This window comes from Cydia fagiglandana, chromosome Z, assembly GCF_963556715.1.
Source record: "Cydia fagiglandana chromosome Z, ilCydFagi1.1, whole genome shotgun sequence".
Taxonomy (NCBI): Eukaryota; Metazoa; Arthropoda; class Insecta; order Lepidoptera; family Tortricidae; genus Cydia; species Cydia fagiglandana.
This window is the reverse complement of record NC_085959.1, coordinates 10,639,359-10,699,042: the sequence shown is the minus strand read 5'-3', so window position 1 is coordinate 10,699,042 and position 59,684 is coordinate 10,639,359. Positions and strand designations below refer to the sequence as shown.

At 36.3% G+C, this 59,684-nt stretch overlaps 4 protein-coding genes across 5 annotated transcripts; 1 reads left to right on the top strand and 3 right to left on the bottom strand.

Moving 5' to 3' along the window:
* Positions 1 to 2,989: 2,989 nt before the first annotated feature.
* LOC134678344 (chymotrypsin-2-like) lies at positions 2,990 to 11,068 on the bottom strand. Its single transcript, XM_063536877.1, has 6 exons — positions 10,761 to 11,068; positions 9,845 to 10,048; positions 8,535 to 8,660; positions 7,962 to 8,054; positions 5,917 to 6,045; positions 2,990 to 3,191 (listed from the first exon to the last, which is right to left on the bottom strand). Exons 1-6 carry the CDS (start codon positions 11,062 to 11,064, stop codon positions 3,043 to 3,045), a joined length of 1,005 nt encoding a protein of 334 aa, XP_063392947.1. The 5' UTR covers positions 11,065 to 11,068; the 3' UTR covers positions 2,990 to 3,042.
* An 11,202-nt stretch (positions 11,069 to 22,270) lies between these two features.
* On the bottom strand, positions 22,271 to 34,231 carry LOC134678075 (uncharacterized). The gene is made up of 8 exons (XM_063536518.1): positions 34,139 to 34,231; positions 29,424 to 30,155; positions 28,038 to 28,098; positions 27,222 to 27,352; positions 26,234 to 26,312; positions 25,253 to 25,379; positions 23,313 to 23,381; positions 22,271 to 22,461 (listed from the first exon to the last, which is right to left on the bottom strand). The coding sequence occupies exons 2-8, from the start codon at positions 30,079 to 30,081 to the stop codon at positions 22,402 to 22,404; spliced, it is 1,185 nt and encodes a 394-aa protein (XP_063392588.1). The 5' UTR covers positions 30,082 to 30,155; positions 34,139 to 34,231; the 3' UTR covers positions 22,271 to 22,401.
* LOC134679500 (uncharacterized) lies at positions 32,642 to 33,306 on the bottom strand. Its single transcript, XM_063538429.1, has 2 exons — positions 33,143 to 33,306; positions 32,642 to 33,052 (listed from the first exon to the last, which is right to left on the bottom strand). Exons 1-2 carry the CDS (start codon positions 33,232 to 33,234, stop codon positions 32,764 to 32,766), a joined length of 381 nt encoding a protein of 126 aa, XP_063394499.1. The 5' UTR covers positions 33,235 to 33,306; the 3' UTR covers positions 32,642 to 32,763.
* An 8,042-nt stretch (positions 34,232 to 42,273) lies between the features above and the next one.
* On the top strand, positions 42,274 to 58,970 carry LOC134679506 (bromodomain-containing protein 4-like). Of its 2 annotated transcripts, none has more exons than XM_063538465.1 (8): positions 42,274 to 42,488; positions 43,232 to 43,942; positions 45,917 to 45,995; positions 47,295 to 47,365; positions 50,955 to 51,024; positions 55,256 to 55,382; positions 55,703 to 55,780; positions 55,944 to 58,970. In XM_063538465.1, the coding sequence occupies exons 1-8, from the start codon at positions 42,401 to 42,403 to the stop codon at positions 56,019 to 56,021; spliced, it is 1,302 nt and encodes a 433-aa protein (XP_063394535.1). In that variant the 5' UTR covers positions 42,274 to 42,400; the 3' UTR covers positions 56,022 to 58,970. The 2 variants fall into 2 exon arrangements, with proteins under 2 accessions (XP_063394535.1, XP_063394536.1); XM_063538466.1 differs by having other exon boundaries at positions 42,275 to 42,480.
* Positions 58,971 to 59,684: the final 714 nt, after the last annotated feature.

Here is a 59,684-nt window from a genome sequence, read left to right as displayed (position 1 = left end):
TAAGACGATTTATGCTTGGATTTTGTGTGAAGTTAGCTGCATAAGTTCGCACAGCGCGCGTTCGCGTTTACTTCAAGTGTATTATTATTTAGTTGAGCCGAGTCAGTGGTCGAGTCGAAAGTAACGAAAGTTTGTTTAAGTGAATTTGATTAAATAGTGAATGTGAATTTGTTCATTGTTGTGGCGCTTAGTTTAATAAGTGTTAACAATGGATCAAGAAGTGGTTCCTTGTGACGGTTTGAAATGCGTCCACGTTTTAGTCAACCAAAACAAGGTAAAGTCTTTGACCTTTGTCGAAAAACGGGACCTAATTTCCGCGGCAAAACCAACACCCGACTTGTGTATTTCTCAGTCAAGTCAGTCGCGTAAGAGAAATTTCTGTAGGGCCGTCTACAAAACTCATTGGATTGTTGGTTGTTCCCATACAAATAAGATGTATTGCTGGTGTTGCATATTTTTTTCGAACGATATTAACGTTTGGAATACTTCTGGCTATAACGATTTAAATAATTTATCTGGAGCAATAAAGAGGCACATGAATTCCGGTAAACATATATGTGCAGTGATTTCTTTTAGCAATTTTGGGAAACAAAGGATCGAGGCCTCTTTGTCGCGACAATTATCAGAAGAAATATCAAAACATAACATGCGTGTTGACAACAATCGTAGTGTTTTTCAGAGGTTAGTCGATATTGTGTGCCATTTAGCACAGCAAGAACTTCCTTTTAGAGGACACGATGAGTCAAACACTTCATTAAATAGGGGCAATTTTTTGGAACTTGTATCGTTGCTATCAAAATATGACGGCGTTCTAGAAAAACATGTTCAAAGCGACAAACCAAGCTCGAGCTATTTCTCTAACAAAATACAAAATGACATTATACATTCCGTAGCAGACGTGCGCTATGATTAGCTCGCCTCGTCACGCTAGCAGATGCATTTGACCCCGAAGAGTGAAGATTGGACAGTTATTACGAAAACATATCTTTCGGCTTGCCCTACTCCAAAACCCTAGGCACGCTACTGTTGGATTAAGTACTCTGTAAACTGGTATTGTATAGTTGATTATTAAATAATAATAAAAAAAGTAGGAGTAGCAGCGAAAGCGCTGTTATTGTTTGGCCTTGTCAGAGTCTCACTTGTTTTTTATACCCCACCGTAAATTTAGTATGTATAATGGTGGGCAACAAATAAATTCGACCAATCATAGTGTTTGCGTATGTCCCTCACGGAGGCACGCGTACCACTTCTATAGGATCCTATACCTTCTATGATTGAAAGCTAGGTGACGCTGTTTCGTGCAATAAATATGCTCGATCATGCTAACAATTCTTAGGAAAACTACGAATCCTAGGATTGCTCTGACCTGCATGCTATACGGTAGGATTACAATTTTTTTAAATAGTATATACTTAACGGTAATAAAATGAGCGGTAAGGATCTACTGTATCATCATCACTTTACGTAGAGAAGAAGAAAGTCTTTTCGTACTTTTTTACACTATAGGCCAGACCCACTGGGACCTCGGAGTAATTAACAATGGAGCCGCCATTAACAGGCGTTCCCCTCTGTCGAAAATAGGCGGCCAATGGTCAACCTCATGTCAACCATATGTATGGACTGATGTTTATCTGACATGACGTACCTATACATTTGATGTGCCCCTCCCCCGCAAAAAACGGCAGACTATTTTGTACCGAAAATTTTAGACATGGCGTCTCCGTTGGTTATATCCTCCAAGACTGGGACCCATCCGGCCCATCCCATGGGGCTATTTGGAATTTTTAGCACTGTGACATTATGATATCATCTTTAATTAAGACGTACGTACAAACAGCAACACTTCATTAACACTTAACCTTAACTGTCCATCGGCGGACGTTATGCCTTTTGTAATAAGGTTTACCGATGGACAGAGTTAACAGTGTGGGCGATGGTACAGCGCCTTCTACATTAGCTGTCAAATTCAAAGCACCAATTCGTCATAGGCTTTACACATCTATAATATCCACACCTACAATCTATGAATATTTGCTTGCATGATTCAAAGACTATGCCATCTCTTGGCCTAAACTAAACTGGAAACTCAATCTTGACATTAACAATTTAACAGTTACGCGCCAATATATATACAGACAGAAAGATTGTGTTGCAGTGAAATGTTCCGATAGATATTCCATACAATATGTGTACCTATTTGAAATTGCAGACACATTACGAGTTTATAAATCTTTTGATGCTTTAAAAGTAGTTGATCCGCGAAAAAAAAACTTTTGTCGGCATGAAAAGACTATCTCCTTTGCATAATCTATTCGCTTTTAATACATATAGTAAACATGTAATTATTTATACTTACACCTCTGCCACTGTTAGAACGAGAAGGTTCCTTTTCGGGAATTCTTTTTTGCATACCGGTATAGTAAGTACCTGCAGCGGGTCACTCGTCCACGGTCCACAGGTCCCCGAGGTAGACTATTTACCTGACCGGCGCAGTATGTCGCTTATCGTACCGTCGTCGTCGAGTTACGCACCCATTCGTAAACTCTATTGCAACGATATAAAGTCTACCATTGGTCAGCCAAGCGTGATGCTGTTAGTTCACTCAAAATTATTCTTTTCCTAGGTTCACGTGTACAACGCGCCCCATCCTCCCTCGCCCCTATGCCCGGGAACCTGAATTTTGCAACTGCGACGCCAAACGCCTCGGTTTCAGAGCGATGCAATTTGGCGCCAACATTCCAAATTTCAATTTAGTAAAATAGTTCACAAGTCTTAAATTTATAAGCTTTAGGATTAGCTAAATAGTCTAATAGGAAAATGCATGTGATAATTTGACTTCTAAAACTTTACAGGGAAATCTACCTATAGATTAAATTTTATAATTTTTTTAGGATTGAAAGCACGACAATGTGTTGCTACCTACTATTTAATGTGGTATTTACCTATGCGGAATAGAAATCAAATTGCTCAATACTTCACGGTTTCTTTATTCACGGCAAACAATATGTCAACTAAAAAAAATAAAGTTAAACCTTGTGACGTTTACCTTGTATCCTTGTAGACAATGTATGTGATCCAGTCTTTATAGTGTGCTAAGTCCAGTATTACGAACGGGAGCCCTCTGCCTTTGGAGTCACCCCACGTAAATATGCCGACGAACTCTGCTTTCATCGCCAATACTGCTCCAGGGGCTAAGATAATACGTGACGTCAGTATAATTGTAGAAATCCGATAGAAGGCCGGTATAAACTAACCCCCTTATTAATAAACGCGTACTAAAGTTGACAAGCCGGTATTAATAGTTTGTCGTTTTCCGACGTATGGGTATGGTGGAAACTGGAAAGGGACAAACGATTATTATCGGCTTGTCAACTTTAGTAAACGTTTATGATTTATAAAAACGAACTAACTAACTCCGACTTGTTTGCCGACGAAAGTCATAAACTTTTTAAAGATTTTTTATGTTTTTGCGAATCAAACATGCAATAGGTAGATTATTAATCGCTTTATTATTACTTAGGTACTTAATTTTACTACTTAATTTTACAGTGCATTGGTGTTAGCTGTAATGCCGTAAAATTTTATTTCAATAAAATCAATATCAATGATTTATGAATAGTAGGGAATTGTAGATGGCAGTGCCGGATTAACCAATAAATAAAGTTTCAGGGTACCACTACCACGTCTAGAAGGGCACTGAAATCTTCTTAGGAATCGATCGAATCTGATCTGATGAAAGGCTTCGGGGCAATATCATTAACGCTTTTAATCGATACTCGGGAGCTGATACTCTAGAGTACTCTAGACAGACCCTAGGGTCTCAGAATGTCTTAATCCAGCACAGCATGGTAGATTAATATAGACTCCATGTCTTAGATGTGCAGACGGTCAAAGTCAAGTCAAGTGAGGGGTCCTGGAATTAACTATTAAAAATAAAGTGCGACACGACACGTCGTTATTTCATTTTAAATATATTTATGTAAATATCTGGGAGACCGAGCTTTGCTCGGAAAACATAAGAACTCAACAATGCGCATTTTCCCAGATTAACGACCTAGATCGATTTATCGCCCCCCATATAGCAAATTTCATCGAAATCGTTAGAGCCGTTTCCGAAATCCCCGAAATATAATATATAACATATCGTCGGGTGACAAGCAAAAGTCACTAACTAACACCCTTGAAATTATTGGACAATAAAACCGTGTTACAAGTGTAATAAAGTGCATTGTTACTTTAATTTTTTGATAGTACTTAGTGATCTTTGCTTGTCACCTGACGATATATAGGTAACAAAAAAGAACACAATAAACACCAATTAAAAAAAAACATATACATAATAAATAAACAAGAATTGTCGTTTAAAGGTATTCGATTAGTTGCTACGGGCTACGGCGTAGCACTTCAAAGTTTCGAACTTCAGGGCTTCTACATTCAGAAGCAGTTATATACTCGAATCACTCCAAGTTCTTTATTTGCATTCATTTTGTACAAATGGATATTATATAAATAACAAATGAGTTGTTTCAAACATGAGCCCTGTAAGCTAGGGCATAGCAATATTACGTAACAGAACAAATTTGATTTTCATGAAAAGAATAGGGTAAATTGAGAAAATTGTAGGTACAGTTAACTTTTAATTGTTTCCAATAAGTTACGAAAATTAACTACCGATATGAATTTTATTATATTTAGGTACTCATAAATAACATATGTAAAAGTTTATATTTAGCTTACAGATTACCTATGAACCACCAGGTACCACTATGTAATACATGGTAATACTTAAGTATTAAAATATACTTTTTCTTAAAACAATGGAATGAGTTAAATTTGTGGGTCTGTGAGTTGTAGACTACATAATCCACCTTGGTTCCGACATTATGAAATAGACTCCAAAAATATATACAATGTACAGTCAAGGAATTTAAATTCCGACCCATTTCGTACTTTGTCACAGTGACAACCGTATGAGGTCTCTAGCGGCTTTCATATTGATTGTCACTGTGACAAAGTACGAAATGGGTCGGAATTTAAATTCCTTGACTGTACATACAAAAATGAACGCTGAAAACGATACACTCTTTTTTTGGGCAGTCGTGTAAAAACTTAAACGGCAGCCAGATAGTTATTACGAATGCATCGCTCGATCAATCAATACCTACCAATTTCAGATATTAATTATATACCACTTTCACCCCACAATCCTTCATGAATCTCGGAACTCAAAATTTCCGAACGCTGTTGACTTAATTGTCCTTACTTGTTTATTAATAACTACGTTTATCTTATGATTAAGGGGAGCCGTGGGTCTGGGTCGAGACCAATGCTATACACACCCTGTAATTTTTTTTATGTAGATGAGGCGGTTAGGATCAGAAAGCGGCGAGAGTAGTTTGATATAATAACAGCGCCTTTCGCCTTAGACAAGTGATGCAAATAGAGGCGTCATATAAGTCTAAACCGGCCCATAGATTACGAGTTCGTCGGACAATACATAGGTAAGCCTGTCGAGGCGGCTGATTGACGCCACAGGGGACCCCAGAGCTGGCGCGTATTTCTCGCAACTAATCGCCCTGGCGGTTCAGCGAGGAAACGCCGCCAGCGTCATGGGTACCATGCCACAGGCGGACCTACTAGAGGGGGTATTCTTTTTATAATTAGGTTTTTTATTTTATAGGTAAGTTTTAGTATTAATTTTATTTTGTTTGTAGTTTTAGTTTATTTTAATAAGTTATTTTATATCCAATATGTACAAACGGTAAGCCTGTCAGTTAAACGCAAAAGGTGGCAGTTCCGAACAACTGACAGGCTGATATCGTCCGGCAAACTGGTAAGGTAATCTGTGGGTCCCTTTAAAAGGGTTAATAGATGCCTACCTAGTGTCTAATTAATATACAAACCACAGATACTAACCTATAGATACATTCCGTCTTTCCGTCATTGTTACGCAGTGTTCATAATCCCTAATGTCCACGACTGGAGAAACGTACATCTTACATTTATTCGGCGCCAACATCTGAACGGGATTGTGTACTACGTGACCTTTTGAAAATTTGTATTGTTATAGTACGTAGATATCTACCAACAGAATGCAAGTTGCGAAAAGTAAAAAAATCGGCCAAGAGCATGTCGGGCCATGCTCAGTGTAGGGTTTCGTAGTTACCTTTCTGTTAAAATAGGCCAAACGGGAGCTAGTCCCACACATTTTTTTTTCTTTAAGAGCGCATAGATCTGAAAATATTAACTATACCAAAAATTGGTTTTAGGAGACCCTTATAGGTTATATTTTATAACCTATAATTTCGCTTATATTTTCGCGGGCTTGGTTTCCGCAACTCGACGTCATATTATTGCGCCTATTTTGCGTGATGGGTTGGCGGCACTTTTCTTGCCAACCCATCTCTACCAAGAAGCCTGGCAGACCCTTGACGTCACCGACGACTTCTGGGAGAGATCCCGGTGAGCCGAGGTGTTGTGCCCGGTATTTTGCCACCCCTGGGCATTAGAGAATGACGTGAGCGGCTGTCTCCTCTGCCTCCATGCATGCTCTGCAGAGGGGGCTATCTGTAACACGTAGGGTTGATAGGAGACCCTAATTCGTTTTAAAAGACCTATCCCTATCCAACGACACCCCACACTAGCGGGAAAAAGCAAAAAAAAAATTTAAAAAAAAACTTTCTGTATGGGAGGAACCCTAATAATTATAAATAAATAAATATAAATATTAGTGGACATCTTACACAGATCAACCTAGCCCCAAACTAAGCAAAGCTTGTACTATGGGTGCTAGGCGACGATATACATACTTATATATATAAATACATATGACTCAGGAACAAATATTAGTGTTCATCACACAAATAAATGCCCTTACTGGGATTCGAACCCAGGACCATCGGCTTCGCAGGCAGGGTCACTACCCACTAGGCCAGACCGGTCGTCGAATTTTTTTTCTACTTTTTATTTTACCGTTCTGTCGCAATGCGTGATTTATGTATCCATGCCAAATTGCAGCTTTCTAGCACTAACGATCACGGAGCAAAGCCTCGGACAGACGGACAGACCTGGCGAAACTATAAGGGTTTCTAGGTGACCACGAAACCCTAAAAAAGTTCAAAAGTTCTCGAAAAATTCATAGGGAACTAAGCGAACATTCTTTATTTAGAAATATATATTTATTAAATACGGTTCGAGTATATACTTGGTGCTAGCAAAAGTACCTACCTATTTTGCTGCGCACCTATGCCAACTTCTATACAGGTTTTAATAAAAAAACTTCCGTGATATACCGACTTTAAATAGGTATGTAAGTACCGTAAAACGGGGTGAGTAGGTTTCGCGGGGAGAGGTGGGTTATGAATGGGGAGAGAAGGTTTGAAAGGGGGTGAGAAGGGTTTTTAAGGCTACTGCTACAAAAATAATGTATTCCAATTTAAAATGGGGCTATAGTAATACGCATAATAAAAAAAATCGATCCAACAATCTTCCAAAATCACCTTTGTATGAAAAACCCTCTCACCCCAAATACGGGGTGAGGTGGGTTTTCCTCTTTATCGTCAAAGTTATGAAATGGAACTACCCAAAATAAAATATAAACGTCCGAACCACTTATTATATACACCATTCAGTTTTCAAATGTAAAAATAAAATTTTATCGAGGTTTTGAAAGTCAAATTTCACCCTACTCACCCCATTTTACGGTATAATTAAAATGGGTCACTCACGTATTAGTTGAAGATTGTTCGCTATGTACAAACAATATAATATTGCTCTATTTTATACTTATTACCGCCTTATTCATAAACGTTTACTAAAGTTGACAAGCCGATAATAATCGTTTGTCCCTTTCCGACGCATCGGTATGATGGAAAGGGACAATCGATTATTATCTGCTTGTCAACTTTAGTAAAGGTTTATGAATAAGGGGGTTAGTATTTATTGGTTTCCCAGTAACATACCATGTAGATGCCACGAGTCTTCCCAACTGATCAATTTTAAATCGTTTGCATTGGTCCTAAGCGTGTAATCTTGGAAGGAGACATCGCTTATATCTATAAAATAGAGATTGCATATCATAGCCATAACTACCTGTGGCCTATTTTATAAAGCTACAAGTTACAATTTACAAGCGGAAGTCTCGTTCTAAAACATAGGGTTAGAAAGAGACTTCCCCGCTTGTAAATTGTAACTTGTAGCTTTATAAAATGGGCCACTGGTATGGCCATGGTATAAGGAATATTTAGATATTACCGGATCTAAAAAAACACGGTGTATATTAACATCTACACTTTTAACTGCCGATTGGTGGACCTTATGGCTCCTCTACAGGATGGCCCAGCGCCGGCCACTCCAAGGGACGCAGCCATGCGGTAGAATGAGATAGCAATATCCCTTTCTCCCTCTAACGCATAAATGCGTCCCTTATTGGAGTGGCCGGCGCTGGCCCATCGTGTAGAGGAGCCATTATATCATTGCCATAAGATTTACAAACGTTCATTTGCCTGACCATGACACTAGGTATAAGTACTTACACACGTTTGAAAAACTATGATGAAAAGTATCCTCGTGTAGAAACAGTCCTATGTTATTTTGGAAGTCATCTCTGTTGAAATGAGGATGTGGTATGCTGCGAGTTATCAGTGATTCCAAAAAGTCATCTAGAAAAAACAGAAGTAGGTACTATAAGTTAGAATTTTCTCAAATGATTTTTACGCCTAAAACCCTAATCTGTTAATGCATTCACTGCCAGGGGACGTGGCAAACTTGTATGACGGTGGACGCACATGTGCGTCGGGGGCAGTGAATGTGTTAATCAAAGGCATGACGATAATGATTACCTACAGTGCCTACAGTAAACTGGCTCAAAATTGTCTGCTAAATATAAGATTTAATAAATGTTTGGCAAATCGCATTTTGTTAGTACTGGAATCAGTTATGTAACGCTGCCATACATGACCCAAAAAATTTTTATTAAGCTATGAGCTTCATCACATCTGATATTTGAGTAATTCTAAGCATTTCTAGCCTGGGATGGGGGGGAGGGTGGCGTACAAAGACGGCCGCCACCCGTCATCTTTAAAAAAAATCTATTCTGATCCTGGTGGGTACTAGGGCAAGTTTGGTATCATTTTCGTATAAACCAAAGACGTAGAATTCATTGCTGATATTTGTTTTTTTCAGTTTCATAGTAATTTTACAAGAAAAACGTAAAAAGGTGAAAAATTTGGTTGGAGATTTTTGCTACGCGGAGCCGAAACTACAAAAGATAGAAAGTTGAAATTTGCACACTAGATTACATTTATAAAGTGTACAAGAGATAAGAAGCGATTTTGAGAAATTCAACCCCTAAGGGGGTTAAAAAGGGGATGAAAGTTTGTATGGGGTTCAAGTTTTATTTTAAGCTAGGAATTTGAAACTTCGTAAAACGATATATTATTAAAATACAAGAAAACTAATTTCAGCGTTTTTGAAAATTCATCCCCTAAGGTGGTGAAAAAGGGGTTGAAAGTTTGTATGGATATCAAAAAAAATTTCGAACGCGGGACTTGAATCTTTGTATTTGGGGATATTATTAAAAGACAGGAAAATTAATTTCAGCGTTTTGTAAAATTCATCCCCTAACAGGGTTAAAAAGGGGTTGAAAGTTTGAATCCATTACAAATCCGAGTAGACACACATTTCTTATTGCCTCCCAGGCTTGAAATGCTTAGAATTACTCAAGGAACATATGTGATGAAGCTCATAGCTTAATAAAAAAATTTTGGATCAACTTTATAACTGCTTCCGCTATAGCCAATGATTGGAAGTTAAAATTGTGTACAAATAGAACCACAGCATGTACCTGACTCGTCTGAAGAACCAGTATTTGGGTCATACATTATTCGCCAGCTTGGTAGAGCATAAGCCAAGTCCGGGTCAGAACGGGCAGCCACACATTGCGCTGGTGCCAGTGACCATCGGGGACGCAAGAGGAGGGAGTTGCACATATAATAGTCCGGCAAAACATACACAACGCCTACTGGTGGGGTGTTCGACTCCTCTTCAGCTAATATGAAAATATTATTAGAGGGTTTACTGAAATAAATTTCATATACCTACGTTACCTACTAAAGCTAACAGCAATAGTAAGCTGAAGACAAAGTTGGGTTTGTAGAAACTGTTTGAACCAGGGGCCCATTTCTCAAAAGCTTGTATGTAACTTGTAATACAAGTGGAAGTCCCTTTCTAACATACACTGTCAAAAAGTGACAACCGCTTGTATTACAAGTTACAAGCTTTTGAGAAACGGGCCCCTGCCGGCCTAGCCAAGGTTACAATCGCTATCGCTTCGACAACGAAAAGCATTATGTCTCTCTATCACTCTTCCATATTGGTGCGACAGTGACAGTTGCGTTTCGACCGCTACGGAGCGTAAGCGATCGGCATCTTGGCTACGCGGCCTGTGGCCTATTTTATAAAGCTACAAGTTACAATTTACAAGCGGAAGTCTTGTTCTAACACATAGGGTTAAAAAGAGACTTCCGCTTGTAAATTGTAACTTGTAGCTTTATAAAATAGGCCACTGGTGTTCTAAATAGCTTGCACGCACTCTCTTTACTTAAAAAAAAAATGTGGCAAGGTGACTTTTAAAACCTCGACCGCAGTCTTTCACTAATAACATTAGATTGCACTCAAGACCAATAAAAAGGGAATCTTTATATGGATTTCTTTGTTACAAGACTGGCTTATTCTCATTGCGCTTTATAGTAAATTCTCACCTACTCTTCTTCTCAATATGCCTTCAAACATCTCATTTCCATGATGCCTCACCATGTACAAGTGCACCACAAAAATGATAAACAGCAGAACCAGGATGGCGAAAGTCACCACTAAATGAGTGAATAAGCATTTTTCTCCTCGTGTGAACTTTGAAGCTGGCCTTGGTTTACGGTAGACAGCTGCACTTCTACTTGTGCCTGCAGCTTGGCCATCATTTGGTATAGGCTGTGTAGATTGAGCATTTGTGTTGGAAATCTTATTGTCAGAAACTGAAGGCGCGTTGCTTATGGGCGGTGAAGACATTTTTGACGTACTTACCTGTAATATTTTGAGCCACCTAGATTTTATACCGGTAAGTACAGAGGCGTATTTAGAAATTTGGCGCCCTGGGCCAATAAGTTTTTGCCGCCCCAGAAATCAAGGAAAAAAGCGATTTAAATAAAAAAGATTAATTATTAATTATCTTTACAAATTTTTAGTTATTTTTTGATGTCTACATTTTTTTCCGGTGTGCATAATTATTCACAAATTCATCAATAATAATATCGTTACTTAATTTTTGTGTAACATCCGCTTCAATGTTCAAAATGGCTAAACAGTTTAACCGTTCTTCGCTAATCTTTGAGCGAAGGTAATTTTTTATCCTTTTTAGCGCCGAAAATGATCTTTCAGTACTGCAGTTTGTCACTGCAGTGCATAAAAAGATGCGTAGCGCAATTTCTGTATACGGGAATGCTTCTTTCAAGTCTTTGTTTTTTATATAGAGATTTAGCTGTCTCAAGCTCATATTTTGTTCATTAGATTTCAAAAAATATTTTAAGAAAACACATTCGTCTTGTAAATCTTCCGCAAGATCCTTCGGGTACGTTTGCTGAAGACGTAGGTATTGACGAAACTTAACTTATAAGCGTGTTTTCGACCAAATGACTTACCTACTAGTTCTTGTTTTTTTATGTTAATTTTAAATTGAGATTAACAAAAAATAAATAAAAAAGGTGAGAAGTAAAAGTTGTATGAAGGACGCCAAAACAAAAAAAAAATGCGATCCGCCCGCCGCCCCTGGCGGCTCGGCGCCCCGGGCCATGGCCCGGATGGCCCTAGGGTAAATACGCCCCTGGGTAAGTAGGTAGTTTTTAATAACAATGAAGTTCAGTCGAATAATAGTTATTTGTTTTACAAGGGGGCTAAGTTGTCGTTTAACCGCTCGTGCTAATATAATATGGTTTCAAAGCACGAGGGTTAAACAAAATTTGCCCCCGAGTGAAACACAAAATTTTTCACCACACCAACCTGAAATATTAAATGTAAAATATCAAACAAAATCAAACCAAATCAAATCCAAATGAATGTTATTAAATATTTATCATCCAAAATCATCATTTAAAAGTCATTTCTACCAGCAAACATAAGAAACCAACTCAAAATTTGCATTAACTAGATTACTTTGTGTCACATGTGAATAAAATGCAACTTTGCTATCAGTTTTTGAAGTGCAAAGTAAGCCTTTCCGAGCTGGTGTGGTGAAAATATATTTATGACATACAAGGTAGCAAAAGTGGTATACGCATGCCTCAGTGGGGGACAAAACATACGCAAATCAACATACCAAAAACAATCTACGTAATTCGGTCGGGTTATTTGTTGCCCACCATAAACCATACTAAATGTATGGTGGGGAACAAACAAAAAGTGAGATTGTGACAAAGACAAGCAATAATACGGCTTTCTCTGCTACTCCTACTGAAAGTTCCATAAGTGCATCTCGTTCGGTCGTTTGGCCCCCCGTCTCATCTTTATATTATTGTACCTCTATGATTTATGATGAATCATCAGTAGCATTACCGATCTCATCATTCATTACGCCATGATCGTCATTGCATTACCCTTCATCATCAATAATGATACTTCATACATCTAAAAGTTTTTGTTCCTGTCTGGCCAAAAAGTCATATCACTAAAAAGTTTCGATCTGAATGCATCATAATTTAAGGAGTTCCCTCAATTCCTCATGGAACTCATCATCAGAACTGGACCATGACAAAAATGTTTCTTATATCCTTACTTTTTTAGCAAACAAACAAACCTGCCCAAAAATGCCCTAGTCTGTAAATTTCTACAAGTGAAATAATATATGATGTCTCGGGCTAGGCATATCGTATAATTAAAAAATTAACTAATCGAACTCATTATTCGGTTTCGTCATGTTACACCGTGTATATTACTTTTTATAAGTATTTGTTATATAAATAAATAATTCTTAGCAAACTAAACGAAGAAGACAAATCGCCAAACGTAAAATATGAGTCGTTGAAGGTGAGAGTTCTGGTTCTCATCAGCAGTTCCACTTTACCAAATCCAAGTTTTTTTATGCGAATTCTTGAAATGGCTATCAGATTTTAGGAGTTCCTCAATACCTCATGGAGCCCATTAATCAGGATTAGACCTTGACAAAAATGGGACCAACTTAGAAATTTTCATATACCTACTTTAAAAAAAATACATTTTCCAGATTCAGAAATAACGAAGTTCTGAGATAACAAACATACAGAAAAACTAAAAACCGCCCAAGAGTCGGACTCGCGCATGAAGTGTTCCGTACTATTACGCAAAAAACGTTTGTTGTATGGGAGCCCCGCTTAAATATTTATTTTATTCTGGTTTTAAATAGTAAGTATTTGTTGTTATAGCAGCAATAGGATCATGATATACAGCCTGGTGACAGACAGACGGACAGTGGAGTCTTAGTAATAGGGTTCTGTTTTTACCCTTTGGGTACGGAACCCTAAAAACGTTTGAATTGATAAGCTTCTGTTGTGGGTTAAAAATCACCTTCTTTACCGCAAAACATATGGCGCAGTAGTTATTATTAAATTTCAGTTTGCGGTTTCTAAGAAAAAAATGTCTGAGACGGACGGACAGAGAATGTTCCGAAAACTTAGGGTCGGAACACTAAAAACTTGAGTTAAGACTAAGTCGGATCACGCTAAGTATTCATCCCAAGAGGTACGTCAAGTACATATGACGCTTATAGGGACATTATGTGCATTCTTATTCTTACTGCCATATCTGTGCAAAATTAGCGTGGTCAGTCTAACAAGAAACGTTCGCAAGTGCATAATCAGCGGGGCAAGCACAAGTAACTTGACATACTTGACGGGACCTCACTCTTACAAATTATTTAAACAATATCTAACTCGAGAAGAGTCACGTTATTGCTTATGCCAACCCCCTGTATTTAGATTTAATTTGTTTTCCCAACTGCTTTATACGGACGGACGAACTATAGGGAATTCTGTTTCAGAACAATGACTTAATTATTAATTAATAATATATCGCTAGCATGAGGAATAAAAAACCCAAGTTTTAACAAATTCACAAATGTTTATTGCAATGTCATTACAAAAATAATGCGTACATACACACACAGACAAATTTTAAAATAAGCACCTTAATAATAAATATAAAACATTCGCACTTATCTTGCACAAGTTGCACATAAAACAGAGTACATTCAAGTGTCAAAAAGCCCTGAGCACTATCTGCCGTATGACATTAGGTGTACTTTGACGATGATTGTACCATTGATTGGAAATATGCCTACAGAAGGCAAATATTATTGAAAATTCGACTTACTTAGACAAAGTCCCGTCCAAACTAATTATATGCCACGCAGTGTTGCGCGCGCGGTGTTTTATATTCGTCGGGCGGGGCACATAAGTTGCGACGAACGCATTCCAAAGCCGACCAACAACAATACATTTTGACCAATTTTTTTCCTTCTGCGGTCCGCATGGTCGACGAAGGAATCGTGCCTTTACGCTTTAGAAATTTAGTTCATGTGTATTTGGACGCTACGCAGACGTATCACTAAATATTAATCTTAACATTAAATGAATCCATCAGCGGAAAAATATAAACAGTAATTTTTCAACAGCTTATGTTCGTGTTTACTGTTTTAGCCAAAGCATTTTTACTCTATGTCGCTGAATCGAATTCAAGCGTAGATCAGTTTGTCGCTGGTGGATATAGATACGAAGTTGCGCAGAAAATAGAACTTACAAAATACGTTTACACTTAAAAATATTATTTCACTCTAAACATGTAGGTATATTATATTATAAACGTTAAAATGTATTAAATTGGATTCATATGTACAATATTGTAAATTTTATGATAATTCGCTTCGTCATATAAATTAAAAGAACATGACTGAATCGTCAGCTCTATATAAGATTCCGATATCCCAATCTTGTTCCCTACGAATCCCGAGATTGAACCCCTAATAGGCAATTGTTACTCTCTTTTCTTTGTTTTACTGTAGGCGGAAAATTCACGCAGCTTAACAGCAAGCTGGCTGCATGCGGTCACAGCTAGCACAGAACGATACATTTAGCTTAGACTTAAAGCATTGGGGGCAAATTTTTAAGAAGAGCCAACCGCAATACTGAAATTTCGAAGACCCACAAAGTTCGATTTTAAATACTAAATATTCTAAAATCAATTTTAATTATCCTAAAAGCATTTTACCTCTAAAAGCTCGCTCGGTTTGTGAGCAACGTATTGTCGACTGCATTGTTCTTGAATAAAAATCTAAAGATGCGTCCAGACCTAACATATGCACCGCAAGTGCTTAACATTGCGCGCCTAAATATACGTCTCATGCAACGTTTGTAACGGGCAACATACAGCACAAATGCGTGCGCACTTGCTAAATCTGCACGCACCTTCAATACCATATAGTTCTACACTAAAAATACGTAATACATACTTAAAATAAAATGTTTTAACAAAGGGCAAGTAACAAGAATTATTTAAAAACTGGAATCCCTAACAAAATGAAGTAGGTGCTTTAAATAATAATCACACAATATGTGTAACGTTTGGAAATTAAAAAATGGTAATGTTAACGTGGCAGCGCGGTGAAAGTGATTTTTTACGGGAATTTGCGTGAATCGTTACTTGGTTATTCAAGACTAAGTATTAGTTTAAGTGTGACATTTGTCAATATTTTTTTTAATTTTTACATTAAGGTGTATATTCACAACCGACCGCAGAATGCAATTGCAAGAGAAAATGGGATGCCAAAAGCGTTGGCAGAATAAAATTGTTATTTATAGGTTCGTGAAAATTTAAAGAATGCAACTTGCGGTTTAATAAGCAGGTGCGAATAAGTATTTTAAAAGTTATTCAAGTTAGTATACAACGTTTCTATAAACGTCGGTGATAACGAGATCGACTATTACAGTTTCCTCATATTTGTTAAAGTCGTACAAACGCAATGTGCATACAATTACGATGAGTCTGTTGTCATGAACCACACTGATATTTCTAAGGCAAGTGATATTTCACGGTATCTCGATATTTATCAACTTTAACATAAACGATGACGGCATTTTAATTTCCATACTGTATTTGGTGAATTCTGGTGTGCTCTTCGCATCCTACAGCGCAACTACAGTACATACTACTACCATTCAAACACTAGTGCATTTCATATTTTCAAAAGATCGTTCTCGGCTACTAACTCAAAAGCGCAAAATAATGGGTTCCTAATATTGCATTCCAAATAAAACCTGCATGTCTAATAAATTTACTAAACTAATAAATATTATTCGATAAATCATTTATTTAACTGTAACATTTATTAAATATTAATATAATGAAGATTGAAACTCGAAAGATTAAAATGTTAACTCATATTAATGCCAGTTTTCAATCTTCATATAAATAACACGTTATTGATAGTAATGTGGTTGTTTATTTTATTTTTTAATTGGAGAAAATGTATTTGAAGCACATGCAGCTTTAGGGTTAGCAAATGACAAATAGTAGTTAGCAGTAGCACAACACTTCATTGTATACTGTATCTTGCACACACACAAAAAAAGAGAAATTATGTGAAATTATAGGCAAAGCATAGAATGTAGTACTTACTATTTAAACTAGAAGGAAATATTTAGTGTTAGTAACGTAAGATGCAAGGTGGCGCCCCGCCACATATAGAAAAGGCAGATATTTGTTACACAGACATGTTTTTACAATAGTGTAAAATCGATCCTAAACAATATTTATTTGGATTATTGCCTTCTGTTTTTGAACTCGTAGTCGTAACAAACACCAAGTAAAACGATTTTGTACTACATAAGGCTTTGCTGATTTAATCTAGTCAGTAATAGTAATGAGAAATACTTAAAAACCCTGTCAAATTTTACCAAAGTTACCCGGAATACTCCATATAGTTAGAAATCAAGTATCTAAATAGGTCTCATATAATGTATATCATCAATATCAGTCTATCTACCGCCTGCGGGTTGCCCCCGCGGGCCGACGTGCGAATCACACCTTATATGAATGCCATGTTTGCCATGTTATTATTGCTGTATGTACTTAAATAAAAGAATGCTACTGAAATAGCACTTCGTTTGGTTCATGCTGAAATGTTCACAGAGGAAAGAAACGATATTATTTAACCTGATAAACAGCATTTTTGATTTTGTTAAAGTACTTAAGTAGAGCAATGCGCATGTTGACAGTTAAATAAATCTAGATGGTTTCGTTTCCAGTGGCGGATTAACCCTGAGGCCCAGTAGGCCCGGGCCTAGAGCGGCAAGACAATAGGGGTGGCAGCTATATATACAATAGATGGTTGCCGAGAAAGGGGCGGCTAGTAGTTACTACAGGGCCTGGGACCTAGGGCGGCCAACACTGCAAATCCACCACTAGTTGTTTCATATTTTTTATACATATATATTACGTGACCTAACCAAGTAATTAAGTTTTAATTATGTAGAATTATTTTTTATCTAAGGTTAAGGTTACTTGACGAACTTGAATATTATAAACATCACAAATTGACGCTATCGGGATTATACACAGCAAAAAGCAGATTGCTACTAACGCTGTTATGCATGGAACACTCTTTATAAACTGACTTCTCTCTGGAATTTCGGCGAATTGATCATAAAGTTACAGATATGTGTACTGATGACTAACCTAATGGAGTATTTTATATTTATTCTAGAATGCTTCGGCTCGCAATTGCTTCTGTCGCTCATAGCTACTTACTAAAAACACCAAGGAATACTGAATACTATACCGTTAAATCTAACTAGGACTGCTCAGTATGATTGGATTTCTTTGGTGGCTTTTAATAAGTGAATGTCAATATTGTCTCGGTATTGCTATTCACTAATTAATCCATGCATGCAATAATATACAGTTTTTTTTACTAAGTCACTGACTTATCAAACCGCCCTCGTAACTTTCACCAGAAACATCTTTACGACGCGTTTTAAAAAAGATCATGCACTGATCTGCCGAACCATGCGAGATATTACTGTCTAACTTTAACTTGACGAAAAATGCATTACAGTAAATAGTACGTGCGCAAGCGATACAGACAGATAGACAGGTCAATGTACGAAATTCCTCCTACTTGATGGTACCCGTGACAGACTTGTACTCATTTCATTTGTCAAGTATACAGAAGTGTACAAATCCGTGTCTTTCGGTGTAGTGATAATTTTAACTAAAAGACTTATAGAGGGAAATCTCGACCAAATCGAATGCGTTTTTAGTCTACTAAGCCAAACATTAATCCAAATGGCAAACAGAGTTAGGTATTAGTGTTTCATCAATAGGTAACAAACCTGAAAGCTTTAAATCGAGTATTCCCTGTTGTATTTTTAGTTAGTAAGTATTATTTTGTTATTCCGCCACCGTAAAACTATGATATCTTAAACGAATTCTTAAAACTACTGTCAACGTGTCATTATCGTTAAGAATGTCTAGCATTTACTAACTTGCTTATTAGTAACAAGGAGAATTTGAAATAGAGGAATATTGTGAAAGTAAATTATGTAGTCAGTACATTTACTGCCATTCGATACTGTGATTAAGACTTTTAGAACGCCATTTGTCTTCGATCTTTATTTTTTTCACTGATATGTGTTCAACTTGTGAAATGTCAAAAAGTATATCCTACTCAAGAGTAGCCAAAGGTATGGCATCACACCTTTGGCTTATCGTGGACTAGCGTTCTAAAAGTGTTAATTATTTGTGTCGAAAGATGGCAGTAAATGCACTGACTACATAATTAACTTTGACAACATTCCTCTAGTCTAAATTCTCATTGTTAGTGATGTTGATATATGTACACACTTAACATAATTCAGAAAAATTCTGTACACTCTATTTTCATTGCATTAAAAATAGGTAGTGTACGCTGTTATCTACGGACGCGTGTCGGAGCATAATTTAAATTGGCGTTAACTTATTTGAACTAACGTGTTATTGCATGTATATACAAATTTGTTCTATAGTTTTCTATACTATAATGTAAGACTTTTGCCGTAAACGTAAGTCACCAATATAACATTTTATGTCAATTTCTCTAAAGACAAACGACTACTAGCACTAACAACACACCCTTTCCAGTTGTACATGTTAACGAATGGTCAGTTTACTATCTGAAGTACATATCTCAACGAAGCTATAGTCGCCAACAAAATATCCATACTAAATAATAATATTCAATATACCTAAAATGCACTTTAACGCGTTGGAAACAGCGCCTTGTTCAAATATTTGTGAGCAACTTATTCGCTTTGATATATCAGATGGCGACTAAAGATACATCCACACCGCAGTTAGCATATGTGGAGCAACACTATGCAATACTAAGTAATTCGGTAAATTACCTCATGTTACCGTGTTGCTCCATGAAAGTTAACTGCAGTATGGATGCAGCCTAACACCGTTCGGTAAAACGGTAAAAATGGTCGCGACTTCAAAATATCAAATTTGCTCGCTTTCCATCAGCTCTGTATTGATTTAATATACAGGCGATTTCAAAGAACAGACCGGTACTGTGAAATTAGGTAGTTTTAGTTAATTAGTTTAATTCTTTTTTTTTGTCTTTATTATTTTGCTTATATTTATATTTAAGTTTAGTTTTTAATTAGTTTCATGTTTACATTATGTAGTGTATGTTTAACTGTTTGCATAATAAACATTGAAACAGATAAATGAATGTTTTTTTTTTCAGATAATTTTAGAGTGATAAATCCCATGAATAGCTGAAAATTTAACTTGAAATGATGCTGAAGTCCACAATTATTTTGACGGTCACCTATTAGTAACTTATTCGGTATTTAAAAACAAACGACATAAAACATACACATTCAAACTTCTTACTTCTTAGCGATGAGCGAAAATATTAAAATACATCCTTATTTTAAGATTGTATCAAAATTATTGAGATGAAAATAGTTTACGACTACTATGTATGTTTAAAAATCGGCTTCCCGTCCAGAATAAAACATGAAGTTTGGCATTCGGGTAGTGAATAAACAGCCCACTTACGAGTAATATTGTTGCATTTGTATGCAGCCATATTCAGAAAGACGTTAGAAAGAGAAAGTTCTATCTTCAGTACGTGTATTCCAAGTTTCACTTTTATTACTGCCAGAACCTTATTTGAAGATAAGGACGCATTAGAACTGTATTTACATTATAATGGCTAGAATTCAGCCCTCGGCCTGATTTATAACTACACTCTTAATTTCATGAGACAGTTGACAGTTTCTTAAATTAGATAATGTCATAAGATAAGACCTAATTATCGACATAGCTATAACTAATTATGTACTATTTGTTTGGTACTATTCCGTTAGCTGCTAAAAATTACGTATCAAGGAGAACAAATTAACATGCACTATAAAATTAATAATAGCGAGGCCTTCCAAGTCATAAGTTTTTAAATCCCATAGGCTTGGAGATTTTCGTTCTTTCCACAAAAATAGTGTCCGTAGATCTTTTTGATTTAGTCTACTTTGACAGGTCTCTTAAAACTATAGGCGTAGCGAAATCATTAAATTGACAATTATAATTATATCCTCTTGTTTAACCAGTAAAAACAGGTTACGTCAATATTCAGTACAATACACACACATCACCTGCAATAATGTGTTGCCCAACGAACCGACAATATCGGACATGGACTTATCTTCAGAGCAGTTTCGTGTGGTGTCATATATTTATGCGCGTTTCGCCGTGCAACACATTATTTCAAGGTGGATACAAAATAATATAAATGACTAATATTTACTCTAAATGCACAAACATGTCGTATGTTAAAAAAAATTATAATACATAATTATTGGTTACTGAAATCAATAATGTAACGAAATGCAACGGGAACTTTTGAACAATCGAGGAAAGCAAAGTTCTTAGATTTGTATCTCTCCCTCTATGCCTTGAAAGTTTGGTCATATTTTTCATAAAATCTATTTCGTTTGGCAAATCATATTACTTTTTTGCAACCGAGTTTTTAACCTAATTAAACCCCGCTGAATCCATATTTGCCGGTTGTCCGATCGAAATCTTGACCGGGAGTGAGATATAAATGTTCTATTGCTAGGTTAAAAAATCCGGTTGTCAAAAAGTAATATAATTTGTGAGTTGTGTCAAGAAGGAGAGCGATTTTGATTTTTTTTTTGTCTAGTCTATGTGTTAAAATTGTTGCATGTCATAAACTCATAAATATATTTCACTCTGTGTTTCTAATTATAGATATTTATTACTTCATTAAAGCATACAAATCAGATGGTATTCGTGTAAAATATTTTGTGATTATAAAATTATTCAATTAGTTACTTTTTTTAAATATTATTACTGCAAAAGCAACATAAAAACATCATTAGGAGCGGCGAGGGCGAGGCGTATGAGGGGTATATATTTAAGGGGTGTATCAGACGAATGGGGACAAATTTTCACAAAGTGGTATCGAGTCGATACTATCGACGAAACGGGACAAAAATATTCATCAATGGTTACAAATATAAACAATCTAGAAAATAACTTTCTAACGCAATTAGAATTACAGATCTGAACTGTAATGCAGACCCTACACCACGATTGGTTTTAGTTAGTGATTAAGGGATGGCTTTTATTCTATTTGCAAAAGAATTAGTAATATGTCGTTAGACATACTAATTTAACGACTTTAGTGACGTGCCATTTTGTAGTTTACGCGATACAAGTTTCGGAGAGTCTGGGTCTCCATATTGCGCGTGGGTGGACAGTACGCGTGGCGTGTCGCTCGGCGCGCGGGCTGCTGAACTCGCTAAAGGTAAAGATGGCATTCGGCAAGACGCTGCCGCAGCCCGGCAGCCGCGACCGACCGCCGCCGCCTGCATCGGACGGTGTGTCATACAAATCCCTATAAAGCAGAACGGCGACTGCCGGGCAGCCGCTGCCGGGTCGCGGCAGCCTCTTGCCGACGCTTACCTTAAGATAAAAACCGGTTAAAGGTGGTCCCGCGCCAGGGTTTCTCGGAATTCCGGTCCGGGGTTCTCCAGTGTCAGTGCTTGAATTTGGAGACCTAGGTTCTCCGAAACATGTCGTGCTTAATTCTAAATTCACGTGTAGCCGTAATATTATGCTAAATATTTATTATTATAATAAAACCATCTGTTAATCACATGCTTAAAGTATTCATGGTGTAACTAGGTTACAGCTGGTTATGTTCAGAAAGCACGAGATAAAACACTGTGAACCGTCCGCGTTTTGTATGGTGGAAGACACATTGGTGGTCATCCTAATAATTACATATTACCTAATATTAAATATGGCTTTAGCTTACATAATATTGCTACTGACTTGTGTGCTGTGATTCTCAATGATGTTCTGCAGTACTTCCTGAAAAGCAAAAGAAACGGTGTTAACTTTTGTGCCAAGGTCACATGTGTGCAATGTTTCAGGTAATACTAGAGTTAGACCATTAAAAGTCTGCAGCGGATTTGATAGCCCACGCAGTGCAAGTGTCATATGATACTTACGTCATAATTTCATAGAAGTTTGACGTTTAAACTAACACGTGCACTGCGTGGGCTATCAAATCCGCTGCAGACTTTTCATGGACTGACTCTAGTTATACACATTAAATTTGATTGATTTGTTCCTAAATAAAAAAAAACATCAAATTTTCAAATACTTTATGTAAAAAACACAAGCGGTTGCATTTTTAAATATGATAATGAGAAACACATACATCTTTTGAAATAATAAGGAAACATCGTAAAAGTTTATTAGGAATTACTTTTAAATGTTACAACAATTAACCGTTGTTTATATAGTATTCGTTTAACCCTTAAATTAATTCTTACTTAAATCGTAACAAAGGATATAATTATTATTAAGTATCGTCATTCATTCGTTTCATTTCGATCTTCGTTTATATTATTTCATTATTTATAAGTAATGTTTCTCTTACTAACAGCACAGAATAAATAATAGGACTAAGTACAGAAGACTCACTCTCTAATAAAACGCGTTTGTCACGATCAGCACAGATATGGCCGCTAGGTGGCGACAGCGCCACGCGCGGCTTATGGCAAACCCCAAAATTGGGGTCGAACGGATGTACTTTTAGCTACCTGTAGCAAAGCGACGAAATCGCGGAGTGAGACACGCCTGCTAACAGAAACCTGGTCCGTATCCGCACACATGTTAAATCCAAGTTTTTATTGTTTAGAACCAGTAATACATACCCTTTCTTTTTCTCCACACATGTTCAGCTTGGCTTTTAATTTGCTGTACCCGTTAACTGATTCCGCCTGCTGTAAATTTAATAAATTGCCTTTAAATTAGCGAACGCCAAGAGAATATTTTGACACACCCCAGTATTTTTTAATACGATAAATGATCATATATTTTAGCATGTCAAAAGATTCTATTATGTTATTTTTGCATTCCATTAATGTCAATAAACACAATCTATAAGACAATCTAATTAAATTTCAGGTATATCTGTATTATATGGGAATCGTGTGAATGGGGCACTTAACGCTTTTATGAGCAGCCAGAAGGTGTCGCAAAAAGCACGGTTGGCTGTTCATAGAGGGGTGTTGGCAGTGGCGTAGCTAGCATGGGTGGCACCCGGTGCGGAAATTGTGGGTGTCACCCCAAAATTCAAACAAAATTGTAAAATATATTTAAAAACCGGGCAAGTGAGAGTCGGACTTGAGCACGAAGGGTTCCGTACCATACAACAAACAAATACAAATTATTTATTTGCCAGAATATAGCAAAAAACGGCAAAAAAAACGGTCACCCATCCAAGTACTGACCCCGCCCGACGTTGCTTAACTTTGGTCAAAAATCACGTTTGTTGTATGGGAGCCCCACTTAAATCTTTATTTTATTCTGTTTTTAGTATTTGTTGTTATAGCGGCAACAGAAATACATCATCTGTGAAAATTTCAACAATCTAGCTATCACGGTTCGTTAGATACAGCCTGGTGACAGACGGACGGAAGGACGGACGGACGGACGTACGGACGGACGGACTGAAAGCGAAGTCTTAGTAATAGGGTCCCATTATACTCTTTGGGTACCGAACCCTGAAAAGAGTAATTAATATATGTTAAATAGCTCAGGATTTACTCCATCGCTTTCATTTTACATGATTTTATGAATTTTTATAGGTGACACTACTGATGTTCACGGTCGGGTGTTACCCCTAAATGGGTGACACCCGGGGCGGACCGCCCCCGCCGCCCCTCCCTAGCTACGCCACTGGGTGTTGGTGCCTACACTTATGTATGGTAGCGAAAGTTGGGTATGGCAGAAGAGGCATCAGAGTCAAGTGAATGCAGTGGAAATGAGAGCGTTGAGAAGTGTGTGTGGTGTGAGATTGCAAGATAGAATTAGGAACAGCGTGATAAGGGAAAAGTGTGGACTGAATGTAGATGTAGGGACAAAAATTGAGAAAGGTATGTTGAGATGGTTTGGACATGTGGAAAGAATGAGTGAAAGAAGGCTGACAAAGAGAGTGTATGAGGGAGAAGTGGAAGTGGGAGTTGGAAGGGATAGACCTCGGCGGACTTTCTCTGATCAGATCGGGAAATCCTGAAGAAAGGCCAGGTCAAGAGCACCCTAAACCGGCGAGCGTGTATGAGGAATGTTATGAATGTGAAGGAAGCGAAAGAGGTATGTCAGGATCGTAGCAAGTGGAAATCCGTGGTCTCTGCCTACCCCTCCGGGAAATAGGCGTGATTATATGTATGTATATCTGTATTAATAAAACCTATTACTAAAACTTTTTAGTAAGTCTTAGTAATAAAATAATAATAAACTGTCTATGCATTTAGTTCTAATAAAAGGAGTTGGAACTCTAAAATTTTAAAAGCATGTATATAAAATTATTTAGAGTAAGATGAGACTCAATCAATCAATCCTTATTAGCGATAAACGGGAACATTTATCGAATATCCAAACAAAGACAGACTCTCTTAATTAAAACATTGAAACAGGCTTCCATGTATACTTATTACAAATTTTCGTGAAATAAGCCACTGTTCAAGATTCATGTAAAATTTTCCTGTAAGTAAATGAACGGCGGAAATATAATTCGGAGACAAGCTCTAGAACATTAATACATTATTTTGCTTCTGATTATAGTGAATAGAATTATCAAAATTATTCTTACCTCTTTTATTACTGTAAGGAGAATGGTAAAAAGGTTTTGACTCTTCTGCGTGAGGAGCTTAGATTTCATTCTCAGTTCTTTACTCGTTTTCTCTATTGCCTCGAGTTTTTCTTTATTGTATTGAAGTCTGTAACAGAAAGTACATTTAGATTTACCTACTTTTTGATATAATACAAACACTTTAAAATATATACATACATTATATAAACATAAATAGTATATTATATTATTTTAAACAAAACATTAGGTACTTGTAAAATACATATTATTTTTAACTTGTGTATATTTTTCAAAAAAACTTGGTAAAACTTAATATCGCTTAAGCATTTTATTTTCTGGTGATATGTAAATTTTAATGTTCGAACTCAAATTTGAGCTATTACATTGGTAATAATACAGTTAAATTCCAATATATGCGTTAAGTTGCGTGATTGGGCCCTTGCGCGCTAGGTGCCTGTAGGCACACGGGGCAGTGCAGTGTCCGCCTCCACATACGATACATTCTCCATAAGAATCCACCATATTTTTACAATAATATTTTATAATTCGCCACATATATCATGACGATCACTTAATAAACAATTAGCATTAAGCTGCGTCGCTATTTTGCTCTCTATAAAGTTTTCTAAGTGAAATAAACGAATTTGTACTTCCCCATGATATGTTTATCACGAGGGCGACTGCAGCGCCGCATAGCTTTATTGGTGGACTTCTCCCAAAACATGTAATACAATTTAGGGGCGAGATTGCAGTAGTATTCAAACTTTATTGCAATGCATCAAATATAAATCGTAACAAGTATTTACTTTAATAAAAATATGCGTGCACTTTAAATGGGCTTACATTGCAATACTCGTCACTATGAATTCTACAATAATTTCATGCTACTCTGAGCTATAGCTAATATGTGCGACTCGCCCATACACTTATATATCATTGCGTAATTTTAACAGATAATACAATATGTAGAAAATATCAAACCTGATGTCCGTACTGTCGCAATGTTTACATTTTTTTGTGAAGAGTTGTTTGTGGTCGAGGTCGCGCGGCGGGGAGGTGACTGCAGACAAAATCAATCGAATAGAACAAGTCGCTTAGCGCAACAGTCCACTAGCATAACAGTACGCACGGCATTCGGACCAACCACGTGGCTTCACCGAGACTGCGCTCTGCCAACTCTCGGTATCTTATGAGCTGTCAACTTTTATATTACTAAAAACAATTGCCATTAATTGATAATTTAACTTTAAGAGCAATAGCAGGGTATCAGTTACATCACCCTTTTAATTCGAAGCCAAGCATGAAGTGTTTCTTTAAACTCTATTAAAATGCCGTATTGCAAATGGAAAAACAAATACAGATGCTTCGAGTGCTGCAATTCATTTATAGAAATGTGTTAAAGCTAATGTATTTTATGTGTTATTTGCCACTATTAATTTTGTTAAGCTGTTAGGCATAATAGGACCATATGCATGAAATAAAAAATAAAACACAAATTCGCTTGCTATTGTTGATCAGTCAACAACGTTCATGAATACCTTGTGTAGCCAGTTCTTACGAAACTGTAGTCCAATGCAATAGATCCCAGGATCTATTGCATTGCATTGCTGAAGCCAGCTTCAGAACCCATAACAATGGAAAACATTCACAGGGCTCGAACCTGTAGTGGCTCGGCAAAATTACTTGATTATTGATTACTCAAGTCAACATTATTAAAATGATTATTTCACTTCATTAATAATTAATTGGACTTCAGCAAACTTAACTCTAGCAGCATTGTCAAGCAAAAATGCTAAGGAAAATAACAGTTATCCTATAAGTGAATGTTAATTAATTGTTTTCGGCCAGCAAACAGGCCACTTTAATATGTCAATAAAACAATATTTAATTAATGAATAAAAAACTTAAGTTGTTATGTTAAACTTCAATACTGCTTTGTTGTTTTAATTAATAATTGAAATTTACTTACATGGATCTATCGAGTTCCAGTCCCTTTTCAGTGGGGAAGTAATGGCTTGTATCATGTGCCTGAAATCATTCTCGGCTGGTTTAGACTCCAATTTAGATACAGGCACACAGCTTATTAAAGGTTTTTCTGAACTAGAATACAAAAAATACCATTAGACGGATGTTATACACTCCATATAACCTCAACCAGCCAACACCGGACATGCAACACTGTGACAGAAAATTACCAGTAAAAATATTATACCAGTGTTAAATTCTATTAATAAAATACATGTAAAGTACAAAAAAATATATGTACACTCAAGAATAATAATAATAGATTTCCTTGTCAAGAATCTCCTTAGAAAGCCAATCGTTTTCATTACTCTTAAATGTATTCATATAAAAAAATCATGATTTCTATACCACACACTTTGAAACAACACTTGCGATACCAACTTTCTAAATATATAAGCATTTTTTGCATTTCATTTTTATGCATTCGGGTTTACCTAGATAAGCCTTTTTTTAAGTAGAGCCAATTATAACGAGTATAGTTTAACTTAAGAAGAGCAGACTATTTTATAAGCTACAGGATATAAACTTAGAGAGGATTACTTTTCAGTCTATTAGAGTCACACATATAGCTTCCCAGGCCATACCGCTACTATGTTAATCTTGATTCAAATGACCCAACCAAATCTCTCTCCATGTTTTGTATAAAGTTGATACCGTAAGGTTCAAAGTGACATTTTGTGGAGAATTGAATTATAATTGTAAATTTCTGTATTCATCACAGTATCACGACGTGTCCACTTGCAAAATACGTTGTACTTACGGATTTCGCCGAAGGGCAACTGCGTTAAGCACCTCTGGCGTGCATGGCGGGCTTGAGTTTACTGAAAACATTTATCTTTGTTAATTTTATGAAAAAAGATAAGATTTTTAAGTTATTTCATAATTCTATTTAAATGGGAATCTTTATAATTATAACATAGTTGCCAGGATTGTATAAAAACCAGTAAGTATTTAAAGTGAGGATGCTAAGACGAATTTGGTGGACCTTTTCACAATATTTTATCAATACGAACTAAACATAAAGATAGTAGCACCAGCAGTAGTCCTAAAGGCCAACGGACTACATTCTTGCTATATAAGTTGAAAAAGGCAGTCTAAATTTTTATGATAATGCTGGTAATGTAAACTCACATACCGGGTGTGGCCTGTAACACGAAAAAGTAATTAAAACATCAATTACTTTAATAAGTACAGGTGACAACCAAAACTCACTAATACAGATTTTGCCGCCATAGTGAACCGTAACAGTAGTCACCTGCAATAATATGTTATACAACGAAATCTGCAAAAATATCTCACACGATTTTATTTTTAGAGCCATAAGAACGTGTCACAATATTTTTGCGGCCTTCGAAGCGTAACATATTGAAGGTGACTACCCAACCAAAGTTGATTTTTGTTTAATTATTTTTTATTAATTAGTGACTTTAGATTGTGACCTGATCCTGATTGTATGTTGTACAGTCACCTGCAATAATATGTTACACTTCGAAGGCTGCAAAAATATGTGGCACGCTCTTATGGCTCTACATTCTCTACAAATAAGACCATGTACCTCCATGTACTGACTTCTCAAACGATAAAACTTCCTGTTTAGATTTACTTTTTTTATACAAATTAATTATTTTTTTCAATGTAGAGTTGTACACTGCCATCAGTGTGATTGACATTGATAGTCACGCTTTAAACATAACAAAATTCGCAATACATTCAGTTTTAGAATAAACTTGAAAGTGATATAAAAATCAAAACAGATTATTTTTATATGTCGCTGCATAAATGTTGATCAGTTTAATTTACTGCTCGTGTTACAGGCCACATCTGGTATATACATGTTAGCTCTGGTAATCTTTCACTACCAGTAGCGGATTTGCCCTAAGGTCCAGTAGGCCCGGTCCTAGGGCGACAAGACATCAAGAGCAGCAGTCTATGCAATGGGTGCTGAGAAAGGGGCAGCTATTAGTTATTACAGGGTGGCAAAGACTGCAAATCCGCCACTGTTCACTACAGATAGCACTCATCAGTTTAGAAAAAGACATCAAGATATATTTAAAAGCCTGATGATTACCAAAGCACACCATATTATTATGCATAATGTAAGAAATATGTACAGGCAATATGAAAGATTGCTATTGCAAGCAAGTACCTTCAGGTGGTGGCGGTGGAGGTGGTGGAGGCGGCAGCATATAGAAAGCCTTTTTAAAATGATATTGGGAGTGTGGTGGTAGGACTCCAGTTCTGTAGAACTCTTGCTCTTCAAACACTGTAGCATGGACATATTTGCACAGCGGTAATGTACAAACTGAATTTTGATAATTGCGGCAAAAGGTATACACCCCCATCAACTGGGACAAGTCCCTTTGGTGTGCATATTTGCATCCTACTCTAACACACGTGCCTCTAATAAAATCCCTACAAACAGTCACTTTAGACCTTTCTGCGTGGTTATCTTGCTCTTCATTTAATCTTAGTGAAGTTTCTTCTGTTTCAGCCATTGACAGTTCAGCTGTTGTCAGATTTGGAGATTCCTGCCCACTTTCTTGGTCTGGGTAATCATTATCAATAATTTCATTTTTAATAGGCACTGGCATTACAGGCAGTTTGTCTGGGGGTGGCGGCTCTAAAGGTAAAGGGGGATGGACAACTGGTTTCGCAGGGGAAGGCTGTTCCTCCTTTTCCATCGGCTGGTTATTGCTGGGTGGGCTCTCTGACATATTCGGTGTAGTCTGCTCACAATTGCCGTTTGGCGGAGACTGACTTGATGATTCTGAATAATCAATTTTATATTTCAAGAACTTCTTCATATTTTTGAAATTGGGCGAAGGCCGAAATTTGATGAACTGTTCATCAACTCCGAGTCGCCGACAATTGTCAGGATCTGTTGAGACAAATTTATGATTAAAATAAATTCCGAATGCACATTATTAAGAACAAAAAATACATGATAATTAATTACTTTATAATTGAATAATTCTTCATTAAAGACTTAATCAACAGTTACACTTTACCAAAAAAATACACACATACCTATCTATATCAATATATACCTATAATATTAGCAATATATTTTTTTCCAGAATCCCATCATCACATGCTTCATATCATATCCCTAGAACAGCATTTCCTAAAGTATGGGCCTCAACCCACTCACGGGTCTCGAGTAAATATTATATGCACAGGCCAAAAGGTGAAATTTTACAGCTGGGTTGCACCCTCGCAGCCCACTAAACATTGGGTTCCACTGCCATAGAATACATTTTCAAACAAAAAAAACTGCATGTGATCCAGCTGACTTTGAGAGATTGAGAATTGCACACCTTTTTCTTCTAGGTTGGTGAATAAAATATACAAATATACTAAACAAATCTTTAACAAAGACAGGTCAGTTGTTAGCAAAAAAGGCCATAGCCCATGGTGTCGGGGCTGTGGTCATTACAGTCAGTCTTAAGTAGCTATGGGGGCAGGGAATCTTTCTAGACAATTTGCATTAAACTCTGTATGGAAAGAGAAGAGTCATAGAATGTATTGGATCCCATATGTTTAACAACTCTTCTCTTTCAGCACAAACTTCAGCAGTAAAGACATTATTCTAATGATGAATAACAAAAACCCAGTCTTATGTCAATTTGTCATTTTTTACACTAGGCTCTGACCACATACCTATTTACATATCTATAAGCTCCATAATTAAAATAGCATTTGGCATTACTGCACTGCTTTCAAAATATTGTAGGCAGCAAAGTTAATATACTTATCTGATATTATATTCATAAATAAACTATTTATTTTAAACAATTATTGAATTACTGTTAATTTCGACTTAATGCATTATTTCAGCAGAAGCAAGATAACTACAACTATAAACTACATACCTACCTAGGTTATGTAAGGTCACTTTAATAACTATTCATCAAGCAATTCCACAAATATGCTTCTTTTGTCTCCACAGACATGGTGAAATATTAACTACATTCAATTAAAAATTTTATCTGAATTTATTTTGTATGGAACCCATAAAAAGTGGTTTTGGTAAAGCAATTGATTCCAGGCATACGTTAAAAAGGAAAGGATTTCATAGTCATAGAAAAACGTGACTAAATCCGGCAACATGAGCCAAGTCAGCAAAAAATGCCAAGTAATGCTAATGACACTGGGAACGAGAAAGTACATAAAGACATCGAAAATAAAATTCATTGTCCTGACTAGCTAGAGTAGATAAATGAGACTTCTAAAAATTACACAATATCAAGACATTTTGGTAAAAAAAACGCTTAGAAATGTTGCTGAAATCAAACACGTTTAATTTACATTCAAAATAAAAGAGAGTAACCTAGATAATAGCCAATGAAGGTGATTAACCTAACAAACTGTCCTAGAGTTACAGAATGAATTCGCGCTGGCCGAGTACGTGGACAGTAAGACTTATTTTGGAAAAGCAAGAAGTAAATAAATGACACATGCTGACTACTTAGATGAGGACTGAAATAAATTTTGTACGGACCTGTCTGTGTATCCTGCATTTAATTTCACTTCACTTGTTTCCTCTATAAATACCATAAACTCATCCGCTAACTTAGCTTAGGGGATGATTAAATTGTTCCAATGCTCGATCAGGTTGTTATCTCCAGTAACAAGAACAGTAAAAATGCGCATTAAGATTATCTTTTTCCTCTGCTCGTCGAGTAAAACCATGAAGACGAACCAACCATCGCACAACACAATAACAAACAAAATGGCCGCTTCACAGGAATCGGCGGGAGGTTATAGGCAAAAGACCACTGCTGCAGACTGCAGACAGACTAACGAATGGCTTTGGCGAGATGTCGCTGACAGTGCTGACACACCTATATATAGTTTTACATATGAATGTGCTAATAATGGATAGATGGCAGCGGCGTCGTTCATTTATGAGTTTGGCCTAAACTGTCTCCTGACACGCCATTGGCTAAATTTTCAAGTTCACAAATTACTATGAGGCGTTTTTCAATTTCTGAAAACACATCCGCGTTTTTAAAAACCTTAACTAATATGTTGGTCAAGCAGATCTTGTCAGTAGAAAAAGGCGGCAAATTTGAAAAATGTAGGCGCGAAGGGATATCGTCTCATAGAAAATTTGAATTTCGCGCCTTTTTCTACTGACAAGATTTGCTTGACCATCTATAAAAAAAAATTGTTCTGCAAAAGCAGGCGGTTATTTTGAAGAGCGAGAAGCCAATATCTAACTATAACTTTCTCATTCAAGCAGATCGCGGTGTCCTAGTCTTGCACCACTATAGATTATTGGGGCGTTTTTTTCCTTGGTTAAACTAAACGTGGTAATTGTCAAACACCAACACCTGAGCATCATAAAAATTAGCAACAGGATTGTATTATAAGGTTTAACTTCATTAATTAATATTAATTATAAAGTTACATACATACTATGGCATGCTTCACAATAAATACACACAAAATGTACACCATCAGGACCACTAAAACGGGTACTGCTACCCTGATCTTTGAGTTCTTTCTAAATGCAATTCAAACAACAGCTTGTTCTCATAGTAGTAACTGCTTTGGGCCGCACTTATTCCTGGATCATAACTAGGTCTTCTTTCGGAATCGGACGATGAACTAGGTGAGGAGATTCCATTTTCGAGATTTATGTTATTGGCCATATTCGATTCTTGGGTCTGGGAAGTACTTGTGCTGGTAAGGTTGTTGTTTATATGCAAGTTATTTATCCTCTTAGATAGAGGCATAAATTCGCAGGTGTCATCCTCCCTTGCTCTTTTTCTGAAAATGGGAATTCCATAATGAATATAAAAGATAAGCAAACCTAAAGAAAGGTAGCTACATTTTCGAGTGTAGTTGTATGATACTTACCTATTTTCTGTCATATTTCTGAAGATATAATTTCCATTGTTTGGTCCAGTACATGTGTTCCAGTTAAAGGAAGAGATTTTTCCAAAAGTCATGGGCCCTTATCGGTCTGCAGACAAATAAACAGCTGATTCCAAATTACGTTTGTATGTGACAAGTTTGACAAATGCTTCCTTCATTCCAAGGGCCCAACGTTTTCTGTTCTCTTTCACGACGCAGCAACTAGTATCATTTCTCTCTCCTCGCTCTTTTAAAATGCCGTTTGTCAAAAAAGGACAACCATACTGTTGACAAGGTGGACTTCAAATAAAGTGTTGCCTTTCTTCATGCGCCCAGGCTGTGTATGTGTGCGTAAAAGCGTATATGTGTGCTCTTTTAGGGATGTGAAAAGTCGATTTTAATCATGTTATTTATCGATAAACGCTACACAGCGGAACGAAATAGCGATTAATTGAAGCTTCAATATCTTCGTTAAACATAAACATAATTGAAATGCTAATGGATAATGAATATATTATAATATAATAATATAATTCAATTATTGCGGAACACCTATTTTAGGAGGTATTTATGTAATTTAATTAAATATCTGAAGTTTCCCTTGGTTCCCTGCTGGGGCGTGACTATAAAATTGTGATCTGATAACCACAATAAAGAATAAAAGCGTTTTTGGTCATTTTAGGTATCGTTAAGCCTTTGAAGTAAAATTAAAATTGCAAGAAATGTCGATAGTTTATCGATATGACTTTATCGACATGGCTACAGCAACGTGGGCCTCATTGTTAATCGTACACTAAACAAAAGTGGCAACAGTGACAGCTCGCTGAGACCCCGTTTTTATATATTATAAGTCTATGCTGACACTGCGTGGGCTTTAAAATCCGCTGCAGACTTTATTTGGTGCAACTATAGGTATATAACTTTTAGGACCGAATACCAGTCTGTGGGGCGGCGGTAGGTTAGGTATAAAGTATTATAATATAATAATATTATTATTACCAGTCACGGCTCGGCGGCGACGGGAACTAGTGCCACTAGTGGAGGCTGCACTTTTGATCTGTGACGGCCCAGCGTCGCCACGTTCGCCAGGTTTCGTCGCTGCCGTCGCAGAGGCCTGCCGACGGGCTCGTATAGCCTTAGCCTTAAAGGCGATTCGCACCATGCCTGCTGCAGAAAAAAAATGTAGGTACCTGCGTAGGTACGGTCAAGGAATATAATTTCAGTACCATTTCGAACTTTGTCATAGTGACAATAGTATGAGGTTGAGGCGTAGTAACTATTTATTAATCTGTGGTTGAGGTCCCTAGCGACTTTCATTATTATTACGTCGGCCTAATGCCGGCTACATACGTAACGATAAATCGTTGCGATAAAACTGTGCAGTCCGACTGTGCGATAAATCGAACGTTCCTAGTGCCTCCACACGCCTCCGATATCGGCGTCGGTCGTCAGTTCTCCGCAGAAGCTCACGCAAGAAACATGTTATCCATGTCATCAAAGTTAATATGGAAGTTTAGTTTTCTTAAATTTTCTAATGTTCCGCGCAACTTTCTTATTTTTTTTCTGTCATAAGAAACTTCTCCTGACAATAACCAAACAATGTATGACAATGTATACAGGCAGAGAGTGTGGAACTGCATCTTACCGAGCATCTTGAATAGATTTTCAAAGGAATTACTAAAACTTATAGAAGGACGGACGAATAGACAAGCAAGAAATATTATTAAAAAATACCTAATAAGAGGGCAGTATACCGAAATCACCGAATTATATGACCTATTATGCTATTATGTACCTATAAAAAATATTAATTATATATAAATATTTAAAATAAGACTCCTTAACTCAAAAAATCTTTTAAAGTTAAGATACTTAAGATTAGTAGTTAAGTTTGATATTATATGATGTGCATAGTTTACTGAAATAAACAGTTTAAATTTATTTATTTTTTGCTTGACCAACTTTAAGACCAAAAGAATTAGCGAAATTGGTCCAGCCGTTCACGCGTGATGACGTGACCAAGAGAAATATGGATTCATTTTTATATTTTTCATTATTTACTTGAGGAACGAACGTACACACAAGCAAGCTACGTGAAGTACTGCCGAAATGACCGATCGCCATCCACACGCAACGATAAAACTGTGCAGTTCGCTTCGACAACGATTTTTCTGATATAATTTGCAACTGCCACCGATCAACGATTTATCGTAACGATTTGTCATACACACGGTTCGATTTATCTGCACAGTCGGACTGCACAGTTTTATCGCAACGATTTATCGTTACGTATGTAGCCGGCATAAGTCGCAAACCTCGGAACTCCTCCGGGGGAGTTACGAGGTTTACGACGATGTCCAAAGTAGCAAGTAGCATTAAATTTACTAATTTCCTTGAAATGGAGTTACGAGGTTTGCGACTTAGGCCGACATGATAGCCATTGTGACAAGGTACAAAATGGTACAGAAATTAAATTCTTTGACTGTACTTACCTACATATATCCGTAATCCAAAAAATATAACCTTTTAACAGTCTAAAAACAGCTAAGTAGGTAAGCTTTTATAATTTAGTGGGCATTTGAAACACCAAAATATTTGCTCCTGGTTAATTAAAGGCTCCACCTGTAGGTATAACTATTTGGCGTTAAAGATTTCTGCTGCACCTACCTACCTAATACTTGTGTTGTGGTTGTGGGATCGTCGCAGAGCCCTCAACGAATTGGCAGGAGACTAAGGAGACGAATTATTGAAGTCTGTGGAAAATAAACAGATATTAATTTATTCAGAAAAGACAGTAAAAAGACAAATAAATAACTTATGAACTAAATATATCTAAGAATAAAACTAAATTAAAACTAACAACACTAAATATATCTAAAATAAAAACAAGGAATATAAAAACTACTGGAAGAGGCCTCCACGCGCTACACCCGGTGCAAAGGTGCCCATCACACTCACTGCGTTGAGCTAAGTAGTCTAAGTACATTAAGATTATTATCGTTACGTGTGTACCTAAAAATTAAGTACTGAACCGAGGTAATTCGTTTTCTTATTGCTCTTATCAAAGTTTCAACTTACCGTTAGTGTAGAAGAAATAGGAAGCCGAGCCGCTTACACCTCAAAGCCAGTTGCCTATCCCGGCCGTTGTCCTGTACAGTAGAGGTTAGGTAGGTGTATATTATTAATAATTTATACAGTGTGTTTTCTGTAACAGGAGCAATAAATTAAACTGTAGGCTGTACTCCTCAAACTGACCAACATTTGTTCAGCAACTTTTGAAAATAACTCATGGTTCGATTTTTATTATACTTTAAAGTTTATTCTAAGACGCAATGTATTGCAAATTTTGTCATATTTACAGCGTGACAAGCAACGTCAAACACACTGATGTCAGCGTACATTGAAGGCAATATTTATTTTGTATGAAAAAGAGGAAGTCTAAAGGATTCATAATTTTTAAAAGTTGCTGAACAAATGTTGGTCAGTTTGAGGAGTACAGCCTTTAATTTAATTTATTGCTTCTGTTACAGGAAGCATCCTGTATAGTGACCACTACATACTACATAATTGGCATTTTTATTTAGGTTGGCCGATTTTCTGAACACTCTAGAATCTAGAGTGTTTTTCAAAGTGTGGGTCGCGACCCCCAGGGGGGTCGCGGCACATGTCCAGGGGGGTCGCGAAACTCAGTCCTGAAAGAAACTTATGGAAAGCAGATTTCATTTTTTTAACTTAAAAATAAACCAATCCTTTAAAATTTAACGGTCGTTAACGTACAGTATAACGTATCAATAAAACAAAACATTATTAGATAGGTAAACCGTATTTTTTAAACAGTTAAATAAGTTACGATCTGTTAATTAGACCAGTCAAATTAGATTTTTTCCAGGAATTAATTACCAGCAAGCTGGAAATCGTCTAAATACCTTCATTTGGTTCTAAATTAGTGTAATCCGAGTTTGCTCCATTCCAGGAGTTGCGGAGAAATTTCTGCTCTTTTTCAGTTTTTTGCTTATAGTTCAAAAAAACCGGGCAAGTGCGAGTCGGACTTGCGCACGAAGGGTTCCGTACCATAATGCAAAAAAAAAAAACAAAAAAAAGCAAAAAGAAAACGGTCACCCATCCAAGTACTGACCCCTCCCGACGTTGCTTAACTTTGGTCAAAAATCAAATTTGTTGTATGGGAGCCCCATTTAAATCTTTATTTTATTCTGTTTTTAGTATTTGTTGTTATAGCGGCAACAGAAATACATCATCTGTGAAAATTTCAACTGTCTAGCTATCACGGTTCGTGAGATACAGCCTGGTGACAGACGGACGGACGGACGGACGGACGGACGGACGGACGGACAGCGAAGTCTTAGTAATAGGGTCCCGTTTTACCCTTTGGGTACGGAACCCTAAAAATGGTACGTCCGACGGAAAATTGGCTCTAATTATGGTAAAAATCGATATCTGAAATCGTGAATTAGTACCTAGTCAAACATTGTAAAAAGTGGTTGCCACTTTGAATTTGTTTCTTTTTTTGTAAAATCTTGTTAAATCCGAAATATTTTACCAGTGTCTGATCCCCAACAACCTTGCTGTTATAGTTTGCTGTTAGTGACATTAATTTTGACGGTGGGTTCCTCTATTTCGAGTGGTTTTGTCAATCCAAGGTAAAATGTCAAGGCTTTCAAAATTTATCCACACCTCCTGGGATGGAGCAAACTCAGATTATTCGCATTTAGGACCAAATGAAGGTATTAAAATGATGTGGAGCTTGCTGGGAATTAATTTCACAAAACGCTTTTTTGGATCTCATGATTCTCATGAACCGTGATAGACGATTTTCACAGATGATGAATTTTGATTTTTTTGCCAGTCCGACTCGCACTTGGCCGGTTTTTTTTATTTTGATATCGACCATTGATGGACTGTGAGAAAAGAGGTCGTAGAATGTATGGGACCCCATACATTTCATTTCATCGATTTTTGAATTTCATGGAAAACGGCGAAATAATAATTATATAATTTTTAAAATATGAGCGATAGAAAGTGGTATTGGCCACTCTTTTTCAATTCTATTAGTAGAATTTAAATGCCTAGTAGTGGAAATATTATTGCGCGAAATACACGAAATCGAGCGGTCGAATTTCAAAAATCGGCCCCGTGTTCTCTTTCCGCACAGACTCTATATAGATATAAAAACGTAGAAATGGGGTTTGGGGGTCGCGAAAAAAATTTCGTGGTCATAAAGGGCCGTGACACCATAAAGTTTGAAAAACACTGCTCTAGATCTTTTGTGTTGAAGCTCTACCATAGAGAAATATAGTAAACAACATGGTTCACTCCTTACATCAGTTTTGGTACCAAAACGAGTTTTATTCTCGTAGTTGACATCGACATCTAGCATCGAGTAGCGGAATTATCAGTACTGTTACTTGATACTAGATGTCTCAAGTGCCGCGACTCACGAAAATTGTATTGAATAATAATTTACAACTAATATTATAATTTTTAACAAAAAAATCCGACTTCCATGGGGGCCGATGAAAGATTACTGTAGAGTGTAGATGGTACACTATGTAGAAAAGGAGGTAAAACCACCCACTTTTCTACTAGCATTTCGCTTCTGTATAATGGCTCCTCTACAGGATGGGCCAACGCCGGCCACTCCAAGGGACGCAGCCATGCGGTAGAATGAGATAGCAATATCACTTGCTCCCTCTAACGCATAAATGCGTCCCTTGGAGTGACCGGCGTTGGCCCATCGTGAAGAGGAGTCATGAGGGTCGTAGTTCTAGCCTAACCTAACCCACTCCTCAGATAGCAGTTCGGTTCTGTGCGGATCGCAGTTCGAACCTAATCAAATCCACTTTTCAAGTAGCATTTCGTTTCTGTAAGGCTCGCAGTTCTAACCTAACCTAATCCTTGTTCGGTTCTGTGAGGATCGCAGTTCAAACCTAACCTAACCCACTTAATGGCGCATGCCGTGCGGTGTACGGGGGTTTAAGCGGGAGGGGCTAGTAAGATTGGCATCATCATACTTATATACTTACATATTTTATGGTAGGTAATCATAGTGGTTTATTTAGTTAAGGTATCATAGTGGTTTTACGGGTCAAGGTCCGGGTCCGAGTCCGGGTCCGAGTCCAGGTCCGGGTCCGAACCGGATCCGGGTCCGAACCGGATCCGGGTCCGAACCGGATCCGGGTATGAGTCCGAGTCCGGGTCCCAGTCCAAGTCAAAATCGAAATTCGTAATCACCAAACGTGTACCATGCGTCATTGAAGAGTTCTGTTCTGGTCATCATCAGCAGTTCCACTTCATCCAATGCGACAGTTTTTAATGTAAATGCTTGATTTTATGATGAAAATACAAAAAAATCTATACGTATGCCTTTAATATTTGAGGAGTTCCCTCGATTCCTTATGGATCCCATCATCAGAACTCGAGCTTGACAAAAATGTGGCTTAAAAACTTAACTTGCTTAACGAACATAACGAAAAGGAAAAATCGCCAAACGTGAACTATGCGTCGTTTAAGAGTTCTGTTCTGATCATCATCAGCAGTTCCACTTCATCAAATGCAACAGTTTTTAATGAAAATGCTTGATTTTCTGATGTAAATACAAAAATCTCTATACGTATGCCTTTAATATTTGAGGAGTTCCCTCGATTCCTTATGGATCCCATCATCAGAACTCGAGCTTGACAAAAATGTGGCTTAAAAACTTAACTTGCTTAACGAACATAACGAAAAGGAAAAATCGCCAAACGTGAACTATGCGTCGTTTAAGAGTTCTGTTCTGATCATCATCAGCAGTTCCACTTCATCAAATGCAACAGTTTTTAATGAAAATGCTTGATTTTCTGATGTAAATACAAAAATCTCTATACGCATGCCTTTAAGATTTAAGGAGTTCCCTTGATTCGTCATGGATCCCATCATCAGAACTCGAGCTTGACAAAAATGTGGCTTAAAAACTTAACTTGCTTAAAAAAGGAAGGAGTTGAAAATAGAATTCTGGTTAATCCGGTTATAATATTAGCTGAAATTTGTTGGGCATAGACTTTCCGGTCGTCGCAACATCTATTGTCAAGTAGTTCTAGCGGTAACTAGTACATGCTAATTCCGCTACTTGATGCTAGATGTCGACTACAAAAATAGTATGGAGCACCCCATGTATTTTTTTTTCTCTATGGCTCTACCTTAATAGCATTAGTTTCTTTTTTTCTTTCATTCTACCAAACAAATTTAATCTTTAATACAGAAAAATTATACATTTTGCGTTTGCGTCAAATCCGGTAGTTCTGATTTTTTGCAGGCTTGTTTATGATGTTGGCCCAATGAATAATCCAAGTTTGTGACCTCGAGCGCCGAACGCAACTTTGTCAAAAATCGAATAAACCGCAATGTTTTTTAGATTTGGGCGATTATAACCCTAAAGTACTAGTTTTTGATAGTAACTTCCTAGGGCGCTTTTAAAGTAGACTAAATTTGCTACAATAAAACACTGGAATTGTCTCTGTACATCTAATATTTTCCGAGATAAAGCCTTTCAAAATTTTATAATTTTACATCAGTTCTTAGCTATAATATAAGGGCTAGGTAGGTAATTTATATGGAATTCATCACCGGCACGTTCTACAAAATATTTATTTTCCATAAAAAATGTATGAGTGCCTATTCTGAAAAAATATTAAAAAATATAAAAATTTAAATATAAAATTTTGAAAGGCTTTATCTCGGAAAATATTAGATGTACAGAGACAATTCTAGTGTCTTATTGTAGCAAATTTAGTCTACTTTAAAAACGCCCTAGGAAGTTACTACCAAAAACTAGTACTTTAGGGCTATAATCGCCCAAATCTAAAAAAAAATGCGGTTTATTCGATTTTTGACAAAGTTGCGTTCGGCGCTCGAAGTCACAAACTTGGATTATTCATTGGGCCAACATCATAAACAAGTCTGCAAAAAATCAGAACTACCGGATTTGACGCAAAAGAGCCAGGTTACAAAATTCGACAAATTTACTGGATTACTTAGTACCAGACCTACAACCTACCTACAACTAGTAGTGCGCATAGTAGTAGCCTAGCCTAGCCTGTGACATAAGTTTAATTTGAGGTGTTTGAGAGTCACGTTCTCCGTTTTACATGGGGAATTTTTTATCAAGTATTTTCCTATATAGTTGTACCAATAAAAGTCTGCAGCGGATTTGATAGCCCACGCAGTGTCAAGTGTATACGTCATAATTTCATAGAAGTTTGACGTTTAAAATGACACTTGCACTGTGTGGGCTATGAAAATCGCTGCAGACTTTTTACGGTCTAACGCCAAGCGCGCACCACGATTTTAATTTTTGCGACACGATTTTAGAATCGCTCTGTAATTTATCGCAGAAAATTCAGTGCGCGCACTGCGATGAAAAAGTCGACGATTTGTTCATTCTCGACATGGATGTCGTACCAGTCGCTTGTCGTGAAACAATATGCAATCGCTGTATGACTGAGTATTTATACCACAAAGGTGATCTCCTTCTATTTCTATAATTAAACGGTCAACATCTAGCGTCTCATCTTGTAACTCCATTGGAGAAGCAGGTTCCGATATGTTGACGCTTGGAGAGCGAAATGCTGACTGAGGTCCCGGCTGCGATTTTATTATCGCAGTGCGCGGGGGGCCATACAGCTTCGTATGCTGCAATTCACTTTGCGACAATCGCGTCGCGCGCTGTCGCGGAAAAATGTAACAAATCACAATTTTAAAATCGCTGCGATTTTTTTGTCGCATATGCGCGCACCGCCATATGAACCCATACGTTACATTTCTGCGACTAAATTATCGCGCGACAAAAAATCGTGGTGCGCGCTTGGCTTAACTCTAGTAAAGTTTGTGCGGTAAGAGAAGAGTCGTGGAATGTATGGGGCCCATGACTAGGCCAAACAAGTGTGGCGTGAAACGAAACGTTTTTTTTTTCGTACACGACTTCTCACGAACCTCACGAATAAGTAGTCCGTCTCTTTCGGATGCTATGCAAGCAAAAAAGATGCAAGAGTACTCATGATATGGTTGTTTCTCTCATACATTTCGTGAATGTCATATCTGACAGCCGTAGCTGGCCTGCCTGCCATTTTGTAATCTTCAGTAATGTTATTAGACTAGACTGTGTTGTGTGGGTGCGGTTAATGTCGTCGTGTTATTTATTGCTGCTAAATGAGCTGTCTATGCCTTGTTGTCGTAGTATAGACGACAAAACTCATCCACTAATGATGTATGGCAATGCCTAAAAGCAAACTTTTAGAGTATACTCTGAAGGTGTATATTTGTGAATTAAATGCAGAAGTCAGAAGCAGGTACATACGTACGTATGATATTGATAGCAACATACATATCGTAATGAAAATGTCAACTTTGTATTCAAATTCAAATGTTTCATATGATTCTGTCACACGATAGGGATGTTTTTTGCCAGTTATTCATTGTTAAATTTATATTTTGTCAAAATTGGTTAACTATTTTTAGTCATCTGCATGCAATGCACTTCGCTTAATCCCGTTACATAAATATGAAAGTTTGAAAGTAACAACAGCAATAAGAGTTTATTTTCCAGTCGACTTTTTACGCAGAAATGAATAAAAATACCTATAATGTTAACTGTCCGAACCGTAAAACGGGGTCAAATGAAATAGCGTAGGTATAAACAGAAAAAAATTAAGGCTTATTCATGTTGTTATTATTTCAAAAGTTATTTCGAGATAAGTACCTGTAAATTATCAGTAGTATATGATTCCTTCTGGACTTTAGTAACACAGAAACATTGTAAGTGCATAATTTATATGTATGTAATTTAAAAAAAATCTACATATCATTATCATTATATTTGTAGATTTTTTGATTGACTGATGTAGAGTTATCCATAAATAACTAAATAAAAAAGGCATTTAGTGATTGTGGGGTTAGTGGACACATCATTAACTGACCGACCCCATCCAGGCTACCTTTTTGAGCAGCGGTGAACAGCTGGGTCAAGGTTATAAAGATTTAATTACCACATGCAGTTAATACTGAAATTGATATAATAATGAAATTCTTTTTCAATTCCAGATGCTGCTAAGGGCTGCAGAGTTGGGACGGAAGAAACTTTAATAAAATTTCGTCCTTCGCCTAATTTCAAAAATATGAAGAAGTTCATAAAATCAAAAATAGATTTTACAGAGAACAGCAACCATTCCCCTTTTCATGGGACAGAACATTCACCAACAAATACTTCGCCAGAACCAATAATGTCACTAGAGGAGCAGAGAGCTTTGCTGGAGAAAGCAAAGCCTGCACAACCTCCCTTACCGCTAGAACCTCCACCCACTACTCCTATTGACTTTAGCCTACCACATAAACAAGAAATTGAAGATCAGAGCAGATTAGGATCGCCTACACTAAATCTTTATGAGACTAATGAGGTCTCCTCACTATCATCAGCAACAAATTATGATACATCACAAGTGGAAGCCAGTGAAAAACAAAAAAAAACCATCTGTAGGGACTTCATAAGAGGAACTTGCAGTAGGGCAGGCACATGCAAATATGCTCATGAACGAGATCTGTCACAGTTACCTGGTGTATACACATTCTGTAAAAACTTTCAGAATACAGTTTGCACATATCCATATTGCAAATATGTACATGCGTCAATATTTGAAGAGCAAAGGTTTTACAGGACTGGAATACTACCGCCTCATGCTTTGGCCCACCACAAGAAGCCTCCGCCGGCTCCGATGCCGACAGTACTACCCCCACCACCTCCACCACCTCCTGAAGGTAAGATCTATACCTACCACAGTTGGACACTCATGATTAAGTTCTCGTGCCGGGACGCGGATCCGTGTACGAGGAAATTATGTGAGCAAAATACTCGCCGCACCCGAGAAGAGGTTAAAATCGGTTATTTGACTAAAAATACTCAAATTAAATTTTAATATTTAAACGTTAAATTTGATATTTACTGAAATAAAATTTTACAGCATTACAACTAAGGGGCGCCAATGCTGTAAAATTAAGTAGGTAATAAAAAAGCTATAGGTATTAAAATTATAAGATAAATATGACAGTACCTAATTAATGTTAATATTAACAGATTCGTTGCGTGTTCCATTTTCGAAAACTTTTGGCTGTGGCGCGGAACAATCATTTCATGACACGGCAGCCATGCCATGCGCCATAGAATATGATGACAATCCTCCCGTGTCATACGCCACACGTAAAAAACATTGATGACACGGCAGGCGTGTCATCAGCCCCGAATCGGTTAAAACTAGCTGCCGAGACAAGTCTACAGAGACCAATTAACTAAATAAAGTAAACAATAAACATGCACGCGCACTGTAGTTACGTAACCATTTATGTCATTTAAATGGAATGAGAAGTAAATATAACATGTATAGCACTTTTAAAAAGTTGTCGTATTAGCAGTTTTAGCAAGGGTTTGGATATGCATTCACGTTTTTTTTCTGTGGACATAAGTAACGATAATATGATATTTTTCATTCCTTATCCCTATAATGGCTGATGAAATCATTTATGAGCTGAATATGAGACTATTTCACCGACTCGTTGGTACGATTTAAAGTAACAACAGGTTAATAGGCTGCCAAAACATGTTATCTGAGTATCCTCTTCATAACTGTTCAATTGAGCAGCTGCGGAATAAATGTGGTGAATTTTTATTTTTACATAAAACGATTTTTCACCCTACGTTTTGGAATCCCTTCAATTTCCGATGCAAGCGTAATGACGGAGACCGCTAGAAAAATAACATTAAAACCAAAGCCTAACGGACATTCATGGCGTTGATCCATCGCTAGAGCGGGTCGATAGAAAAGCTCCATGATAGTTATATTATATGTCAAAGTCATAGTTGTCGTAAGTAGCATGCCATATTCTCTAAAAGGCCACCATGCACAGATCCTAAGCTTTTTTTTAACGAAAAGAAATGCTTAGACTATGTCCAGATGTTTCGCTATACGAATCATGTGTAATTGCTGTTCACATAGTACGATTTTTTTGTGTGATATGTTCTTGTTCGCATTTCTTCTTTCTTCTACTATTTGTCCGCACTCGTTATTTATACACGAGAGGATTGGGTAAATTTCGTCCAAACCATAATGCTTTACGCCGAGCTTCCAGGACGAAATGTGTATCTTATTAAAGCACTAATTACACACATCTGTAGTTTTGAAATAAAAATATAATACCAAAAAAAAAGGCAAGGTGTAGTTGTCCCTATAATTAACGATACAGTCTTTATTGCCTAATTTATTTAAGTAAATCAAAAGACTTACATTTTTCAAGGTGGTCGTACCGCGATGGCTGTCGACGGAAAGGGAGGACTTAACCGTTATTTTGTTCACACTTCACACTGAGGCTACGTTTTGTTGCTTACCCTCATTTTAAAATATCATATCCAATAAGATAAGCCACGAAGATTTTCTATCTGCGTCCTTGTCACTCGAATACGTAAGAGAGATAAAGAGCCAATTTGGCGAAGGAATGATCACAGTGGCTCATGCGGATATCGGCCCTCTATGGTCTTAAACCAACGTTTTTAAATAAGGACCCCTACTCACTTTTCTAGGATAATCATGTAGGTAACGGATGCGTTCTTTCCGTATTTTAGGCGGATAAATTCTCTATTTATAAAAAAAATATTTTCCGAACGAGCGCGAAGTAAAAACGACGGGTTCTTATAAATGAATAAATAGTTGTCTATTCTAAACAGTATATCTTTATTTTCAGAGCCAGCTCCTCCGCCGGTACCTGTAGAAGTTCCGATTTTTGCAAACCCCCCACCTGTATTGGTTCCCACTGTTCCCAGGTGAGTATGATATTCAAATTTCGAACGTCTCGGGTTTTGATACACAATTCTTTGTGGCAACTGCACCAAGTGGAGGGAAACAGGCACTGGACGGTGAACTGAAGCAATGACCCTATCTACCCTCAAAAGTTTTTTATTCAAGTCGGTTTTGTCTAGATTTCAAGACAATCATTAATATTTACTTGAACGCAGCCATATTTTTCAATTACAACTAGCACCGGCTTATTGTCTATGCTAGTTGGCTATTTAAAAAGTTTTATATATTATATAAAACAATAATATATTCTTCAATATACTGTTAGTGAGCAAAGAGCATATAATCACTACGTTCTAGTAATACTAATACAATATATATGTATATATATTATTTCCCGCAAATAGTGTTTGGAGCATTCCATGAAGTTGTTTCATACAAACGCCAATTTTCAGAAAATTTTCAGGTATATGAGTTTCTTTTTGTGTGTCAAATGGTCAAAAATAGAAAAATAATTATTGGTTATAAATAAATGTCGAAGAAAGTTCTGATACGCGACGCGAAATAATAAAATGCAGTTGCGCGTGGAATGCTTCGTTCTGTGTTTAGGTCGTAAATATTTACTTTCCCACAGTAAATTTACGTTAATATATAGCAGGTACATTGTGCATTGTGCAACACGAAGTGCGACCGAGTCTAGAAACCTATAACATGTACCTGTTGCCTATTGGGTAATACTATAGGGTATTTGCCTGAATTTAATAGTTATTTGTTTTATAAGGGTGCAAAGTTGTTTAACTTCTTGTGCTAATATTGATACCCGAGCAAGCGAAAGATTCCAAAATTGAACCTCGAGCGTAGCGAGTGGTTCGAAAAATGGAATGTTGAGCGTTGCGAGGGTTTCAAAGCACGAGGGTTAAACAATATCTGCCCCCGAGTGAAACACAAAAATTTTCACCACACCAAACCGAAGCAAATATTATATGTAAAATATCAAACAAAATCAAACCCAACTGAATGTTATTAAATATTTATCACATGTGAATAAAATGCAACTTTGCTATCAGTTTTCGAAGTGCAAAGTAAGCCTTTCTGAGCTGGTGTGGTGAAAAAGGTTGACCTTGACGTCATTGTGTAATGTTACATATAAATTTCATATAAGCAAATCGTTACAGTTCTAAAAAAGAAACTGACTTGACGAGTAGAAGTATACCATATTATTTACACTCTCGGAGACATGTGTTTACTGAACGTAATTCTTTAAATCGATTGTTAATAGTGTTATTGTTATTTATGTATAACGTAATATGTCTATGTTTTTCCAGTATTGACAAGCCTCTTATCTCGTGCGTGCCGACTGCAAACTTAGAGCCAAGGCCGATGGACGATTTCATGAGTAAGTCATTATTGATTAACTATTTGTTTAAGCGAATGACTTTATACGGGATAGCTAGAGGAAAAATAAAACACTCTTGTTTATTTTTTAACGATTATTTTCGAACACATTTAAAACAAAATATAGTATTAAATATTTTTATTTGATGAAACAATATCGATTAGACACTTATAGTGAGGACTAGTTAAAAGATTTTTTTTGTAATGTAACATTTTGTGGTATTTACACTTAAAAATTCTAAGTGCCACCATACAAGCCTTTGCCACAAAAATTAAAACCATTCAATCAATAATAATAATCACTTTTATATTCATGTTATAAACAACCTAACTTAAGAAGACAAATAAATACGGAGAATGATCATTCATTTTAATGACCAATTTTTTGTCGGTAATAAGTGTGTGTCAGAATTTCCATTGATTATGAGTTTAGACAGAAATAATTTTGAAACACCTAAGAATGCTATTGCCGAACAGGAGTTTACTTAAGATATAATATTATAATTAATTGTAACAAATAAACTTAATTAAATTCACACATTTGGGAGCATTTTACTTCTAAAGTGTCATTCTATGGAACTTGTTAACTATGTAAACAAAAGTCACTAGTAAAATCATCATTTTTTGATAATTTCAATATGGCGGTTTGTTTACATAGTTAGCAAGTTCCATAGAATGACACTTTATAATTAAATATACGCGTCTCGATATTTTAGTATACTTACTCAAAACTATTGGATACCTTTTATAAAATTAGTTTTAATTTAAGTAGTAAGTACCTAGTTAATTCGTTTATTTTCGCAACATTCCAGCGAAGTGCTTAATTAAATACAACACATCATAGTAATACGTTAATTAGTCATTAGTCATTAACAAATACACCACCAGTAACAATAAGCAAGCGAATGCAATTCAAAAGTACACTTGACAAAACATTGCCAATATTTACTACCATTTCATTGACAACATTTCATATTTTTGAGTGCGCAATTTTTTATTTTCTGGGTCATAAGAAAGCGAAGGTAAAAGATAAAAATACATATTTGATTCACGTAATTCTGTCATTAAAAAAAACCGGCCAAGTCGAGTCGGACTCGCGTTCCAAGGGTTCCATACACTACCCAATTTTTAACAATGTATTTTTTATATGTGAAACGCGAGTGAATTGCCTCTAAAAACCCGTAGGGGTCGGATTGAAAACTAAGTACCTAATTAATCCGACTCACGCTTGACCGCATATTTCGTTAATTTTCACATTTACCCCCCAAAAGTGGCCTCCATGTTTAAAATTAATTTGTTTACGTAAGATGTCCGTCTTTGGGTCACGAATTTACATGTGTACCAAATTTCAACATAATTGGTGCAGTACTTTTGGAGAAAATGGGCTGTGACAGACGGACAGACAGATAGACAGACAGATGCACGAGTGATCCTATAAGGGTTCCGTTTTATCCTTTTGAGGTACAGAACCCTAAAAATACATTTAGATTGTTACTTTGATCCAAAGGGCGTATGTAACAAACGTATAGCATCGGCAGTGTGACGTCACACGCTGTTTCATACATTAAAAAAACCGGGCAAGTGCGAGTCGGACTCTCGCACGAAGGGTTCCGTACCATAATGCGAAAAAAAACGGAAAAAATGCAAAAAAAACGGTTACCCATCCAAGTACTGACCACACCCGACGTTGCTTAACTTTGGTCATAAATCACGTTTGTTGTATGGGAGCCACACTTAAATCTTTATTTTATTCTGTTTTTAGTATTTGTTGTTATAGCGGCAACAGAAATACATCATGTGTGAAAATTTCAACTGTCTAGCTATCACGGTTCGTGAGATACAGCCTGGTGACAGACATACAGGCAGCGAAGTCTTAGTAATAGGGTCCCGTTTTACCCTTTGGGTACGGAACCCTAAAAACGGAAAACATTATACTGGCAATCTTGCACCAGCGACTTGGTGACGTCAACTTCCGCTTTGATTATTATCTTATTTTTGTCCAAAGATATTGAAAAAAAAATCAATATTTTTTTGTGTTATACCTATGCTATTTGTACAAGTAATGTATAAGACTAAATAGCCGTGCCCTTACAGGGTAAGTATCTGAGTTACTTGTCACATAGTAACAATAAAGATACATACTATGATATTATTTTACTCTCCGAGTTTTTCGATCTAAGGCAAATGAATGAATATGAAATGTAGTCAGTGTGGGATATATTAAAGTGGTGTACAATTACAATACCGAGATGTGGTTTTTTTATTTCCGATAGCTTCAGTATACTTACATTATATTAATTTATACCTAATTACTTTAAATATGAAAAAAATCACAAATATAATATGTATAAATACGGCCCTCCAATTTTGAACTTTACTGTACGTGTTGCCTGAAAATAAAACTTTATTTATTCATTTAGTTTTATTTATTTTATACAATCGCAAAATTGAAAATGTTATAGCTCGTTTTTTTAGCATTAGAAATAAGATAAACAATCTTCACGTGTCTTTTAATTGAAAAACACAAGTTGCTTATCATGAACAGTGGTACAACTAAAACTGAAATGCTATTGCATTTAATATTCTATCTTTTACTGGTAAGATTTAAAGTCGAATGGCATTTCATTTTGTTTTGTGTCACTATTCATGACAAGCGTCGACATTTTAAATATAAGTGTCGGCAAATATGTAACAATTATGAATCTAATACAATCATTTATATTCTTCAGCTTTCATAAGTAATAGTTTTTGGTATTTAAAAAGCGTTTTCAATTAAAAGACATGTCAAGATCGCTTACCTTCTTGCAAGTTCTTTCTAATGCTAAAAAAAACGAACTATAAAAATTAAGGATATACCTAAATTGTATTTAACTTCAGGAAGTTTCTCATTTGAAGTTACCGTATTCAAAAAATAACCGTTATAAAGCATAGTTCTTATGATAATGCTAATTATATTACTCGTGACTAACTTCTTCTTCTTCAGAAGTGTTTTATTGTTTTGCTATCTATTTGACGAAGTTATCGGAAATAAAAAAAATTGTAATCTCACCTGATAGTTAATTTATTAATTTACATAATTTCTCAGACAACGGTTCAACTAAAACTTTTCCTTTTCGTTTATCTTTGTAATTAAGTAATGAGAATAATATATGAATGTTACTCGATTACAACGATACGTATAAAAAAACAGCTATACTTTTTAAGCAGGTAGTTTAGCCTGGGTAATTCTTTGACATTGAGGACCCTAAACACTATTGTATTTTAGGGAGGTACCTTATTGAAGTAGGGTAGGAAAATAAAGTTCCTTATCGCAGGTATAAAAATAAATACCAGGTACAAAAAATATCTCAAAGAATCACCCAGCTAAGATCAGACAGATACCAATGCCCCGTTTCCTCCAGCCAAAAGTAGTAAACATCGAACAAGTGTTAATCTGCGAAATGTTATTGATCTGCCACTTGTCTCGTCGAATGATGCTTAATAATGTTTCTCAGCGTATTATAGGTGCTATCACAAGGGTATATGAAGATTTGCCGAGCGACGACTGTTGCGCTAAGCGACTTGTTATATGTTATTGATTTTGTCTGCAGTCACTCCAGCGCCGCGCGACCTCGAGCACAAGGCAAAAAAATGCAAAAATTGCGACACAATGGAATTCAGGTTTGCTATTTTGCATCACTTACGATTATTTTATTTTATTTTTCTACTTTTTATACATGCAAAAAAAGCTCTGCCATTTATATTACATATTTATTATAAAACTGGACTGTGCAAAATTTGTAATTAGTTTTCTACAGTTTAGCGACACAAAGATATGGTAAAGCCTTTATGTCATTTATTAGAGGGTCTCTAATGTCATATATGTATATATCACTTAACATACTTACGCCAATGGGATGGATGAAAAATTTAAAATTATAATGTTGTTTGTTTTCTTCGTCCGTAGTACAGTCACCATCAGATATATCGGAGCGGCCAAGGTGTTCACTCTAACGCCCTGACAATAGAGGCGTGTTCAGATATTTGTGAACACCTTTGCCGCTCCGATATATCTGTATTCTGTAGGCGATTGTACGATAAACAGGTGCAGGGTTATTCCGAATCACGTGTAAGGTCAATGTGGCGAAGACCGTCTATCAACTATGATCTACAAGCTTATTCGTCGCTTCTATAAATTTGCACACATACTCTACTTGTACTTACAGAAGATCGTTACAGAGAAGAAGCGAAATACGTTTCAAATACGAGAGTTCTTGCCCTAAGACGGTCTTCCCAACTAAATATTTCAAATGCCGGTCTTCGCCACACCTTAATCTTGAGTGGAGGCAACATTGTTCCAAATGCAATTTAGTTGTACCATCGCCCACAATGTTAACTGACAGTTCGTAAACCTTATTACTAAAGGCATAAAGTCCACCAATGAACAGTTAAGTGTGTTGCTGTTTACCTCTTCGCTCAGTGATAAATCCCTGATAAAATTAGGTAGTATGTAGTACTAATAACTGTAACAAATAAGAATGAAAACAAAACTTGCTTTTAATTTTGTTGTAGGTACCTATTTAAAACAGAGTTGTATGTTATTGGTGGGCCAACTCATGTTTAACATAATAAATATTACATATATGTATTTTGGCAGGAAATCTGAGTCGGTAGTTCCTGACTGTTGCGGCCTATTCTTTGAATAACATGTCTTCTACTAGTACTTTGTGCGAGAAAGGCAAAGCTTTATTATATTTTCCATCCATCCCCATTGACTAGTTTCAGGAATTTGAAGGTTTCAAAAATGGAATGAACTGAAAGGGTGGTGGAAGTATGAATGCATTAGTTTATTATAATACTATTAATATATGTAATAATAACCTACAAACCAATCCTTAAATTAGTTTTTAGGTAGGTATCTACATAAAGAGAGTAAATTTTTAGTAGCCAAATCAAAGGTAGGACCTTTGTTATGTTATTATAAGATTACAAAAATTGTTAATGTTAGCTTCTTGCTATTTAAACAGATATAAATAATTGATAAACTTTTTAAGCAAACTTAATAATAAATAGTATTAAAGGTCTCCAACAAGGGGCTCTGCGTGTTGGACTACCATGCAAGCCTATCAAAAGACCGGGATTTATAGGCCGGTGAAATCCAAGGAAATAGTATTAGGTATTTCAATTTTGGGGTTTATACACTTTATGACAGTTCTTTTTGCCAGATGGGCTGTATAAATTACGCACCGGATGTCCCTTTATTCACAATATGTTGAATTTTGTATCAGGCGTTTTCTGTAATATGAGAACATAATACTTACCTCTTAATTTTGGGTTTATCTACCTTAACGAAACGTTGCACACCGGGTTCCCTGTCACCTGTCACCATCCTTATCCTTTGTACCTATATTTAAAGCTACCTGCAATACACTTGAATGACAGTTTTATGAAGATCAACACAGTCACTACTACCTGAGTTTGGAAGATAATGTAACGGGAAAAAACGACGACGGTTTGCCAGGTACTATTTGCCATGGTTTCATTTCTGATTAAAGCAGTGTAGTAAAAAAAATAAGTATTTACATATATAATTCATATAAAGCCTAATATAATTCTATGTATCAAGGAACTTTGTATTATAAACATAAGTGAATGTGGTGAATGATGCTTGTAAGTATATAGGGTAGAAAAAATTGATGGGCCCGTAAAACCATAAGTTAGCTCATTTTACAGGAAACATTCTTTTATTTTTAAATAGAAACAATCTGCATTGAAAGATATTTTACAATTCGCTTTGTTTAAAAATATTATAGTGTAACTACAAAATTTTCGAATGTGGATATTTTTTACGACAGACGAGTGTAAAACCTAATGCTTCTTGAAGTAATGTTAACATTAACTGTATCGACCAGTGGTATAAAACAGCTAAGGCTAAGTAGTTTTGTTTGGAAATGTTAGTCTATTTCATTTGATTTCCGGGCGGGACAAGTGATTTTTATAATGCCTTTTTTTTTCAAATAAAAGAATGTTTCCACTAAGTAAAGTAAGCTACGGTTTTAAGGCACTTTCCCTCCAGAGCCCATTAATTTTTTCCACACTGTATATTTCAATATCATTAACACTGACACTGTCAAAATGAGAAATGTTTAGACATCTTTCTTTATTATCATTTATGATTCATCATCACTTGCCATCATCATCATATCATTACTTAATCAAGGTAACCCCTAACTTAAAAATGCGAAGTCATACAGATATCAAAACATATAATTTGATTTTTCTTTCTTTGATCCGATAAAGCGAGTTTATACCTACTTATAATGAATTATTTTAGTTATAATATAATACAATATCGTTGCTTCGAAGCAGCCATCAATGCAATAGCAATTTTTCTAAAAATTAAAAATTATGAATAAGTTTTTTTTCACTTGCGCGGCAAATCGTACGACATATGTTTGGCCTCTATTTTCTAAATGTCTCGGTACTTTCTTTTGTCTAAAGGGGCCCAATGATTAACAGTCCGCCGGAAGGTATCGGCCTGTCAGTTAGAACAAAATGTTGACAGTTCCGAACAACTGACAGGCCGATACTAGGCGGACTGTTAATCAGTGGGCCCTCTAAACACTTGGAGATTAATACCTTTATACTCTTCTAATGATTAAAAACTGTATTTAACTATTTAAAATTAAAGCAGCAAGTGTTAAGAGTGCTCGTAAATTTAAAAAAAGTACTGAATACGTTTCTGAAAAGTCAATTCTTATACCGTTTTATTACAACATACGATTTTAAATGGTATTTATGGGGTAGGCTCTAGGTACATACTTATGTTATATAATACTTGATATACATATATACATCCTGTCTTGTTATCTATCTATATACTTTGGTCTATACCAAATCCAAATAGTTATAATTTTGCAATTATTTGATTGAAGGTACCTCGAAAGTCGCGTGTCGAATAAAGAAACCGTATTCAAATGTTTTCGCAACGCTAATGCTGTGTTCTACAGCAAAGAAATGTAAATTATCATTCCGATTTTTTTTCATTAAAAAGTCTAGAACCGTTTCGTAAAAAGAATAACTAATTATTTATGTAATCAGAGCGGTGTAGGCCGGCGACGTGGTGCCTGTGTAAGTTACACGTGGGGCAGTTTGACCGCTGTATGACTTTGCAGTAGTCGATAGAATGCAGGCGACTTTCTCTTGCGCCGCTGCCATTGCCTATGAGCGCCAGTCGCGGGCTCGTGCGTCTTGTCAGGCCCTGATCAGATCATAGACTAAAACGTATATTAAAAAAATCTACATGTTTTAAGAATTCGATCATATTCTTTTCATCATAGGCACACCCCCCCTCCACAGTTTAAAAAACTGCAATTTCAGTGCCAAGCCAAGCAGAAAATACTAAACCGTTAAACGTGATGTTGAGATGACAAATAAACACATTACATACAAATAAAACAAGGACTTAATTATAAACATTACTTGTAAATACCATTTTTTTTTAATTTTGATATAGTTTTGTGTGTGTTAGAATAAAATACATACTATCTTTTTTGCTTTGTTTATCGTTGTATTACATTACAGAATGGGTTATTATAATGATTACACGGTACAAACTACTAATTTTTAAAACATAAGCTTTAGATATTAATACACAAATTGTACAGCTAATGGGCCTGACGAGACAACGGGCCGCCTTTACGATTCCTGCCGTCGATTTTACTTAATCAAAAACTTAAATGCTTGGTCGAATATCGTTGTTCTGCAACCAATAAAATGTGTAGCGTTGCCTCGATTATATATGTGCATTAGCGATGGGCGATGTACGCAAAAATAGGGGTGCCGTTGAGATTTATACGGAACCCTGCTTTACCCCATCACTACCGAGAATGACGTGGCACGTCTGTTACAGATTGCAATTCAATAAGGATAAGGCTGAAAATATGAGACAGTCTACAGTGGAGCTCAAGAATAAAGTGGCGCGTTTGTCGAGGAAGTCGCAGACGTTATACACTGTGCTGTTGTCGCTTATGAAGCCGGTAAGTCTTGTGTAAGGTGATATATTCCTGGTCAGGCTTTAAAATAATAGACAACGAGTCGTGTTGTGTTTCCTTTTAAGCAACCAAAAATATATTTTATTTTATTTCTAGGTACCTAAGTTTCTGCTTAGTGACTTAACCCAGTGCCTAAGTACATACATATTCCAGTATTGCACACCCCAAAATGTGTGTTAAAATTTAAAATACTTGCTTATAGTAAGTTTTTAGTTTAGGTTTAACTTTTATTACTTGTTTTCGTTATTAATTAAATTCCTACATCATCTTGTAAATTACTTTGGTTTTTTTTTTATGTATTACAGCAAGTCAGTAAAAGACAAGAAGGGCTCAACGGATTGTCTATGTCTTCGCTTCTCAGCATTGTCGGCGACTCGGAGAAGGTAATTTATTATAATAATATTGTAAAGTCAATAAATGTGTTCTTAGCAATAAGTGGATCCAATGCCTTACTTTATTCCGTGCTTAGACCGACCCGTGTCGTGGTTTAGGCGAATTGGTGCCCAAGCGAATAAAGAATTTTATATGAAAACCTCTCGTTTCCAGAACATTCTTTCTAATCTGCTGCTGAAGGACGCCTCGGAGCAGAGCCTCGTCTCCGACACCCGCGACCCGTGCTCGTGACTTACACACGGGACCTGATTTATGATACGCCGTGAGACTTTATATAGACTCAGTGCTGTGCAATTGTCCCATCCTATACACAAGTAGTCCTACTTTCAAAGCGAAACCTAGGGTGAACTATACGATGGCACTCACGCCAACTGCACGAACTCCCAGTCGAGAGACCAGTGCCCTGTTTATCAAAAGCTTGTAACCTGTAATACAAGGGGAAGTCCCTTTCTAATAACAGCTGTCAAAAAGGGACTTCCACTTGTATTACAAGTTACAAGCTTTTGATAAGCAGGGCACAGTAATTATAGCAGGTCCATCTTCTGGTGCCAACTTATCGTTGAAATTTGGGACACGTTGTATACTTACGTTGTGCAATTGCACATTATCTATATATAAATGCAAGTGTCCTGACTGACTGACTGACTGACTGACTGACTGATTCATCAACGCAGAGCCGAAACTACAAAAGCCAGAAAGTTGAAATTTGCACACCAGATTGCATTTATAAAGTGTACAAGAGATAAGAAGCGATTTTGAGAAATTCAACCCCTAAGGGGGTTAAAAAGGGGATGAAAGTTTGTATGGGGTTAAAGTTTTCTTTTAACCTAGGAATTTGAAACTTCGTAAAAAGATATATTATTAAGATACAAGAAAACTAATTTCAGCGTTTTTGAAAATTCATCCCCTAAGGTGGTGAAAAAGGGGTTGAAAGTTTGTATGGACATCCAAAAATTTTTTAGTGGTGGACTTGAATCTTTGTATTTAGGGATATTATTAGAAGACAGGAAAAGTAATTTCAGCGTTTTGTAAAATTCATCCCCTAACAGGGTTAAAAAGGGGTTGAAATTTTTAATTCATTACAAATGCTTTGAAACTTCGTAGAAAGGCATAATAGCCGATTACAAAAAAAGTGATTGCAACGTTTTTGGAAATTCAACCCCTAAGGGGGTTAAAAAGGGGATGAAAGTTCGTCTTCGGGTGCAAATTTTATTTTAAGCTAGGAACTTGAAACTTTGTAAAAAAGTATCAAATTCAAATACAAGAAAACTAATTTTCAGCGTTTTAGAAAATTCATCCCCTAAGGTGGTGAAAAAGGGGTTGTAAGTTTGTATGGATATCAAAAAAATTTTCGAGCGCGGGACTTGAATCTTTGTATTTAGGGATATTACTAGAAGACAATAAAAGTAATTTCAGCGTTTTGTAAAATTCATCCCCTAACAGGGTTAATAAGGGGATGAAAGTTTGTATGGGGTTAAAGTTTTCTTTTGAGCTACGAATTTGAAACTTCGTTAAAAGATATATTATTAAAATACAAGAAAACTGATTTCAGCGTTTTTGAAAATTCAACCCATAAGGTGGTGAAAAAGGGGTTGAAAGTTTGTATGGATATTAAACATTTTTTCGAGTGTGGGACTTGAATCTTTGTATTTAGGGATATTATTAGAAGACAGGAAAAGTAATTTCAGCGTTTTGTAAAATTCATCCCCTAACAGGGTTAAAAAGGGGTCGAAAGTTTGAATCCATTACAAATGGTTTTGAAACTTCTTAGAAAGGCATAATAGCCGATTACAAATAAAAGCGATTGCAACGTTTTTGGAATTTCAACCCCTAAGGGGGTTAAAAAGGGGATGGAAGTTCGTCTACGGGTGCAAATTTTATTTTAAGCTAGGAACTTGAAAGTTTGTAAAAAAGTATCAAATTCAAATACAAGAAATCTAATTTCAGCGTTTTAGAAAATTCATCCCCCAAGGTGGTGAAAAAGGGGTTGAAAGTTTGTATGGATATCAAAAAAATTTTCGAGCGCGGGACTTGAATCTTTGTATTGTGGGATATTATTAGAAGACAATAAAAGTAATTTCAGCGATTTGTAAAATTCATCCCCTAACAGGGTTAAAATGGGGTTCAAAGTTTGAATCCATTACAAATGCTTTGAAACTTCTTAGAAAGACATAATAGCCGATTACAAAAAAAAGTAATTGCAACGTTTTTGGAAACTTAATCCCTAAGGGGGCTAAAAAGGGGATGAAAATTCGTCTTGGGGTGTAAATTTAATTTTAAGCTAGGAACTTACTTTTTGGAAAAAAAGGTAATTAATTAAAAAACATGAAAACTAATTCAAGCATTTTTGAAAATCATCCCCCAAGGTGGTGAGAAAGGGGTTGAAAGTTTGTATGGAGATCAGATATTTTGTGAGTGCGGAATGCGGAACTTGAATCTTTGTATAAGGGCATAGGTACCTAAGAGAATACAAGAAAATTAATTTCAGCAACCAACATCAAAATCCACTTGACTTAAAACTTCATACAACTTGCTAAAAAAGAAAAGTATATGAAAGGATATGAAAATTATAGGTACTAAAGATGTAAAATGTTGAAGATAAGATTCCACGCGGACGAAGTCGCGGGCAACAGCTAGTTTGGTATAATTGCGTGTTAGTTACGTAAAGTTGTATAAATAGGTATGTAATTAAAAATATCGATATGAGATTGACAAAGCAGTTGAGAGAAAACGAAGTATAATATTTTAATTATGAATAATTTAAATAAATTTCCCAGAAATCATCAGCGGAAAGATAAAAGTAAATATAGTTTACGATAGGAATTACATGATTAGGTATGTAAGTTTTGGTAATGTTTAGTTTTTAGTATAAATTATAGGTACGGAGCGATGGGAGCATGCATGCGCTAATTATTGTAGCTGGCAGCCAGTTATATTACCAGTTTAATATTTACATGACTTACCTTTTGGACACGAAGCTATACCTAAAACTGAGGAAGCTCTACGACCAAAAGGTGTGACGAAAAGAGAAATTAACCTACACGTGGCATCTATAGCAATTAAATTCTCTAATTACCGTCCGCGCCTACATTTTTTATATTTGCTACTTTTGCCTACCGATGGAAATATCTTGACTTAGCAATTCAAAACTTAATTATACCTTTAAAGCAAATCTCGGTCTCCCAGATATTAATAATAACTTGTGTAATGGCTCCTCTACAGGATGGGCCAACGCCGGCCACTCCAAGGGACGCATTTATGAGGGAGCGTCCCTTGGAGTGGCCGGCGCTGGCCCATCGTGTAGAGGAGCCATAAGTGATACACAATTACACTGTCGTTGGGTTCGATGCGATTCTGGACCGCACTTTTTGGTCATAAAGCTCAATCTACTCTAGCTATGTCTACGTCATTTTGGTTCGGATCGTGACGTCTGGTCTGAAAATTGGCTTCCAAGTGGCGGGAAATACTATCATTTTTAATTAAACGTGACGGGAGTAATAATAATGATGTACAGTATGAGAAACTAACAGATGGATGAATACGCTAAAAATAATAAAATATTATGTAGGCCGTAAAACAGACATAATACAGTCAGCAGCAGAAGCGTCTAAACGAACACGCACGCTCTTATTTTCTTAAAAGTCAAGTTGTGTGCAAATCATATTGAATATCTTACCCGCTCAGCTACTTTTGGTGCTTAATGTGTTTATCTACATTTATAATTCTTCTGATCTCATAAATTATTTAAACAAAGTGCCTATTAGTTAGGTTAGGATAATCAATCGTTTTATAGAATGGTCAAAATTATAACTGTTATGCGTTTTGTATAAGAAAATATGCTGTTTTAATGCGTTAGTCATAAGAAAATTATTATAAAGGTTGATAAGAAATTAA

Excerpts from the sequence above, each read along its gene's own strand:
- LOC134679500 (XM_063538429.1), bottom strand. The coding sequence starts at position 33,234 with ATGACTTTTGGAAAAATCTCTTCCTTTAACTGGAACACATGTACTGGA. Across the intron at positions 33,053-33,142 it reads AGAAATATGACAGAAAATAG|AAAAAGAGCAAGGGAGGATG; the intron begins GTAAGTATCATA and ends TCCCATTTTCAG.
- LOC134678344 (XM_063536877.1), bottom strand. The coding sequence starts at position 11,064 with ATGTCTTCACCGCCCATAAGCAACGCGCCTTCAGTTTCTGACAATAAG. Across the intron at positions 10,049-10,760 it reads CATATTGAGAAGAAGAGTAG|CTGAAGAGGAGTCGAACACC; the intron begins GTGAGAATTTAC and ends TTTTCATATTAG. Across the intron at positions 8,055-8,534 it reads TCATAGTTTTTCAAACGTGT|ATATAAGCGATGTCTCCTTC; the intron begins GTAAGTACTTAT and ends TCTATTTTATAG.
- LOC134679506 (XM_063538465.1), top strand. The coding sequence starts at position 42,401 with ATGGCAATGCCTAAAAGCAAACTTTTAGAGTATACTCTGAAGGTGTAT. Across the intron at positions 42,489-43,231 it reads AGTCAGAAGCAGGTACATAC|ATGCTGCTAAGGGCTGCAGA; the intron begins GTACGTATGATA and ends TTTCAATTCCAG. Across the intron at positions 47,366-50,954 it reads GCCGATGGACGATTTCATGA|TCACTCCAGCGCCGCGCGAC; the intron begins GTAAGTCATTAT and ends TTTTGTCTGCAG.
- LOC134678075 (XM_063536518.1), bottom strand. The coding sequence starts at position 30,081 with ATGAAGAAGTTCTTGAAATATAAAATTGATTATTCAGAATCATCAAGT. Across the intron at positions 26,313-27,221 it reads CTGGAACTCGATAGATCCAT|TCACCTCCCCGCCGCGCGAC; the intron begins GTAAGTAAATTT and ends TTTTGTCTGCAG. Across the intron at positions 25,380-26,233 it reads TGCGACAGTACGGACATCAG|ACTTCAATACAATAAAGAAA; the intron begins GTTTGATATTTT and ends TTTCTGTTACAG.